Source organism: Lactuca virosa, chromosome 2 (assembly GCF_052849685.1).
Source record: "Lactuca virosa cultivar CGN04683 chromosome 2, Lactuca_virosa_CGN04683_v6, whole genome shotgun sequence".
Lineage (NCBI taxonomy): Eukaryota > Viridiplantae > Streptophyta > Magnoliopsida > Asterales > Asteraceae > Lactuca > Lactuca virosa.
The window spans coordinates 86039896-86111984 of NC_136427.1; positions in this window are offsets into that span (position 1 = coordinate 86039896).

Genomic DNA, 72089 nt, shown 5'->3' on the forward strand with positions numbered 1-72089 from the left:
TGGTTGATATGGTTTATGTGATTATGTGGATTGTGTGGGGTATGCCATGTGGAACTCACTAAGCTTCGTGCTTACAGTTTTGTTTATGGTTTCAGGTATCATCGGTTTAGAAAGGAAAGGCCCGACTTGATCGTAGCGCACACACCCGTGTTTTCCGCAATATGTGATTTTGGGCTGAACTCTGATAAATGTTTTCAGTTAGCAACGTTTTTGGAATGTTTGGATTAAATGATATCTGTGTTTTGACTATATTAAAAATAAAATTTTTACCCATGATTTTTGGGTCGTTACACTTAGAATGATTGATTTAGCCGTATTTCCTATTCCTCTTTTGGTTGTGGGCTTAGGGTAGAATCATTTATTCGACAGTCTATTTGATCCAGTAGTTTGTATAATTTGCATGCATAAGGAAACTAACGGTGTTGGTAGAGGTTCCTGGTAATGCAGAAGCAAGTGAGATGAGGATTCCTAGGAGATCCTAGGGAGTGATGTAGGAAGATATGTATGTTGTTTAGCATAGGTTTCGTGAGAGTCGCCATAGTGAAGTAACTTAGAAGATATGGGATGATTCTTGAGGAAAGTACGGATATGTGTTGACAGTAGTATTGGGACCCATACTACGAGAAGCATAGGATTCATGCTCGAATAAAGGAGATTCACGGAGATTCTAAGGAGCTTGTGGCGTGAGGAATTTTTCGGGTATGTTCTAATCTTTTGAATTGTTTCCTTTCCGTATGGTAGTGATTCATTTCGGTTCAGGTGCTGATGTTGAGTCGATTGATACGAGGATATGATAATTTATTACGTCAAAGATCACTCTCGGTATCTTGGATGTGACTCATACGATTTTTGGTACAATCAAATAGGGGATTATGGAGTTGTTGGATGAGTGCTTAGGGGCCTTTCGTGCAGATATTGTAGTTGTTCAGTTCGGGGCATGAACTATCACCTTTTGGGAGTTCAAGGCTTTTAGAGCCCCAAAGTTCTTCACAAAGAAGGACCTTATTCTAGTATATGGTGGATTACATACATGGAGAACAGTCAACAGATGAGCTTCTGCCCTGAGAGGTCGAGAATGAAATTTGTAGCTTTCTTTTTGAAGGACAGGGGTCACGATTGGTAGGAGGAGGTTAGCCATGCCTTAGGGGTGGAGGCAGTTGAGGCTATGACCTACCCCGATTTTGTTGTATGGTTCAGATCAGAGTTTACACTTGCTATTGAGGTGCGGCAGTTGACGAGGAAGTTTCTGGACCTTCTCCAAATGATGGAGTCAGTGGTAGAGATCACTGTCATGTTCAGGGAGAGGGCTTTGTTGGTTCCACAATACATTACAGAGAGGATATGGGGAATACGAGATATCACGACATGATGAGAGATGAGATTCGAGAGTTTGTTAACATTTCGAGTTGTAGGACCTTAGAGGATATGATTGATAGATCCCGAGAGTGATAAATTGAGTAGGAGCTTCGGATGAAGCATAAGCCAGTACAGGTTCAGACAGTTGCGAGTCCAACAAAGAGGCCCAATGTCATACCCCGTTCGACGGTGGAAACACCGGACTGTTCAACGTTTTAGGACTTGGTACACAATTATTGATTATATTGAACAATACACAAAGTTATATCATAAAATATTACGTTTTAATTATTATGTAATTGGGGTTACATAATTATCTTAGATACCAAAACAATACGAATACAAAGTAAATAATCAGAGAACAAATGCTTCCAACTTTACTCTTGATGATTTCCCCAAAACTCTTGCCACATTCTCCTGAGAATACATGTGGTTTTGAAAGGTCAACATAATGTTGGTGAGTTCGCAGGTGTTTATACTTTTTATAATGTTTAGGATAGTTTTTTTACGGTATATTAGTTTATAAATACTATTATTTTCCCTAAATCGCTTCCTTGAGTTTGTGTATAATGTCACTACTTCTTAGGCTTTCCCTTTTAAGTAGTTATGCTGGTTAAGGCAGAATAATGTTACAGTGAATTACTATAATCGAGCTTATGACTGTTGAACTCCTCGAGACGACACTTCATCAGACGTCGTGAAAGTTTAAAAAATTATGCTTGCTGTGACTCGACCATCAAGGTTGTAGCTAGGAACGTACGTGGGTGTTTCAGCCCCGTATAGATCTATACATACCTCTCTCGCTCACTTATAATATAATGATTTAAAGGTTATTTAGCTAAATGATGAATAACGTCTCATTTAGAAGCAATTTTTCTGTAGTCGTATCATGTACTTTGCTTTCTCTTGTTGCGTTAGTTATACTTATTGTGTATATTCATATATATAATTATGATAGTGTTTTTTTATTCCAGTAGGATATTCAGGCATTGTAACTTCTAAGTCCAATGCTATCCCAAAAGTTGGCCATGGTAAGGACTAGGTACGTTGTTTTATCAAAAGTTGGTCAAGGTAACGACTAGGTACGATGTTTTATCAAAAGTTGGTCAGGGTAACGACTAGGTACAAGGTTATCTTTAAAAGTTGGCCAATATAAGCATTAGGCATAATATTATCTTTAAAAGTTTGGTAGGGTATCTACCAGGCATAACATCATCATAACATTTCTAGGTATAATTTAATCATTAAAACCATATCTAGTTAGTGGTACAATTATAACATGTATTTGTAACACCGCGTCTCCTAGGTATAAATTTAATTTTTTTTATTCATTTTAGCAGGGCAACTCGACGAGTTGGAGGCCCCAACTCGTCGAGTAGAGGCTGAGATGGCAGGGTGAGTTTTAGGACCAACTCGACGAGTTGGAGAGACCAACTCGACGAGTTGGAGCTGTTTGAGGAAACCGTAATTATTCGGGTTTTGCACCCTATTTAAAGGACTCTAAGCTTCTACCTCGCCTCACTCACCACTTCCCACGTCCAGAGAATAAACCCTAGTGAGCTAAACCCTATCTTGAGTGTGTGAGGCTTCTGATGCTTATTGGTGCAATTCTTGAAGATGATTGAGGATTCAGGAGCTTGGATCTAGGAGAAGGCAGAGGATCTGTTATCTACTTCATTTTGGCGTCCTATATCAGGTAACAAGTCGTTACCTTGATCATTCTAGTATTACATCCCATTGTATATGAATTTATAGCACTTTCTAGCTTCTCCTTGAGTCATTTATGATTGTGAGCATGATATAGAGATGAGACTTCGGATCTGGACATCATTAGGCCCTTAAGGCCTAAAGACTCAAGCTTTATCAAGCTTAGGACAACCAACATGGCCTAAAGTCCTTGTTGAGCCTTGTTTTGACAAGATTAGCCCTTTAAGGCCATGCATGGACGTAAAGCTTGCAGCATTACGTGGTATCTCAGCCCTAGGAGGCTAGATCTAGAGTTTGGGGCCTTAGTCTTGCTTAAAGACGTCTGAATGAGTGTTATGGCTGAAAGAACTCGATGAGTTGGTGAGCCAACTCGTCGAGTTGGTTAGGGTTTTCCCCGATAGTCTGGACACGTGACCAACTCGGCGAGTTGAGTTGAATTTTCTCGATTCTTCCTGTGAGAACAGAAGGAACTCGACGAGTTGCATAGATGCACTCGACGAGTTGAGACAACATGGACTGTTGACTTGAGTGTTGACTTCCATTGACTTTTAAGGTTTGGTCAAGTGGTGAACTTTGGGGACCATGGAGGGGTAAAATGGTCTTTTACCCTTTCTGAGATATAGTAAAGGAGTTAGCTTAGTAGCCTTGGAGTTCTTAATATAAATTGTTAATTAAAGGCGATTGTGATATATGTAGGCGGAGTCTAGACCTACAGTTTGAGTGCGGGACATATCTGCTTTACTCCCGAGGCGAGTCTTCTCACTATACTTACCTGAGTGGTATTTACTATGTGACCGAAGGATCTTAACTGTGTTGCTGTGTAACGCCCGCGAATTCGGGTGAAACGTTTAAGAGATTTTAGTTATTATTTGTAACATCCGGATTTCCAGGTATCATAATTTAAATATTTATTTTGAGTTGAGAAGAGGGACTCGACGATTTGACGCCTAGACTCGTTGAGTAGGATCGCGATTAATGACTCGGATTAATGAATGGACTCGACGAGTCGGTGAGGCGACTCGACGAGTCCGCGCTGTTGGCAGAAACCCTAAATCTTTGGGCCTGAGCCCTATTTAAAGGCATTTATAGCCTTCAGTTGCGGCTACCTTCCCAGAAGAAAGAACCCTAACATATTTAAGCGTGTGTAGTAAGAGAGAGAGCCATATTCATCCATTTGTTGTGATTTTGCTAAGGATGAGAAGTGATCCAGCAAGAAGGACCAAAGGAGGTTGTTGTTCTGAGACTTTCAAGTAAGGAGGCTTCACCGGAGGGTCCAAAGAGCTAGACCGGACTGGAGGGTCCAACGAGCTACCGGACTGGAGGGTCCCGCTGACACACATTGACCGGAGGGTCATACCGAGTTATAGCCTCGAGTGGCTTATGTGTTGTATGTGGTATTTTGGGGAACTCACTAAGGATTTATGCTTACTGTGTTATGTGATATGTGTTTCAGGTACCAGCGAGGATCGCGAGAAGGCGCCGGCATGATTTGATACATGAGATTTTGAGAATATTATATGAGTTTTTGTTATGTGGAAAAATGAAAAATTGTTTTAAAATTTACGTCGTTACAAGTTGGTATCAGAGCCTTGGTTTGAGGGATTCGGATGCACCTTCGGGCATATCTGAACTCAAACTGAGAATTTGAGAAATTTTGCATAAAAGAAACAATTTTTCTAAAAAGAGAAAAAGATTCTTGAGAAACGCAGAACGGAGCAGTGTGTACAATCAGCCAGCGCCCGAACGGTGATTTCCCAAAATACCCCTACATTATGTGTTATGAGATATTATGTGATATGCTATGCATGCTAGAGTAGGCTAGGTATTCATGGTTAGGACTAGAGTGGGCCTTATTTGTGATGCCTTAGCCTAGGAGTTACTACTACTATGAGATACTTCGAGAGTGAGTAGGTAGCAGCGAGGAGCTTATGAGTGGTCTACTGGAGGGTAGCCTGAATTTAGTGAGATATAGAGTACTTGTGATTTGGGATCCTAGGAGGAGGACTTGGGGTGAATACCGATACGTTGTGGAAGGTAGTATAGGGCCCGTACTACTGGAAACACCGGATCGGTGAGCAGTCCAAGTAAGAATCCTTAGGGTACTAAAGAACAAGTAGGGTTGAGTATCGAGTGCGAGTATACTCGAGAGAGTCTCTGACTTCTGTTGTGTTGTATTTCAGAGACATCATGGTTGGGACGCGCCACCACCCAGGAGGCAGTGGTACCAGTGATGAGGAGATCCGTAGGTTGATTCACGAGGAGGTGGCCACAGCCACTCGAGCTGAGATTCCTGAGATGTTTGGGTCTATCAAGACCACTTTGGTTGAGACGTTTGACGAGCGATATGCTTCTCTTACCGAGGCTGCTGTTGCTGCAGCCACCGCAGCTGTCGCCGCTGCCAGGCCACAAGGGGGTGACTCGTTGCTGTATAGAGAGTTCAGCAACACGAAGCCACCAGAGTTTGATGGGACTCAGGATATGATTGTCGCGATGAGGTAGATCTCTGACATTGAGGGATGCTTCTACGCCTATTCTTGTCCGGAGCATCTGAGAGTACGGTTCGCGCTGAACCAGCTTCGCTTGGGAGTGAAAGGACTGGTGGAATTTTGTTACGGCAGACTTCACTCCTGCAGAGATTACAGCGGTGACCTGGGAGAGGTTCACCACCATGTTCCGAGATGAGTATGTTCCCCCGGTGGAGAGGGAACGATTGGCGCATGAGTTCTTGTCCCTCAAGCAGGGGATGGAGTCCGTGACTGTGATTACAGGGATGTTTCATGAGAGGGCATTGTTTTGCCCTGAGCACGTGTCTACCGAGCAGGCACGTATGAGCCGATATCTGAGCATACTGAGGAAGGACATTCGTGGGTTTGTGGCGAACTCGACATACCAGATATTTGCCGAGCTCCAGGCGAATGCCCGGAAGAGGGAGATTGAGCTAGAGACTCAGGCCAAGGAGGAGGCCGAGTCTCAGAGGAGGGATAGGCGGCCGGTACAGTCTCAGCCGGCAGCCAAGCGGGCAAAGCCTGCTGATTCGAGAGCTGGAGGTCCGAAGGGCCGCACTTGCGGGAAGTGCGACAAGAGCCATGATGGGGTGTGCAGAGTGGGTTTGTGCTACAAGTGTGGGAAGGAGGGGCATATTGCGAGGGATTGCCCCTAGGGATTTTCGGTTTGCTTTCATCACAACCAGACAGACCATCGGAAGGCCGAATGCCCATAGCTACTTCACGGATCAGCACAGGGATCAGCACATGATGCTAGAGCTACCGAGGTCCGTCCAGCGAAGGCCGAGGCACCGAAGGTTCGCGGGAGAGCCTTTCAGTTGACTACGGAGGAGGTCCGTGCAGCGCCCGATGTCGTGGCTGGTATGTATTCTTTTATTTACTTATTCTGAGTTTGAGACATTATGCTTATTCTGTGGTATGCTTAGGTACTTTTCTTGTGAGTTCTGTACCTGCTTTGGTGTTATTTGACTCGGGTGCGAGTCGATCTTTCGTGTCATTAGCGTTTAGCCAGCACATCAGTACCCGACGAGAGGCGTTGATTCGACCTCTAAGAGTTTCCATAGCTGACGAGCGAGCGGTTTATGCTACTGATGTGATTCGAGGATGTGTGCTCGAGATTTTCGGTGTTGAGCTCTCGATAGATCTGATACCGATTGCGATGGGTGATGTCTGTATCATCGTGGGCATGGACTGGTTGAGCTGATTTGGAGCTGTTATAGACTGCGAGCGGCAGTTGGTGACCATACGAGACCCTAGTGGGGGAGTACTTACGGTGTATGGCGAAGGTAGCCGGTCTGGGTCATCATTTTGTTCGGCTGCCAGAGCGAGACAGAGTCTACAACATGGCTGTAGAGGGTTTGTAGCCTATATGATGTATACACGAGTTGCCGTAGAGAGGCCGAGTTCTGTCGGTGAGGTACCGATAGTGCGAGAGTTTCCGGATGTTTTCCCCGAGGAGTTGCCGGGTGTGCCTCCCGAGAGGCAAGTGGAGTTCCGCATCGATTTGGTTCCTGGGGCAGCACCTATTGCCAAGGCACCCTATCGCCTTGCGCCAACGGAGATGCAGGAGTGATCCTCACAGCTTCAGGAGCTGTTGGGGAAGGGATTCATCCGACCGAGTAGCTCGCCGTGGGAAGCGCCGATCCTTTTTGTCAAGAAAAAGGATGGTTCACACCGGATGTGCATTGATTACCGGGAGTTGAACAAATTAACGGTCAAGAACCGTTATCCATTACCGAGGATCGACGATCTATTCGATCAGTTGCAGGGTGCCTCTTGGTTTTCCAAGATAGACTTGAGGTTTGAATATTACTAGATGAGGGTGCGTGATGAGGATATCCAGAAGACAGCATTTAGGACTCATTATGGGCATTACGAGTTCGTGGTGATGCCTTTTGGGCTCACCAATGCACCAGCGGCGTTCATGGACCTGATGAACCGAGTATGCAGGCCGATGTTGGATCGATCGGTGATTGTGTTCATCGACGACATTCTAGTGTATTCAAGGACCACAGAGCAGCATGAGGAGCACCTGAGGGAGATCCTTGGAGTATTGAGATCGGAGAGGCTTTATGCCAAATTCTCTAAGTGTGATTTTTGGTTGCGAGAGGTCCAGTTCCTGGGATATCTCGTTAATCAGAATGGGATATTGGTCGATCCGGCCAAGATTGAGGCTGTCATGAGTTGGGAGGTGCCGAGATTCCCCACCGAGATCAGGAGTTTTCTGGGGTTGGCCGGCTACTATCAGAGATTTATCCGAGATTTATCCAAGATTGTCGTTCCCCTCACCAGATTGACCCGGAAGGGCGTTGCTTTTTCTTGGGGTCCAGAGCAGCAGAGCTTGTCTGAGACCCTTCGCCAGAGACTATGCGAAGCCCCAGTGTTAGCCCTTCCGGAGGGAATGGAGGATTTTGTGGTTTACTATGATGCGTCTATATCAGGGTTGGGTGCGGTGCTTATGCAGAGAGGGAATGTGATAACATACGCATCGAGGCAGCTGGAGCCTCATGAGACGAGGTATCCCACCCACGATTTGGAATTGGGGGCAGTGGTGTTCGCCCTCAAGATATGGCGCCATTATTTGTATGAGGTTCGGTGTACTGTATACACGGACCACAAGAGTTTGAAGTATCTGATGGATCAGCCCAACCTGAACATGCGTCAGAGGAGATGGTTGGATGTGGTAAAGGATTATGACTGTGAGATCCTGTACCACCCGGGCAAGGCTAACGTGGTAGCCGATGCCCTGAGCCGCAGGGCGGAGAGTGCCCCGATTCGAGACATATGTATGAGGATGACGGTGATGACTCCGGTGTTGGACACTATACGAGAGGCCCAAGCAGAGGTTGTGAGACCGAAGAACCGTAAAAGGGAGCGGGTGATTGGACAGGTGTCCGAATTTGTGACAGATAGTCGAGGGCTCATGACCTTTCGTGGTCGGATTTGGGTGCCGTATACGGGCGGGGCACGTAGCACTCTGTTGGAGGAGGCGCACAGATCGAGATTTTCGATCCATCCTGGGGCCACTAAGATGTATTTGGACCTGAAGAGAGACTACTGGTGGCCCTGTATGAAGAGGGATGTTGCATGGGTCGTAGAGAGGTGCTTGACCTGTCGCCGGGTTAAGGCCGAGCACCAGCGTCCGCATGGCAAGTTGCAGCCATTAGAGGTTCCCCAGTGGAAGTGGGAACAGATTTCTATGGATTTTATCACCAAAGGTGTTGATGCAATTTAGGTGATTGTGGATCGGCTAACGAAGAGCGCTCACTTCCTTGCTATCAGTGAGAGCTCTTCTGCAGAGAGGCTGGCAGAGATATATGTGAGGGAGGTGGTGTCGCGGTATGGAGTGCTGATCTCGATTGTGTCAGATCGATACGTACGTTACACTTCCAGGTTCTCGAAGAAGTTCCATGAGGAGTTGGGTACGAGATTGCACTTCAGCACTGCTTACCACCTCCAGACGGATGGACAGAGTGAGCGGACGATTCAGAAACTTGAGGATATGCTTCATGCATGTGTTATGGACTTCGGTGGAAGTTGGGATACATAACTACCTTTGGCTGAGTTTTCCTACAACAACAGCCACCATTCGAGTATTGGTATGCCTCCCTTAGAGCTTTTGTATGGGAGGAGGTGTCGGACTCCCATATGTTGGGGAGAGGTAGGGCAGCGAGTGATGGGTAGCACTGAGATAGTGCTTAAGACGACTGAACATATACAGCAGGTCAGACAGAGGTTGCTAACAGCCTAGAGCCGTCACAAGAGCTATGTAGATAGACGGCGATCCGAGCTCGAGTTCCAGGTTGGAGATTTCGTACTCCTGAAGGTGTCTCCTTGGAAAGGAGTGATCCGATTCAGGAAGAGGGACAAGCTGGGGCCCTTTACATTGGTCCGTTCAGGGTGACCGCGAGAGTGGGTAAGGTAGCATACCGTTTAGAGCTGCCTGCGGAGTTGAGCCAGATTCATGATACCTTCCACGTATCCCAGTTGAGGAAGTGTATAGCCGATAAGACGGCAGTAGTGCCGCTAGAGGATATTCAGGTGGATGCGAGCCTGAATTACATTAAGAGGCCGATCGCGATCTTAGATCGGAAGATCAAGGTTCTGAGGAACAAGGAGGTGCCTCTGGTTCAGGTCCAGTGGCAACATCGGAGAGGGTCCGAGCTGACTTGGGAGCCGGAGACAGAGATGAGGGAGCAGCACCCAGAGTTGTTTGCAGAGTAAGACTTCGAGGACGAAGTCTGATTCTAGTGGGGGAGAATTGTAACATCCGGATTTCCAGGTATCATAATTTAAATATTTATTTTGAGTTGAGAAGAGGGACTCGACGAATTGACGCCTAGACTCGTCGAGTAGGATCGCGATTGATGACTCGGATTAATGAGTGGACTCGACGAGTCGGTGAGGCGACTCGACGAGTCTGCGCTGTTGGCAGAAACCCTAAATCTTTGGGCCTGAACCCTAAATCTTTGGACTCGACGAGTCGGTGAGGCGACTCGACGACTCGACGACTCGACGAATTGACGCCTAGCCTTCAGTTGATCCATTTGTTGTGATTTTGCTAAGGAGGAGAAGTGATCCAGCAAGAAGGACCAAAGGAGGTTGTTGTTCTGAGACTTTCAAGCAAGGAGGCTTCACTTTGAGGTAGCAATTCGACCCTTTCTTCTTTATTGTGTAGACTTCTTGAATGAAGGGTTTCTTTGCCCTTTCTTGAGTTGGAATAAGAGCATGAGAGGTCCCAATGTGAAATAGACCTTAGATCTGGACCTTGAGAGGTCCAGAGAGCCCCAAACATCCAGCTTTATCCAATCCCTTTTTGGGTTTTGGAACATGGTTGTCATATTAGGGCTAAATCATCATATAGAGCCATATGAGTGTTGCATGAGCATAAAGTTTGGACCTTTACGTAACTTTTGAGTGTTAGAAGGCCAGATCTATAGGTTAGAGAAACAGATCTGACCTTAGAAGGTCGTTTGAGCATTCTCATGGAAGAAACTCGCCGAGTCCATGAGCGGACTCGACGAGTCGGATCGTGTTGAACCACGATTCGTGATCAGTGGTAACCGTCGAGAGAAAGGTTAACTCGACGATTCGAGTGAGGCCTTAGGAGGATTCAGAGGACACGTATGGACTCACCGAGTCACCCGAGTGCACTCGACGAGTCTGGTCAAATTGGACCGTGGACTGGGGTTGACTTTTAGGGTTTGGTCAACATTTGGACATTGGACCATTGGAGGGGTAAAATGGTTTTTTCCCCTTCTGAGAGAATATAGGGAGGGATTAGTCTAGCCTTTGAGATCCGTATTAATTAGAGATAATTACGTTATGTGATTAGGCGGAGTCTAGATCAGATATTCGAGTTCGAGACTTTCCGAGATTACCCGAGGTGAGTCTTCTCACTATACATTACCTAGAGTGGTAACTATGTGCAGACCGGAGGGTCTTATATGTTATGTGTATGTTGAGTTTATGTGCTTGTGATATATGTATGCTATGTGTTATATAGACCGGACCGGAGGGTCCTACGATTTAGACCGGACCGGAGGGTCCAACGATTAAGACCAGACCGGAGGGTCCAACGAGCTAGACCGGACTGGAGGGTCCAACGAGCTACGGGACTGGAGGGTCCCGCTGAGACACATTGACCGGAGGGTCATACCGAGTTATAGGCTCGAGTGGCTTATGTGTTGTATGTGGTATTTTGGGGAACTCACTAAGCATTTATGCTTACCATGTTATGTGATATGTGTTTCAGGTACCAGCGAGGATCGCGGGAAGGCACAGTATGATTTGTACACACTGGCAGAGGATTATGTTTTGAGATTTTGGGATATGTTTTATTATGATGACATTTGATACTTGAGATTTTGAGAATATTATATGAGTTTTTGTTATGTGGAAAAATGAAAAATTGTTCTAAAATTTACGTCGTTACATTATTATTCATTTTATTAAATAATTAAAATCCTCAAATAGGATAATTATTTGTTATATGTGTTACCGGCTATATGAATATCTATTTAATGTATGCACGTTATGTAAACAAATAATGAGTATATGATAATTGTAGAAAAATCTTATTATAAATTTATCTTTGAAACGATAAAATAATATTTTTTTTAATAGAAGATTATTTAGGATAAATAATCTTAATGAAAGATGTAACAAACCTAAAATCTCAAATTATATGTTATAATATATATTTGGTCTAAATACATCAAATGGTGAACCCAAATAGTAAAACCGTAATGTTTTTATGTTACACCTGTTTTTCGACGATAGTTACCAATTATATTTTACAACGTTACTTATCGATTGCTAAATTTTGATAATCATAAAAAAAGTAATAATAAAATAATCATTATATATTAATAAAATTAGTCAAATATTTTGAAATTTATTTGATATTGTTTTCTTTTGAGAAAAGAAAAAGATACATTAAAATATATGGGTTTTATAATCCTTACGTATGCATGGATACGAATTAAGGATTTAGTCAAAAGAAGAAACTACAAATAGATATCTATATGTTTTTAAAGGGCTATATATGTAAATTATTTGGATAAGAATACAATTTGGAGACGTGTTGATCATACAAGAGAAGCTCCATACAATTTAAATTGATATCAAAACTTGGAGTTTACGTGTTAGGTTGTAAGCAATCTCCAAGTGATATAATTAAATTTTCTTGTACATAAAATTTTATTGAAACCTTTAGTTCAAGTATAAATAGACGATGTATGCAGAAAAAAGTTTAGTATCTAACATCAATTAGATAAAAAGATTCAGATTATAGTAGTTTTTAATATCAAAGACTTGTATTCGTCGGCACGTATCACAGTTAAAAAGAGATAAGTTTTCGGCAAGATAATTAGTTGGCAAGCAGTGCTAAGCTTAAGGCCACAACGATAGTTAGTTTCCACTAACCAGCTAGGTGACTGCATAGTTACTTTCATGAACATGATTTTAATACAAGTATTAATTAAAATATTAAATATTTGTTGAAAGTTTATATGTCAATTATATGCTTATTGCCGGAAATACATGTTAAATATATATTTGATGATATACGATGTGCGAACCAGTTATGGTTCTATATGTGTTAAGACGTATGTGTGTGTGTATATATATATATATATATATATATATATATATATATATATATATATATTATTACGTGATAATAATAATAAGAATAGAAGTATTATTTCTAAAAAAAGTAAATTAAGTTAATGATATATATCTGTGTTAATGATAATAGTGGTTTTGCAGGTTTGAGATATACATTATTATCACATTGTGGGATTGAAAACCCTATGTATCTCACCAGTTTTCCCAACCTGACCCACTCAATTTATATTCATCACAGGTAGCAGTGTAAGACTACTGAAGACTCAAGTATGATGCTGAGAAAAGACATGCAATAGAGTTGAGGACCGCTAGGTCTTTACGTTGTGTATCAGTTATGACATCCCTGGAGTTGTATTATTTTAAGACAATATTTTGTACTCAAGTTGTTTTAATATACTGGGAATTTCCGCAATAAAAGATATTATGATTTTTAAAGCTTAAAGAATTTTTTTTTCGGTTCTGAAAATTGGGGATGTCACAGTTGGTATCTGAACATTAGTTTAAACGAATTAGGAATTGTGACGATTTCTAGACTTAAACTGAGATTGCTAAGTGATGATGGTGAGGTGTGTGTCTAGTATACTTTAGGTTGAATACGTAAATTAATATTAAATAGACACAAGCACTAAAATATTTGAGGGTATATGCCTTAATTAGTATTATGTGCTAATATAATCGTTTTATAGCGTGCTTTAGGTTGAATACCTTACTTGCTATAGTCTGCACTAGCATACTTTAGGAGAGATGCCTTATATGCTAATATGTGCTAAGTGATAAAAAATATAGCATGGTCTAGCTTGCTTACCTATATTGCTATTACTTGAGGAAGTTTAAGGTCTGTTTCCGACCTTGGTTTGGAAGAGGAAATTTTATGTGTTCAGGATTCTAAACATTTAATTACTGTATTAGAACTGACAATGAAACTTTTCGAGGTGATAAGGAGATTTACGATTGTCACAACTAGAAATTCTAGTGCTTTTGTAAACATTAACAATGATAACATTCGAAACTAAAGTTTGGAAAGTATGCATGATGATCATTCAATGACACCAAGATCTCATCAAACACTCTATACAAACACTTCAAATGGTCAACAAAAGATTGGAAACCCTAAAAATCCCAGTTTAAGTCCATTATGGACTAGGATTTCCTTATTGGGCCTAATGGAGCAATAAGGTTCCAATTTGATTATTTTGGGCTTAGGACCCTTAAATGGGCCCTAATTGGACCCACTTCCATGAAACTTAACATTTTGGGCCATAATGGATCCAAAATGAATTGGTTTACCTTAATGGGCCTTATTGGGCCATAATTAATTCAATTAGCTTTCATGGACCTTAAATCCATTCTTTTATACAAAATTGGGCCGTGAACACCCCTAGAAGCCCAATGGGCTGAAAAATAGTTCTTTAACCTCATAATTTAGAGCAAGACTTAGAATGGACCCAAGATGATTCCTTTCCTCTTCCTTAGCCCATTTCAGCCCAACAACAACAACAACAACAACAACAACAAATGAAAAATGAATTGGATAGAAGAGAGTTTGACTAGGAGATGCCACCTCAATAAAATCCATCATGTATCCATGCAATAGTTCCCATACATCCATGCAAGTCATTTCACATCTCTCTTTCCCTCTCTCTTTTTCTTCCTCTCGGCCGAGAACCACCCAAACACACACACATCTTCAAACTTTCATCTCAAACACTCTCAAACACATCCTCTTCTCCATCCAAATTTTCGATATTTTGGAACATTTCAAGGAGGTTCTTCCATAAGAATCATCATCTTTGGTAATTTGTTGTTTAGATCCATAACCTAGTTTCTTTATTTCATCAAAACCTCTTCCTAACTCATATAATTTTCGTGATCTACTCCTTAGAAGCTTCTTAAATTCGAAATTAACTCTAGGAGGCTTGCTAGGACCAAAAATCTTCTTCACATCTTCTTCAAAACCAAAGCAACTAAGCAAGGTGAGTTCATACCCCTTGTTTTTGGTTTTTACATGATTTATGGGGGAGAATACAAGTAAAATGTGTAGATCCTTGTGTTTTTGGTATGATATGTGTGATTTCTTGAATTTATTTGATGATTATGTGTTAGAAACTTGATCTATTCGAGATTCTTAACCTTGTTAAGGAAATATTTTACCTAAGATATCTTATACATATTATTAAGAAGGCAAAAGTATTATACAAGTTCAAACTAAGTAAAACAAAACAAATTCTATTTATGAACCATTTTTGACAAATAAGCAAAAGATGGAGGAAATGATGTCATTACGGTTTTTATAAGGATCAAAAGGGTCAAATCTCTTAAAATATGAGTTATTATGAAGATCACGGTTTTTAAAGGACTAAAAGTGTAAATTTTAGCCTAATGGGCTAAAGTTTGGGCTTTTCGGCTTTTAGGCCCAATTTGCGAAAAATGGGAAACTTAAGGGACTGAAATTGTAAGTTTATCAAAATATGAGTTAAAAAATGGGTAAACAAATTTCAGGGGCTGAAAATGTCTTTCTTATCAAATAGGACTAAAAATGCAATGTTTTTTGATTTTTGGGCAAAAATTGTAAGAATTGCGAAAATTGGGATTTCAAGTGTAAATCTTTTTAATTAAAGGACTGAAACTGTCCAAAACCTTATTTTGGGCTGAAATCATGATTTAAATAACTGTTGGGCCGAAAATGTCAAGAAACATAATCGAAGGACCAAAAATGTCATTTTTCATAAAAAGGGTAAAATTTTGTCATTTTTACTAGAAAAGGGGCTGAATTGGTCAAACAATTATTTCTGGGTCAATTATTTTAATATTAAGATTATTGGGTCAAAAATACATAATTTTTAATAACTTATGGATTTAAATAGAAAGAATATAAATACATTTTATATATAAATCTAAATATCATTATAAGACAAGTTGGCGAATATGGTGACTTTTCGATTAAACAATTCGTGTGAAACAATCCTTGCGGCATTAATACTATACAAAACAAGTAAACATTATATCGGTTGGGCTCTAATACTCCTAATCATGCTTATTGGACCTTCGTGACCCATTAACATGACTATTGGGCCCAACATAAATAAGACATGTTTATTGGGCCTCAGGTGACCCAATTACATGCCTAATGGACCCTCAATCGCTTTTACATGCTATTGGGCCGTAGTGGCCCATTTACATTGCTAGTAAGGTCCAAATCAATCATATGTGTGATGGGCTAACGTGTCCGTCGCACACTCGACAACCTTTAATAACAAGCGTGATTAGTGGGCCCCCGTAGTCCTCTTCTCTTCGTCTGTTAGGCTTACCTCTTATTCAAGTAAACATAATTCAGGTCGTTAAACAAGGTTATTCAATTTCATTTGGATTTAGTGAGTAATAACGGGTGACACCAAAAAGTGTCGGTTGTAGTGTGTAGTTATAATTAAAGTCTCCTGGAGGGAGAGCGAGAGTTTGTGTATAGATCTATACGGGGGTGACTCCCCCACACCTAAGCTGTTCGCTACAGTTAGACTCGGCCAGTCTCGGGTGACAAAATCTCAAATTCAATACCGGCTTTCACTAGAATGCCAAGACAGACGAAATAGTCATTATTATGCATGGTTATAACGACTTACATAGAGATCCAAATACCATCTAAGTAATCATGGGAAATCATATTTATTCATTGTGTCGATACAATAATACAAAACAATCATACTATTTATATCGGAAAACATCGGGTTTTCCGGGGGAACAACATTATTCGTTTTCACTTTCGATAACTACAATGCAAGAATTCATACTACTTTTACATGTTTGAAATCATTCACGTATATACTTATGGATCATCACACTTATTTCGTAAACAATTGTCTTTTCAGAAAATATCGGATTTTCTGGGTTTTACATACTACACAAAACATTTTCATATCAAACCTGCTTATGAACTCACCAACATTATATATGTTGACCGTTTTCAAAATAACTTGTATTCTCAGGTAACAGATAAGCTGAAGAAAATTGCCAAGTGTGTTAGGATGTTATGTTTTGTGACTCTCAAACAATTTATGCTAGGGATTATGTAATGTAAACAATGTACTGGATATGAACAATGACGGTTGAAATGTATTAATGCATGGGGATGTTTATGTTATGTTTCATGTATATTCATTGTGATGATATTTCAATTTAAGTCACACGAGCCCTCGGACATTTATGCCGTCTGGTTCGGGGTGTGACAACGATAGTTGACATCGATAACTTCATAAATAAACGATCGAGGGATATCGTAAAATAATACCTATTAATTGATACTATAAATAGTGTATTAATACCTATAGGGTGGTGTTGTACATTCAAAGTATGCTTGATGAAATAATAACACCTTTGGAGGAATGTTGTGCGTTTGAAGTACATTTGGACGAGATGAATGGTTTGGCGTAATCCATGAAGTTGTTCCACCGCTGACCAGATTGAAGCAGTGATTGCTTACGGAGTTAGAAGAGCTAAAAATGGTGATAAATACTTCAATGATATCGAAATTGATGTTAAGCAAGATTAAGAAGAATTCAATGAAGATTAAAGGAATGGCTAACAGAGTTTTCTGACTCAATAGGCCAATACCTTGTCTAACTATGTGATGTAGTATACAGTTTGAGTGGTGTGTTAAGAGTTGATCTGTACACTATACAGGATGCTTGGACTTAGTATTTAATAATACTGATGACAATTGACTTCTATCACATCCTTATGAAATTTCTATAGTGTATTAACCCGACTTTAACATACTAGATTAGCATGGTAAAATTAGTCATTGGGTGGTGAAAGGCTGAGTGACTTACTTGTCGAAGTAAGTTAGAATGCTTAGTTGAAGAAGCAATTCACCCATAGTATTGCACCATAAGAGATGTTGTTCTCATGAACGACAGAGTACGGAGTTGAAGCTAGCAGAACATGTTGAGATACAGCTAAAATGCAGACTTCCTAGGATTGACTCTTATGAAGTAGTCATGAAAGATATACAAATGAGAAGCAGACCTTCTAATATTAATGAAGACGTCATGGAAGGATGATATGCATGCACAATTGCATGAGTTAGAAGATGATGTAGGTAGTTGGAGACCGTTTGTTTCCAAACTGCTAGAGTAAATTCTGGTATAGTGTGCCTTGTAGAGTGGACACTACCCGAGAAAGAAATAATATGAAGAATTTGGAAGTGAATTTCCTATCGACCTAGGAAAAGTATGAGAATATGCTAAATTAAGAATATGCATGAGAAATCCCTAGTTGAGACTAGGAGAAATTATTGTATGTGCTTGTTTGAACACACTCATGTGTGATAAGTTGCTTTGTGATTTTTTTGTATGGTGACTTGGGGGCTGCGAGACAATTCTTGGGACGAGTATGAGTAGGTGTGAAATATGTGTTAAATATATATTTGATGATATACGATGTGCGAACCAGTTATGGTTCTATATGTGTTAAGATGTATATATATGATATTATTACGTGATAATAATAATAATAATAATAGAAGTATTATTTCTAAAAACGTAAATTGATATCTAAAACTCTGTGTTAAGTATACACTAGTTAGCGTTGCCTAAACGGAGTTGGTATTGAAAATTGATTATAAGCATTGTATTTTTGTCTAGTGATAGGATAAGACTTAAAAGGGGATGTTTAGTTCAATTATGTTTGGACATTGAGTAGCCTCTTATTAAGAGTACATGTGTGCTGAGATTGATGATTGGTGGAGTACATTCTACGTACAGAAGTACATCTTATGTACAAAGTCTTTTTCAAAGCTCTAGGTCTCAGGTGCTACTTGTGTTGGGGTATTATTATGTTCTGGGGTACGAGTCTTACTCATACCAGGGTACAATAATGTTCCAGAAGTACTATCATGTACAAAGTCCTTTTTGATACTATTATGTGTTGGAGTACGAGAGCGTACGGGAGTACTCTATTAGTATTTCCCAATACTTTTATTTTGAAGAGCTTTGGAGTCATCGTTTCTTTTATGAAGTGATCGGACGAGCTTCATGTGTCAGTGTTTCCTTTCACGAAGTAATTGAGGGAACTTCGTAGACATCCTAATAAAGTGTGTCGGTAATAGACCACTAATAGGTATGTTTGGTGTTATATTGTCGGATAGGGTGAGTTTGGGGGTAAAATACCCCATGGTGCTAGACCACAACTAGGCACAATTATCTAGATAACTACGCCTGACTTAACTGTCAGGTGGTTTTTACGAACAGAGGTTTGTGGTGAAACTTATTCCATTACCCTCATTTGATGTCTTTATTGATCCTCGTTTGCTATTAGGGAATTTCCGAAGCATCGTCGTCTGTTTCTTGTTCATATTGATCCTTTAGGCTATATCTCGTAAGATCATTGTATAGAGTTCTGGACCGGTAGGTCTTTACGTTGTAACATATGTTGTGTATCAGTTATGACATCCTTAGAGTTATATTATTTTGTGACAATATTTTGTACTCAAGTTGTTTTAATATACTAGGAATTTCCGCAATAAAAGATATTATGATTTTTGAAGCGTAAAGAAATTTTATTTATTTATTTATTTTTCGGTTATGAAAATTGGGGATGTCGCATGCTGACCAAAGGGTCTTATGCGCTTATACTGAGTTATGTGATATCACACATTTTGTCTTTGTGATTTATGTTGTATATTATTTTTGTGCCTTATTGAATTAGGACCGGAGGGTCCAAACCGAGTTGTGAGACTGGAGGGTCTTCACTGAGATACCAGACTGGAGGGTCCGCCCAGAGCTGCGAGACCGGCGGGTCCTCACTGAGCCACATGACCGGAGGGTCCTTATCGAGATATAGCCATGAGAGGTATGTATTTATGTATGGTATTTTTTGGAACTCACTAAGCTTCGTGCTTACAATGTTGTGTGAAATATGTTTCGGGTACCTCTCAGGATCGCGGGAAGTTGCCGACATGATTGTACACACCAGCTAAAACATCCCAAAAATCATAACCAAAAATTTCATTTTAATTCTTTAAGTAAAACCTTAATTATCAAATCATTCATTCCAAATCATAAGTCATCGTATCAAATCATATATCATATCAGAGTAAAACATCCCAGGCTAAAACAATGGTGTGTGTGATGCAGTCATCCCGAACTCTTTCCTCCGCTATCGGAAGTACCTGAAACCAAAACTGAAACTCGTAAGCATTAGTGAGTTCCCCAACCTACCACATCCTATACACATAACTGCACATACTGGGCCCCCGCCCCTTACATCGGGTCTTTCCGGGCAACGGACTCGCTACGGCATCGGACCCCGCCCGACATCAGGCCCCACCTGGCATCGAGCCCCGCTCGGTATACAAATATGTTTCTCTTAGGCCCTGCCTGTCTCCGGGCCTTGCCCGCTATATACTCATACAATCATATAAACATACTAGTTCATAAAGAAAACACACTCTAACTGCATTCCTGTTCTAAGTCATTGCCTAACTTGGGCCTCGCCCCTGTCCTACTACTGATGAGTCATGGAACCCCGTCCACGCTCATGCTGATAGTGAGATACGGGCCCCCGCCCACACTCACTTCTCTCCTATTACGGACCTCGCCCTTACTCTGCTAATGATGAGATATGGAACCCCGTCCATACTCAGCAGGTGATGAGATACGGGACCTTGCCCACACTCACCTCCCTACCAGGCACATACATGTATCACACAGACAACAAGTATAACCTATCATGCGAACATTCCTCGGGTACCACCCGACATTGGACCTTAATCTGGAATCACATACTAACATACTCACATTGCACTGCTAAAGTCCTTTTGATACTCCTTTAGCTGCTAACCAGCGATTCCACGAACTGCTACTCCTTCGGCTCCCCGAGCTATCAGTACCAAAATAACACTTAGTCCCAAAAATTCCGTCAAAAGTCAAACTAGGTCAACCTTGGTCAAAGTCAAGTCAACCCTGTCTACTCATCGTTGCGATTTAGCGAATCAACTCATCGGGTCGTCTTCAGACTCGTCGAGTTCTACCGTGATGAGAATCGGGATAACTCACTTCGACTCGTCGAGTCCCTCCCTGGACTCGCTGAGTCCCTCAGTCTGTTTAGGCCATCTTAACAGATTAAGCCCTTCCACTTCAGATCTAAGCCCCAACTTCGTATACACTCTGGAAATGCTATTAGAGGGGTAAAGTTTCCAACTTTACCCATTATTACCTTTCCTTAAAGGATTAAGGTCAAACCCTAACTCCTTAAGACATAGATTCTTTTCCAAAGGCCATAGTTTTTCAAACTAAAGCATACCAACATAGATCCAGGCCTTAGACACCAGAAAAACACGTAAAGTCTCTGCCTTTTCTTCCATGCATGGCCTTTTGAGGCTTAAAAGGCCATAACAACTCCTTAAAGCTTGCATGGGGGTTCCAATGGCATAAAGTTTGCACCTTTACGCCTTAACCACCCTTAGTGTTTCCAGATATGAAAGCATTGTAGAGTTGAAAAACTCTTAGATCGATTAGATCTTCAACATATTAAACAATAAAACAAATGAACACAGAGAACACAACATAGAATCAAATATTGCTGAATGATTCAAACGTAGTCACGCCTCAGCAGAGCTCGACAAAGAACTTCCACTGTAGAGGGGAGCTAGGGTTTCGTAGTACAAATCAAAACAATAATTATCTCAGCGTTAATGACAAAGGTTGCATGCATGCACCTTATATACTAAACCCTAAATAAAATAATCACAGTTGGACCGGCCCAAACTGGATAGCAAAACTGGGCTAAGGACCGAGCCCATGACGCAACACTATATAACCCAACAATCTCCCCCTTTGCGTCGAATGAGGCGAGATATTATTTCTGTTGAGTAGCTTTCCCAGTCTTCACAACTTTGAACAGCCTAGGAATTATCGCAAGAAGTGTCAGCCGAAACTGAATGTACCATCGTAGCATGTCAGTAAACAACTTCTTGTCAGCTGCAGAATTCTGATTGCACTTGTGGATAATCTCCAAAATATGCTCCAAGCAAGCAGTTGAGAATAGGTGCTTATCACAAAGAGCGAAGATACATTTTTGCTTTTCACCCCTGAAGAACATCACAGTGTGAAATTACGGATCAATTTTACCCTTGACCATGACATTCACATTGCCAATCCTGCCAGAAGGTTTGATCGTTGGACGCTTTTGAATGGCAGAGGCGATTTCTTGGTCCATCTTCGCTACTTCATGAATGTAGCAAACAAGCATTCGCTTGATATGGTCTATTATCGGCTGATACTCTTGAGGATTGGACATCAGAATGTTGTTAAGGAGTATCCAGTCGTGAGGGTTAAGGTTTGGTAGATCAGCCAGGGAAAAGTTATGAATCGAGCCTTTAGAGCCTCGAGTCACTTTGAATTTGACGTTGACAAATTTCCCAGCTGAATAAGGCTTCAGCACCTTGACATTAGTGATTTTCTTTGAGCTCCATGTCAGGTACAGTGGCTGAGCGAATTCCAGATAAAACTCCAACAGATCCCAATCTACCTTCGGGTCGGGAGAAGGAATGGCAACAGTGGAGTTGAAGCAATGAAAGATAAATGCCTTTCGAGTGATTGGCATATCAAATTGATCGTCCTTCGAGTTTTCAAGGCCGAATGACATTACAGGTTCAAGCCAATGAGTACTCGGTTCATCTATAGCTTCTCTCTGGAGCGAAGTAATGGTCCATTCAGGAAAGAGCGACTTCTTTTTCTCCAAGAGCTCCTTTTCTTTCTGCTTCTTTTCAAGCTCTACCGATTCCCTCATAAGCTTTTCTTCAAGCTCCTTATCTGTCGGTTTTGTTTTCTGAAAGGGGTTAGTGGGATCTGCTCTGAAAATATCTTCAATATCATCATCATCATTTTCATCATCTTCTCCAATTTTCTTCTTCTTTTTATCCCTTTTGCTGACCGAAGCTACATTAACCTTAAGTGCAGCTGTTGATTTGGGTTCGGGAGGAGGTTGAGTATTGACCTTTTCCTTTTCCTTTTCCTTTTCTCCCCCTTGTTTCGGTTGGACAGAAGTCACCGAAACACCCTCTATCCGACTTAGGATATCCAACGCAGGTCTGAGTTTTTCAGCCAAATGGCGTCTAATGGATATGGTCAGAATTGAGTCGTGAGCATCAAGAAGATGTAAGAGGATGGAATGAACGTCTCCCACAGAGCTTCGAATTATTTCCCTCTCAGACTTCAAATCATTAAGCTCAGTTGTGGCAGTACGAAGCTTAAGATTTTGAATTTTGAGCTGAGATGTGTGTTTGTCAAGCTCATCCATAATTCGATTTTCAACAGCCAGTTCGGCTTCCAACTGAGTCAAACGCTCCTTCACATTAACATGAAGATTCTCATTGGCAGCTTCAATGGCCTGTCGAGCGACCTCAAGATTAGCCCTTTCGGTTTGAAGAGACCGCTGGAGATTCTCAACCGAAGTATTCACTGTCTGAGCGTTCTTTTGAGCGGCAGCCTGTAATGAATCCAGGAATAAGTGAGCCTCAGAAATTAGTTTTTCAACTTTTGCGGTCGCCTCTTTGCATTCTTTAGATGAGGCCTCAACAGTAAGCGAGGCCTTCTGACATTGGGAAGTAGAGGCATCAATGGCCTTTGCTGCAGCAGAGAGAGATGCATCATGCTCTTTGACAATAGAAGAAAATAATGCCTTGAAAGAAGCTTCGGAGTAAGCCCCAGCTGAAGAAGAGGAAAGAAGCTGATCAAGTTTGTCAGTAACAGCCTTTAAATGGCGCTTGGTAACAGGTGCGTCGTCATCGTCATCACTTTGAACATGGTAGGGACTGAAGTAAGTAGAATCAAACTCCAAGTCCTCACCGCCAAGAACAGTGCTGGTTTCGGTAGATGGGGTTGGTGATTGTGGTTCGGTTGTTATTGGAGGTTCGGTAGTGACAGGGGGTTCGGTTGTGATTGGAGGTTCGGGTGCTGAAGAACGAGCCCCCGTATCAGATATGTTGGTTCGAACTCTAGTAGTGGTGGTAGTAGTGGACTCAGTGAAGATGGGTGTAGGAATGAGAATAGTAGAGGATGGTTGAGAAGTAATGATAGGAAAAATTGGAGGGATGGAGACAGGAATAGAAACCAGTGGAGGAGAAGGAGCATGGGACCGAATGGGTACCTCTGGTGTAGGCGAACGTGGTGGTGTATTACCACGAACCGAACCTTCATCCTCTGAGCTTTCGTCGTCAGATTCACTTGGTGGAATTGGGGGTTGATTAGAAGGTACATACTCTGAATCAGAATCACTTGAGGATTGGAGAATTAGCCGGCGAGCAGGTTTCGTGGTTTGAACTTTGGAGACTTGGCCCCCATTATCACCCTTTTTCACTTCTGGGTTTTTGCCTCTTTTCGCAGGTATGTCTGCGTCTTCGATTGATTTTACCATATCAGCAGTAAGTTCCCTTAGACCAGAGGAGGGAAGCTTCTTGTATTCCTGAATAATTTTGCTTGAAGGAGGCACAGACGCATACATCGACTCAGGAATGGAGCCAGTGAAAACGAATTTTGAGGCATGAGTAATGATGATGATGGTAGTGTGAAATGTAGCGATGGAAGAGAGCATGGAGTCTGCCATGATTGGAACATGAAACCGATCAATTATCCATTGAGTAACAAAAGTCTAGAATCGAGCACAGGAAATTTCGATGTGGCGAGATGAAGATGATAAACTCTGAATCAGTTGATGCCATAGAACCGTTCCAAAATCTAGATTAAGACCGTGGCACACACCATAAAGAAGGGACATGAAGTACTTACTCGCACCGTCAGAACCGACACTTCTTTCAGAAAGTCCCTTGAAGAGGAGTGTGAAAAGGCCATTCCATTGAGGAGGAAGGCAGGAATTTTTGAATCTAGTCACAGTCGTTAGGGTTTCAGTATAACCCATGTTGTAGAACATTGAGAAGAGTTGGCATGTGGCAATGGAATCATGATTAACCATGGAGTCTTCGATTGCAATCCCTAGAAGAGTACATAAACGATTCTTTGAGATTGAAGCTTTTTGATTGAGAATATCGAAGAAAATTTTGTCAGTTCCTTTGTCATATGTTGCAGACGAGTAGATTTGAGAGAGACAAGACATCGGAACAACTTCAACTGTGGTTAGGGCTTTGACGAGTGGGGAATACTTCAGACATTCCACCACTTGATACATGTACGTATCATAAAGAAAAGGAGAGAGATCGATCAGCAGGTTCTGATTAGGCTTGATCGCAAGAAGAGTGGAGCGTGCAGTAGTCTCTTGAACTAATGATGATTCTGCCATTGATGAAGCTTGTTGAGGAAGAATATGAAAAGTGAGAAATTGATCGCCTGCGTTTGCTCTAGTGAATAGAAGTATGGTAAGGAACAGTCGCAGTGAAAATAATCCTTATATACGATCTTGGAGAGAGAAAAATCGTACGTGATGATTGCTGAAATCTTGGAAACGGCTGCTGAAAAGGCGTGATTTTGACGTTTGCATCCCCGATAAAGTAGAGATGAGTGCTGACCAAATCAAATTTTAGCGCCTTTTAATCTTATCCTTAATTCAAATCGTTAGCCGTTTAAACTTCCTGCTGAGTCATCGAATCAATCTTCAATAAAAAGCGATTACCATAAGATTCAAAAGCGTTACACCAAATCGTCGCTTTTAATTTCGAAACCATCTGCATTAACTTGTTAAGAACTGAACAAGACCTCTTTGAGAATATAGAATGTGTGTGCATAAGAGTGTAAATGAGAAAGAAATAAAGCAAAGTGTTTGTGGGAAGGGTGTGATGTCTATTAAGACATAAAGCTATTAATCCCGGGCATGAATCTCTTCCTTCAAAGTCAAGTGAGACTTCAAAGTGCTTGTGTGGCTTCCCGTTGAATAACGATCAAGTACTTGTTAAGAAGCATTGAAAGGCATCTTTTTAATTAGGGCTATAACGGGTGGCTTTCGCTTCAATTCATGATTTCGATACTTGATAAAAGACCGAAATAGAACGAAGTACTTGTGAGGCCAATGTAGCATGTTGAATAAGTAGGTATGAGTCATATTCAGTGACTTGTTGGAATTATGATAACAGGAAATCTCAAAAATTAAAAACTGGATCCTTTTGGAAGAAAAAGTTTTGGTGAAAAACAATTTCATAAGGATCGCTCAAAAAGAAAATGGAGATTTCACAAGGTGACAAAAAAAAATTAGATCATTGAAGTGTTCACCGTCAATTCATTATGGGAGTTGGATTTTGGGTTTCACTTAATTTGTGGTGAATGAAACTAAGATCATCAACACAGAAAGAGGGTAACCATAAACCTCAGTGGTTATTGCTGAGAGTCTCAAGGGTTACATAATGTGAAGCGAACAGTGATGGAGAAGAATAAGGTGGGTAAGAGAACCGAATGTGCCTATGTTATAAAAGATTGACAAAACAGAAAACTCTTAACTCAGTTTGAGAAGAGTAAGGCAGCTCATGATTAGAGTAAATGTGACAGCCTGATTGGTAAGACAAGATTTGTGTGTATCAAGTCATTAAGGCTTTACTCAAAATCGTTCGAGGCTTTGGTCAACATACAGCAACATGCTTCTAGGGACACTTAGCTAGTACATAGTTTGAGATTGATACCTGCCCCATCTGCACTAGTGAAAGATATTCTTGTACACAGATAAACGAAAGAGAATATTTTTGGATTTTATAAAATATACTGAAAAAGAATTAAAAACAGAAAGAAAATATTTTCGGATTTTATAAAATAAAGAAGAAATGCATAAAGGAAGTTGCTGGAAAAGAGTATACATACTAGACAACCGAAACCATAAGATAGAAATCAGAGGCGAAACGAGCCCGGTGAGACCGAACCCGAAATGGACCGAGCGTTCGGGGTATTTCGGTTCCTAGAAATGGACCGAAACCAAAATGGACCGAACCCAAAATGGACCGAACCCAAAATGAACCGAACCCGAAATGGACCGAACGTTCGCTCTATTTCGCTTCTAACTTTTATTGAAACGTTGGAGATTTTGGTACGGATTCAGCTTCCATCATTCCTAAGCCTTGTAGTATTTTATTAAAACTTGTTTCAGGCAAAGCCTTAGTGAAGATATCAGCCAACTGATCAGTGGTTCTTACAAAATGAATTTCAACGTTACCATCTTCCACATGATCTTTGATAAAATGATACCTCAGTTCTATGTGTTTCGTCTTTGAGTGTTGCACTGGGTTGTGACAAATCCTAATTGCGCTTTCAGAATCACAATATAGTGGGATTTTCTTCATATTCAGGCCGAAGTCACGAAGTTGACTTTGTATCTAGATGACCTGAGATGTGCATGATGATGCGGCAATGTATTCTACTTCGGCAGTGGAGAGAGATATACATGTTTGTTTCTTCGATTGCCAGCTCACGAGTTTGCCATCCAGAAATTGACATCCTCCATTGGTACTCTTCCGGTCGAGTTCACATCCCCCAAGATCAGCATCTGAAAATGCTTGAACAAAGAACCCTGATTTGGCTGGGTACCACAACCCTAGACGCGTAGTTCGTTTTAGATACCAAAAGATATTATTTACTGCCAATAGATGAGGTTCGCGTGGATTTGCTTAAAACCTGGCACAATAACAAACAGAGAACATTATATCTGGCCGACTAGCAGTTAGATACACTAGAGAACCAATCATCTGACGATAAAGAGTCATGTCAGCGGCCGGTTTGTCCACGGAAGGTGTTAGCTTTGTGCCGAATGCCATAGGAACCTTCACTTTTGAATCTCCTATCATACCAAACTTGGCAAGCAATGTCTTCGTGTAGGCCTCTTGATTAATGAAAATGCCTTCTGGTCCCTGTCTTATATTCAGACCAAGGAAAAAGTTAATAGGACCCATTGAACTCATTTCAAATTTAGTTTCCATCAGCTTCCTGAACTCAGCAGTTAAGCTTGGATTTGTGGAGCGAAGACGATGTCATCAACGTAAATTTGAACGATCATAAGGTGGTTACCCTCTTTCTTACGAAAGAAGGTTGGGTCAACCGAACCTTGTTTAAATTTGGACATTTTCAAAAATCTAGTTAGAGTTTCATACCAGGCCCGTGGAGCTTGTTTGAGACCATATACCGCCTTGTCCAGGATGTAGCAGTGATCTGGATATTTTTCGTTTACAAAGCCCGGAGGTTGCTCTACATACACGGTTTCTTCCAGTTCTCCGTTCAAGAAGGCACACTTTACATCCATTTGAAAGACTTCAAAGTTTTTGTGTGCAACATAGGCGAGAAATATACGAAATGATTCTAGCCTTGCTACTGGAGCGAAGGTCTCTTCATAATCTATTCCCTCCTCTTGACAATAACCTTTCACGACTAGCCTCGCCTTGTTGCGTATCACGTTCCCTTCTTTATCCATCTTATTTCTGAACACCCATTTTAATCCGACCACAGAAGCATCTTTTGGTGTTGGAATCAGTCTCCACACTCTATTTCGTTCGAATTCATGTAATTCATCCTGCATTGCTTGCACCCAATCAGAATGATCAAGCGCTGTCTTGACTGTCTTTGGTTCGACTTTAGAGACGAATGAATTGAACATGAAAAATTCTACTTTAGAGAAAAGTGTTGTTCGTTTCTCTTTTAGTTGAGAACGTGTGAGAACTTTTTCTGAGGACTCACCAATAACTTGTGATTGGGGATGATCTTTGGTCAATTTGATGAGTGGAGGATAATTAGGATCGTATGAGGGATCCAGTTCAACATCCACTTCTACTTCAAACTCCGACTGAGTGTCATCATCCTTTATGTTCGTCTTCTCCCCCTCGAATGATGATACCTCCTCGGTTGCAGGATTAGAAGTTTTTACTTCAAAAGATGAGACTTCCTCAGTTTCAGGATCAGAATTTTCCCTTTGGTCTAGGCTTTCGGTTGCAGAGTTCTCCCCCTGGAATGTTGGATCTTGATTGGGAAGATCAGACGAACCCTCACCCTGAGCGTGAGAGAATTCCTTTTGAGGTTCTCGCATGTCTGGCCTGTTGGATTCCACAGGTTGTTCTTCTTCCATATTCACTGCAGCGTCATCGATTATCTTCTTCAAGTTGTCGACTTTGTTGTCTGCTGCTTTGGATTCAGAGAGAATAGCTTTTTCGGGCTCATCAAACAACAGCATGTATTGTTCAAATAGGTTCGAAATGGGTATTGTAACTTGACCAGAAGTTGGAAATATATCCGCCACAGAACCTTCGGTGGTTTTGAGCCTCTTGACGTAGTTATCATCGAATGTAACATAATAGGTCTCCTCGATTTTCTTTGATCGTTTGTTGAGAACCCTATATGCTTTGGAGGTTAAGGAATAACCTAGAAAGATTCCCTCATCTGCTTTCACATCAAACTTATTTCGGTGCTCCTTTGAATTAAAGATGAAGCACCTTGAACCGAATACATGAAAGAACTTGACATTTGGCTTTCGGTTGTTTAAGATCTCATAAGGAGTGATCGAAAAACATTTGTTGAGATAAGATCTATTCTGTGTAAAGCAAGCAACAACAATGGCATCAGCCCAGAAATACAGAGGCAGTGAAGCGAAGCTTAGCACTGTTCGGGCTGCTTCACTCAGAGAGCGGTTTTGCCTTTCGACAATGTCGTTCTGTTGTGGAGTGTATGGGGCCGAGAAGTTGTGAGTTGTCCCTTTCTATGCAAGAAACTCTTCGAATTTTTTGTTCTTAAACTCCACCCCATTGTCACTTCTTATGTTACGAACAACCTTTCTCAGTTGGACTTCGACCTGCTTGATGAAGAGCTTTAGTTTAGGAGTGGCCTCTGATTTCTGTTTTAAGAAGAATACCCATGTAAATCGAGAGAAGTCATCTACTATGACAAGAATATACTTGTTGCCACCAAAACTTTCGATTGAAGAAGGACCACATAAATCAATATGAAGCAATTCAAGTGGTTCAATTATTTTTGTGTTGACGCGAGAAGGATGACTCTGTCGAATTTGCTTCCCCATTTCACATGCAGCGCACAGGTGTTCTTTGCCGAATTTCAGAACAGGAAGACCCCAAACATGATCCCCAAGCACTAATTTGTTGATGTCTTTAAAATTCAGATGGGAGAGTCTTCGGTGCCAAAGCCAACTTTCGTTTGAATGAGCCTTTGATAACAAGCAGATTGCTGGTTTTCCCCGTATGGGATTGAGATTCAAAGGGTGCATTTCTCCTTTTCGCTTTGATTGCAGCAGAACATTGTTTGACTTCTTTTCAGAAATCTCTGAACCCTCGTCATTGAAAGACACTTTTAGACCAGTTCCAACCACCAGTTGAGAAACACTGATAAGGTTGTGTTGCAAACCCTCAACATATGCCACTTTTCTTATTGAGAATTCGCCATTGGTAATCATACCATAACCTTTGATCGTGCCATAGGAGTTCTTACCATATTTGACAGTTCCACCATTTGCAAGAGATCGAAACTCCCTCATTTCTTCCCTTCTACCTGTCATGTGACGCGAGCAGCCACTGTCTATGTACCATTCATCATCAAACTGCTCGTCACGTATAACCTGCAAAAATTAAGCAGATTTAGGAACCCAAAGTGTCTTGGGTCCTCGTGAGCTTTTTACAGAACAGGGATTTGTAAGTGAAATAGAACCTAAAAAGGTTCTTTTTATTAGCTTTGTTTCATCTTTTCTCTATAGGGTGAAAACTCTGATTTTATTTTTAGGTGGAGTTGTCGAATATGTGTAATTTACGTTAGCATATTTTCGATCAACATTAGGCTTAGTTGACGAATCCTTGGAATTTGCTGGACAAAGCTTTTCTTTTCCTTTTTGATTATTCTGTGAGAGGAGGTTAGAGCTAGGAAAATGAGATTTAGAAACTGAGTTAGCTTTTTCGATATGGCTCGTTTGTGATTGAGAATGAAGATTGCTTTCCTTTCGTTTCTGCTCACTGCTTAGACTGGAACCGAAACCACCCTTTCGGTTTTTCTCATTTCGAGAACCGAAGCCTTGTGTTTGGTTGACATCCTTTGGCAGACCAAATCTCTGTTTTCGGTTTGTCTGATGTTGAGGACCGAAACTCTGCTTTTGGTTGGTTTGATTTTGAGGACCGAAACTCTGCTTTCGGTTGGTTTGATTTTGAGGACCGAAACTCTGCTTTCGGTTGGTTTGATGTTGAGGACCGAAACTCTTCTTTCGGTTGGTTTGATTTTGAGGACCGAAACTCTGCTTTCGGTTGGTTTGATGTTGAGGACCGAAAATCTGCTTTCGGTTGTTTTCGCCATGAGTGTGAGTGCTGGATTTTTCTTTACCTACCTCCTTTTGCTTAGAAGATTTTTCATAGCGAACATTGTTGGGATTTTGAGAACGCCAGAACTGCTTCCTTTCAGTAAGGTTTTTCTTGTACCTCACATTCCTTTGATGCTTTCGATCTTTCACCTGTTTTGGATTTCTATTAATGTTAGCCTTTTTCTCAGATTTTTTAGCACAAGCTTCACTTTTAAGTGAAGAGGTTTCGCTTGAGACTGCGACTTGTTCGACTGAAGGCTTTTTGGTACCACTTGTACTAGGCTCATCAAAACGAGTAGGATCATTAAGAGGTTCGGCTACATATCTTCCTTTCACTCTCCATGAAGTTTTCTGATACAAACCTACAGTTTCATCTGCATTGTCAATGGGTGCTGACCAGAAATGTTCATCACAGCCCTCAGCATTATCTTCTGCAACAATTGCTGTCAGTTCGGCTGTTTGTTGCAAAGAAACTCCATTGACTTTGTATACCTGATTTGGAGTGGTTTGGACCTTTTGATACACAATGGCGTTTTCTTTAAGGACTTTGGTCTTGTCTTTGGATAAACGAGCAAACTCAACCGAATTTTCAGAAATAAGATTTTGGTTAGTTTCGGGTTCGCTCTTGACAAATTCTGAACAATCAACCACATCATCTACAAAAATGTCACTCATATCATCATCCTCATCGAATTCAGAAGTATTTTCAACAACAATTTTATTTTCTGAACTCAACTTAGCATTCAACAAGTCAAATTTCTGTACAGTTTCAGTTTGGATTTTCAATTTGTCATTTTCACCCAACAAATTTTTGAGCATGTCCTTATGGTCTTTGGACTTTATAAAGGACTCTATTTTGTCAAGACCGATTCTGTAGGCAGGAGAAATATCCTCAGAAGAAACAACGTTTTCACAGTCGTATGCGTCGACATCGATTTCATCCTCCTTTAACTCAAGGAAGGGTAAAATCATACGATGTATCTTCTTCCCTATCTCACAATCAAGATGCAATTGAGTAATATTGGTGTATAAACGCTTAGCAATTAAACAAAACACATTTCGTTGGTTTAAAAGCTTCAAATTATCTCTTTGCAAATAAATTGTTTCATCCCTAGACCTAATCAACTCCTTCTCCTTCTGCTCAATCCACATTCGCCTCTCCTCACTCTTCGATGACACCCTGCTGATTTGATCAGTTAGGTTAGAGTTTGTGACGCGAGTTTGAGTTAAACTTCCACTTAAACTAGAAAATTTAGATTTTAAACTATTGAGTTCATTTTCGTAGTCAGTTATTGGAATTTTCAGAGAGATAAGAATAGATTGTACCTTCTGGATCAACTCGTCACAATCGTTGATCTGTTGACTGACAGGCTTTGTAGCGAAACAACGGTCTTCTCTTTCCTTCTCTCCATCATTTCCTCCATCAGTGGTATAGCCTCGCATGTGTGACACTCCAGACGTCACCATCAAACATCTTCCTGTATTATCCTCTTCCTTCACCAACAGAGCCTTGCCATGAGTTGGCTTCCTCACTTCTTCGTCCTCTGAATCAGTCGACCAAATTTCAACGCCTCCAAGTTCATCATCGACCGTATTTCCCTGCACAATAAGAGCATTCATGGTGTTGTTAGATCCTGCTTTCTTCTTCCTGATTTCCTCCAAACGTCTTGTGAGGTTCGCTTCCTCGTCCTCATCTTCGTTCTTCTCAGACATCTTTCTGAGCATGCAGTCTTTTGCGAAATGATTTTTACCTCCACAGTAGTGACAGGTAAAGCCCGAGTCACCTCCAAGTTTCGGTTCCTTCTTTTGTTCTTCCGTCTGAGAAACACCTTTTGGTTCCTCCTTTGCTTTCTCGGCGCTGTAACTGCCATGCCAGTTTCGGTTCTTGTTTGTTGGGAACCTCCTCTTGATGAACTTCTTTGGATTTGACACCATCAGAGCATAATCTTCGCTTGTTAGATCATATTCAGAGAGATCTAAATCTTCTTCCTCCTCAGCTGCATTCTTACCTTTGGAGATCAGAGCTAAGGATCCCATGCTAGAAACTACATTTGTTTCTTTGGTCAGGGCACTCTCATGCGACTTTAGAATTCCCACCAGTTTTGCAAGAGAATAACTCTTGAACTGTTCATGTGCCTTCACTGTTGACACCACAGCCATCCATTCCGATCTAAGGCCATTCATGAATGTTACCTTCTGTTCAATAACCTTCCTTTCGATCCCATGCTTATTCATCTTGCTTAAGAGATGATTGAAGCGATCGAAGGATTGAACGAGCTTCTCTTCAGGCTTCTGCTTAAAATCACCAAATTCTGAGAGCAACAGTGTTTGGATTGAGTGCTCAAGATCTTCATCTGTAGAGTACAATTCCTTCAATCTGACCCATATTTCCTTTGTTGTTGTGCATGAGCTTACCAGCCGAAACGTATCTGACTGTAGTGCAAACCTTATCATCCTTAAGGCTTTGATATTGCACTGAAACTTTTCCTTCTCATCCTGAGGGATATCTTTCACGTCACCGATGAGTTGATTATATTCCTTTTGAGTTTTAACAACTCTTGAAGTACTTGCATGAACGAATGGACCAACAGTGATCGCCTCCCAGATTAAGTATCCATTATCTTCTGAGCCAATCACGTAGTCTTCAAAGTGATTCGCCCAGACCTCATAATCTTGAGTGTATAAAATAGGAATCCTTGTTGTCGATCCTATGCTGTTTGAGATGTTGATTGGGTTTGACTGAGAATCGTCCATGGATGTGTTGATGCTTGTTTAAACCTGCTTAAGATCAGACTTGTAAATAACGTTAGGGTAAGATCAAATATTTGAAGAACCACGTCAATAGCAGATGACGGCTCTATTAATATCAATCTAAGCGGAAAACCCTAAGATCTTCTTCAATAGAAGAGATGTGTATGGATTACACAGTCTCCTGCTCTGATACCAATTGTAGAGTTGAAAAACTCTTGGATCGATTAGATCTTCAACAGATTAAACAATAAAACAAATGAACACAGAGAACACAATATAGAATCAAATATTGCTGAATGACTCAAACGAAGTCACGCCTCAGCAGAGCTCGACAAAGAACTTCCACTGTAGAGACGAGCTAGGGTTTCGTAGTACAAATCAAAACAATAATTATCTCAGCGTTAATGACAAAGGCTGCATGCATGCACCTTATATACTAAACCCTAAACAAAATAATCACAATTGGACAGGCCCAAACTGGATAGCAAAACTGGGCTAAGGACCGAGCCCATGACGCAACACTATATAACCCAACAAGCATCTTTGCTTGGAATGTCCAAATCCCTAAATCTATCATTCTTAGACCAAAAACCTTCAAAAAGAGGAAATGAAGAGATCTAATGAACTAATGATCAAGTTAGAGACTTGATTACCAGAAGATGATGGAAATGAGATGGTGTTGCTGGATCTACTAGCCTCTTCGTGTTTTCCCAAGCTCTTCATTCTTCCATAAGCTTCAAAGCACTCAAGAACACTCAATAATGGCTCTCTATAGCATTAGGGTTCGAGATCTAGGGTTTGGACAAAGATGGCTGGAAATGAGGCCCGGGGGTGTGGGTTAATGATTCTTAAATAGGGTATAGAACCCGAAGTTAGGGTTTCTCAAACCCTGACCAACTCGTCGAGTAGGTCCCCCATGACTCGTCGAGTGGGTCCGTCCACCCGCATGCTATCCTTGCTTTCTCTCATCGAGTCATCCCCAATGGACTCGGCGAGTAGACCTTCTTTACTTGGTGTTTTTCTTCCTTTAATTAGCCCTTTGGATTCCGGGTGTTACAACTCTCCCCCACTTAAACTAGACTTCGTCCTCAAAGTCTTCTATGGTTACCTATCTCAGATACTTCTCACGCGTCACGCCTTCGGCTTCCGCTATCTATCCTGGACTAACTAATGCTTCTCATGGGACACCGTAGTCACTCTGAACTAGCCTGAATGCTCACAATAATTCTTATACAACGCATAACCTGGTCTGGTCGGTCTGATCCCCGAAAGGACCGCTACACTTGGCATCCTAAGGCTCCAACCATTACCCTACACAGCCGATGGCCTTCCCAAGGCAACTCTACATAAGCAACAAAAACCTCTTCTATCTCTATGAAGGACAAATCCTCTGCCGCAACTGAATCCCAACCACTCCCTGTGCCGGTCATTTTGTCATTACTCACTGGTTTCTCCCACTTGCTATGTCCAGATGCTAAACGCTCAACTCAGCGTATAGATCAGATAATCCTTCGAGTACAATATTCGTCCCTGTAACGGTTAGACTCAAACGAGAGTTGCGCAAAAGAGTCAAACCCCTTAATCTGAGATTATTTAATCCTGCTGTGAGTAACTTAGCATCTCTCGGTTAACTAGCTACTCCACACAAGAATTCCCCTCTCACTACCTGTCCAAAGATCCTGTTATCTCATATCCGTTTTTCGGATGAACCGAGACCACCCTGGTCCCAACTAATCTGCCATTATCTGAAATACCGGACTCCCACCGGTTACAGAACCCAAGCACAATCTCTCAGTCACTCCCAGAGACTTTCGAAGAAAAACTTCGGCTATCTATAACTGCTCTATCTACCTTGCCACTTGGCTACCTGATCTTGGGATCCCCGATCCCCTACTTTGACCCTATGGTCTCTGCTAGGTCTCACCTGCATTGCTACAATCATACGGGTGTCGCCGACGGGTCTCACCCAACTATGCTATGGAGCGGCCTTTCCCACATGTCTCACCTATCTAGGGCTATGCAGGTCCAACTCCACCTCTAATCTGAGCGAACTATTCTTTCCTGATTCCAATCATGCTGACTAGGAGATACGGGCCTCGCCTACACTCTGATAACTTGGAGATACGGGCCCTCGCCCACACTCCGCTAACTAGGAGATACAGGCCCTCACCTATACTCCACTAACTAGGCTGCTGATGAATGTTACGGCTATCCCGCAGTCTTACAACACTTGTCCACACCGTCTAACTACTAGCGAATGCTACGGCTATCCCGCAGTCTTACAACACTTCCCCACACCGTCTAACTACTGGTGAATGCTACGGCTATCCCGCAGTCTTACAATACTTCTCCACACTGTCTCAACCGCTGACTACCAACCCGAAAAACCAAATGTCGAGTGCTCATGCAGCCTCACATCCTAACTAACTCGCGTCCTGTTGGGAATTCTCCAACCTGGTTTCCCAACACCAGCTATCAACTACCGTGATTGCATGAACCCAACGTTGGGAAGTCTCTCAAACTCCCAACTCACGAACTCCCTATCCATACAGCCACTTGGGCTTTTTTCCTTCTCGAGAGGGAGAACTCCTCCTAGTTTCGGACTTACTTTTGCTCATGGTTACTTGGATGGTTCTCCCCCACTTCATTTCGACTATCTCCTTACAGCTCGCAGCTTGGAAAGGATTCCCAATCCCTCTTACTATCATGTGATCAATCTTCTAACAAACCACGTTTACCACCGCTAGTGACCTACACTGACCAATACTAAAACATTATCCCTCTTGAAGAATAGTGGAACACTTCCCGAGTCCCCACCACGCTTGCTACAGTTACTGCATCCTGAGAACCTGCTCTAAAAGGGAACATCTTCGAACTACTATTCTGATACCCATGGTATGCAGATGGCATATAACTCTATCATAAGCAGGAACATAATTATGAAATACATTTACTGATATCAATGCAGTACCATAACAATAAAATCATCAACAAAAGCTGATACGAAAAAAAAGACACGCACCTGCAACATCGGAAGCTGCTTGTGTCTCCTCTGTGATCAACTGGAAAGCCCTGCTCCTCGTCGTAGGCGCCTCTGCCCGGCCCTGACGGCCATCGGTGATCCTCAACGTCGTAGGGGAAGGTACCATCACATGTCCTGCTGTAACCAAACTCAGACATTGGGCCTTCTTGTGGCCCCACTGACTTCAATGGAAGCAGATCAGGTCTAACCCCTGGGTGGTGGTAGCAGTACAATCTCTGCTAAAGTGACCAATCCGTCCGCATTTGAAACAAACAGAATCACCACCACTACTACTCCTACACGCACCCTCGTGCGTCCTGCCGCACTTGCCACATCGGCTTCGGCACTGATAATCTCTCGACCTCGAATCTGACCTCTTGGGCCTCTTGCCCAAACACTCTAATGTATATGCCTCATCCGAATTCCTCTTCCTCTCTAACTCCAAATCAATCTCCCTCTCTCTGGCTCGAGCGATTATATCTTCCAGCGTCTTGCAGTTGGACCGGCTAACAAACTGTCAGATATCGCTCCTCCGCATCTCGTGATATCAGGCCTTCTTCATCTCCTCGTCCGCTACATACTACGGAACAAGAAGGGTCCTCTCCCTGAACTTGGCGGTGATCTCCGCCACCGTCTCTGTAGTCTGTTGGAGGTCCTGGAACTCCCGCCCTAACTGCTGCACCTCATTCACAAGTGCAAAATCGGCCCTAAATCTGGCCGAGATGTCACTCCATGTCATCGCGTCCAACGCGACATCATCCACAATAACATGTGCAACTTCCTCCCACCAATCCCGTGCTTTGTACTTCAGATGATAGGAGACGAGTCGGACCTTGTCCCCTCGGGACACCGGCTAGAGCGAAAAGCGTTGGCATCATCAGCCAACCATCTGCTACTAGCAATGGGGTCCTTAGCCCCATGGTAATTTGTAGCTCCAAAAGCTCTTAACTCTTATAATGTCAGTGTACGCGCCCCCGTCATGGCCACCATCTTAGTACAGAAGGCTCCCATCCTCTCATCCAAAATCTCCAATATTCCCTCCTTCACGGTACCAATGATCAAAGGAGTCTGGTCCAGAATACTGGGCATAATCTCGGCTGATATGAACTCTCTCATCTGCTTCTCGAGCTACCCGGCTCCTGAGCCCGAGCCTGATCCCTCACCTGTACCAGAGCTGCCTACTGGTCTAGTACGTAATGTCACCATTCTGCAACATATCATAATAACCATCAGAATACTCATCACTACTGGGGGATCACACCCTCGCTATAAGTTTCCTGGTTTTATCTCAGCCCTCCTTGACTCGAGTACGGATCCTCTGCTTTCAGTAGTACGGGCCCATACTACCTTCCACATCAATCTGTACTTTCCTCAAGAAATGCTTCGACTCCACCAAGTCCCTTTCACTGCTACTATTGCTCCCAACACTACTCTTATCCTAGGCTTGCCCTAGGGTAATCACCATCCCACTCTCCGCCGTCAGATGCATAAGAATTCCTTGTTGTCTCCCCCTAAATAGCTCGCGAATACCATTACATATCACTAAGACTAGATAATTCTTCGAATGAGAGATCCTACCCTACAACAGTTGGACTCAAATAAGAGCTGCGAAATAGGGTTAGACCTAACCTTCTGAAATTATTTAGTCCTTGCAATATGTAACTTAACATATTCATTTACTAGTTAGTAAAATACAACTAGCACTCCTAAAAGCACAAAGCAAGCAACATTCGAGCATTGAGTAAACATAATCAAGCATATACTAATCAGGCCATCATAATGACTAATCTGTACTAGCATGCAATTCATAAAGCTGATACACATATAACAGGCACATAAGGCGCCCTTCCTAGACCCTTATTCCTAATCTAGCATGCAGTTCTCATAACATATCCTAACATAAACTTGTATGGGTAATTTGGGAGAAGTTACTTGAGCTCGGTGGATTGCATGCACCACAACCTTTTCTCTTTTCAAGGTTCTTTTCTCTTTTCAAAATTCTTTTTCTTTTTCTCAAAGTTCTTTTTATAAAATGATTTCCTTTTAAAAATTTTCATACCAAGTCCTCAGTTTGAGTTCAGACACACCCGAGAGTGTGCCCGAATCCCTCAAACCAAGGCTCTGATATCAACTTAAAAGATCCCAAAAATAATGACCAAAAAATTCATTTTAATTCATTAAGTAAAACCATAATTATCAAATGATTCATTCCAAATCATAAGTCATCGTATCAAATCACATATCATATCAGAGTAAAACATCCCAGGCTAAAACAATGACGTGTGCGATGCAGTCATCACGAGCTCTTTCCTCCGCTACCGGAAGTACTTGAAACCAAAAGTGAAAACCGTAAGCACAAAGCATAGTGAGTTCCCCAACCTACCACATACCATACACATAACTGCACATACTGGGCCCCCGCCCGCTACATCGGGTCTTGCCCGGCATCGGACTCGCTCCGGCATCGGGCCCCGCCCGGCATCAGCCCCCACCTGGCATCGAACCCCGCTCGGTATACATATATGTTTCTTTTAGGCCCCGCCTGTCTCCGGACCTCGCCCGCTATAAAGAAAACATACTCTAACTGCATTCCTATTCTAAGGGATCACCTAACTTGGGCCTCGCCCATGTAGTACTACTGATGAGTCATGGAACCCCATCTACGCTCCTGCTGATAGTGAGATACGGGCCCCCACCCACACTCACTTCTCTCCTATTACGGGCCTCGCCCCTACTCTGCTAATGTTGAGATATGGAACCCCATCCATACTCAGCAGGTGATGAGATACGGGACCTATCCCACACTCACCTCCCTACCAGGCACATACATGTATCACACAGACACCAAGTATAATCTAACATATGAACATTCCTCGGGTAGCATACACAACTAAATGGGTCGGCATCGGACCTTGATCCGGAATCGCATACTAACATTCAATGCCTAGGGCTAACCCGCGGGTCTTCCTACCATACATAACTAAATGGGTCGGCATTGTGGCCGTAGACCCATGCACACAGTGAGGAGACTCACCTTGCACTGCTGAAGCCCTGCTGATGCTCCTATAGTTGTTAACTAGCTATTCCCCGAACTGCTAGTCCTTCGGCTCCCCAAGCTATCAGTACCAAAATATCACTTAGTCCCAAAAATTCCCTCAAAAGTCAAACTAGGTCAACCTTGGTCAAAGTCAAAGTTAATGGTCAAAGTTAACGCTCCGAGTAGACTCAACCCGCCGAGTTGCTCCATCCACTCCCCGAGTTCTATAAATCAGAATCCTGAAATTGTGATCCAAGTCGTCGAGTCACCTCCTGACTCGCCAAGTTCCCTGGCTACTCATGGTCGCGATTTAGCGAATCAACTCGTCGAGTTCTACCATGATCAGAATCAGGACAACTCACTTCAACTCGTCGAGTCCCTCCCTGGACTCGTCGAGTCCCTCCCTGGACTCGTCGAGTCCCTCAATCTGTTTGGGCCATCTTAACAGATTAATCCCTTCAACTTCATATCTAAGCCCCAACTTCGTATACACTCTGTAAATGCTAGTAGAGGGGTAAAGTTTCCAACTTTACCCATTATTACCTTTCCTAAATGGATTTAGCTCAAACCCTAACTCCTTAAGACATAGATTCTTATGCAAAGGCCATAGTTCTCCAAACTAAAGCATACCAACATAGATCCAGGCCTTAGACACCAGAAGAACACATAAAGTCTCTGTCGTTTCTTCCATGCTTGGCCTTTTAGGCTTAAAAGGCCATAACAACTCCTTAAAGCTTGCACGGGGATTCCAATGGAATAAAGTTTGCACCTTTACGCCTTAACCATCCTTAGTGCTTCCAGATCTGAAAGGATATTTGCTTGCAACGTCCAAATCCCGAAAGCTATCATTCTTAGACCAAAAACCTTCATAAAGGGGAAAGGAAGAGATCTAACGAACTAATGATCAAGTGAGAGACTTGATTACCAGAAGATGATGGAAATGAGATGGTGTTGTTGGATATACTAGCCTCTTCTTGTTTTCCCCAAGCTCTTCCTACTTCCACAAGCTTCAAAGCACTCAAGAACACTCAATAATGGCTCACTATAGCATTAGGGTTCTAGATCTAGGGTTTGGACAAAGGTGGCTGGAAATGATGCCAGGGGTGTGGGTTAATGATGCTTAAATAGGGTACAAAACCCGGATTTAGGGTTTCTCAAACCCTGACCAACTCGTCGAGTAGGTCCTTCCACCCGTGTTCTATCCTTGCTTCTACCCGTCGAGTCATCCCCTATGGACTCGGCGAGTAGACCTTCTTTGCTTGGGGTTTTTCTTCCTTTAATTAGCCCTTTGGATTCCAGGTGTTACACCAGCTAGAGATTATGTTTTGAGGATTCTAGGATATTGTCAAACATTTTATTATTTTGTGTTTTGAACAACTTATAATTTGGGTTTGAGAAATCTGAAACTGTGTTTTGTGTGGTTTGGAAAATGAAAATTTTATTTGAAGATTTAGAGTATAACAAGTTGGTATCAGAGCCTTGGTTTGAGGGATTCATATGTACCCTCGGGTATGTCTGGACTCAAACTGAGGATTTGAGGAAATTTCTAAAAAGAAAATGATCTTCTAAACAAGTAAAATATTTTAAGAGAAAATGAGATGAGCAGTGTGTACAACCAGCCATAGCCCGAATGGTGATTTCCCAAAATACCCTTACTTGTTTATATTATTAGATGAGATACTTATGAGCTATTAGAGCTGCATGCTAGATGATAGGCTAGGTATTTCAGGAATTTAGAGCTAGAGTTGCTAGATTCATGATGCCTTAGCGTAGGAAAATGCTATTATATGACATTGTCTGCTATTTTCTCTGTGTGTGTGCTGAGTAAGGGTATATAGCAGGTAGTTACGAGTCTGAGAGTAATCTGGGAGAGATACCTAGATGCTTAATTGAAGAGTCTACTGAGAGAGTAGTTTAATATCCGTGAGGGATAGGGTGCTTGTGAGTTAGAATTCCGAGAGGAGGGCTTGGGACAACTACGGGTTAGTGTGGAAGGTAGTAATGCGCCCGTATTACTAAAAGCACCAGATCTGTACGCGACCCAAGTAAGAATTTCGGGGTACTAACAAATATGTATAGATGCATGATGAGTATGAGCTTTAGCTTGTTCCTGATGATTTCTATGTTTATAATTCAGAGAGAGACTATGGTGGCTACCAGAGGTTCAGGATCTGGCAACCCCGAGAGGGGGAATACCAACGATGAGGAGATCCGTAGGATCATTGCGAGTGAGGTGGCCACAGCTATCAGAGAGGCCATTTCGGAGATGTTTGGGTCTATTATGAACACTACGATTGAGACCATTGATTAGCGATATGTTGCTGTCACTGAGGATGCCGCTGCTGCAGCTACTGCAGCTCTAGCAGCCGCGAAGCCACATGGGGTGACGCGTTGTTGTTTTGAGAGTTCAATAACACGAAGCCACCAGAGTTCGGCGGGACCCAGGACCCAATTTCGGCCTTGAGATGGATCTCCTACATTGAGGGGTGTTTCTATGCGTATTCATGCTCGGAGCACTTCAGAGTTCGGTTTTCACTGAACCAGCTTCGCTTGGGAGCAAAGGACTGGTGGAAGTTCATGACGACTTATTTCACTCCTGCAGATCATGCTGCAGTGACTTGGGAGAGGTTTACCCAGCTGTTCATAGATAAGTATGTTCCCTAGGTGGAGAGGGAATGGTTGGCCCAGGAGTTTCTGTCTCTCAAGCAGAAGACAAAAACATTGACAAAGATTACCAGGATGTTTCATGAGAGGGCATTGTTCTGCCCTGAGCATGTGTCTACTGAGCAGGCACGTGTGAATCGATACTTGAGTATTTTGAGGAGGGATATTCGGGAGTTGTGGCGAACTTATCATATCGGAGATTGGCTGAACTACAGACCAAGTCCAGGAGGAGGGAGATTGAGCTGGAGATTCAGACCAGAGAGGAGAGAGAGTCTCAGGGGAGAGACAGGAGACCAGTACTGTTGTAGCCAACGGCTAAGCGAGCTAAGCCCACTGATTCGAGAGCAGGAGGCCAGAAGGGCCACACTTGTGGCAATTTGTAACTGTTGAATTAGGTGTCTAAGCCCATAACTATAATTGGTATGTACTTGACCCGATAGTAGCATGGTCCATTTCGGTTTGCTTTCACCCGAACAATTTGATAGATGGATATTTGAGAAAGAGGTGATTTATAATTTATAAATATATTATAAGAATAATATATTAATTGAGAAATCATATTATTCAATTAGTATTGATGAAGAATTAATTTGGAATTAATTTAGTGATCAAAAGAGACTAATTAAATTAATAGGGATTGATTATGTAAATCAGTCATACATATGGATTGAGCTAATGATCTGTGATTGATTTGTGATGGGCTAAGCTTATGGGTTAGTCCATGAAGTGTTAGTCCAAATCAATTGTTGGATCATAAGCTTAAGTGGAAGAATTAGGGTTACACATGACTCTTGTAATTCTTCAGTATATAAATGTAACCCTAAGCAATAAATCGGCTATGACTTGCATTCCAAGAAGAAGAAACCGATTTTGAGTCTCCTAAACCTCTCTCATATTCATCTAGTTGTTTATTGGTGTTTGTGACTTGTTTGAGGCACAACACTTGGGGTGCTAAGATCTCTTAAAGCCAAAGTTCTACTAGCTACATCAAAAGGTAATCTTCTAACTAGTTTTATGATTCATATATCAAATTTTGTATGCTAGTTTAGGCTTCATGCTTTGGAAACCAATATTGCATGTATAATTAGAGAAAACTTAGATCCCAATGATTAGGGTTGTATGTTCACCATAGGAATGTTAGAGTACATAAAACCCAATAGTGGTACCACCGCCAATGGTGTTTTCTATTATATTGATGCAATTGTTTGATTTTCAAAGCTGAAAAATTGACATTTTTGGCCACTGCCTGATGAACTCAACGAGTCCTAAGAGGGAATCGACGAGTTGGATGAATTTTCCCATGAACTCGACGAACCCATTGCCTGGCTCGACGAGTTGGGTCATCTGTTGGCAGAATTTTTGAGTTTTTGGCCTGTTTTGGATTAGGATCATTACCACAAATTGTTTTGGTTCACAAAATTTGATTTTAATAATATCTTAATGTTTATCCCTATCCAATAACATCATGTTTGTCAAATGTTAAGATAATTATTTGATTTTGTGAAAAATAATTATTTGTAAAATTTGGAACTATTTTGCTATATGACTAGTATTATGTCAAATATGGTAAATGATATATTATATGATAATTGTATTAGATAAAATTTGATCTAAATGTTTCTTGAAGATTTTCATAACTTGTCCTCAAGTTATGAAATATGAAAAGTCTCATTCCTAAAACATTAAATCTTTAAGTTATAGAATTCTAAAGGTCTTGAAGAGGTTCATAACTTGTCCTCAAATTATTGAACTTGGAAAGTCTCATTTATGTAACATGAATTCTAAAACTCAAGAGGTTTTGAAGAGTTTCAAAAACTTGCCCTCAAGTTTTGGAATTTGAAAAATCTCATTTATTAAACTTTAATTCCAAACCCTAGAATTTTAAAAGTTTAAAATCCAACCCTATACTATTATAATATTAAAGTTTAATACTTATATATACATATATATATATATATATATATATATATATATATATATATATATATATAAGACAAGTCAGTCTTACCGTTAGTAGGCCTCATTCACGAAGTCGATCCATAAGGGGGGTATAAGGTTACTGCTTATAAAATGGTGGTTTAATGGGTGTCCACTCTCACCCATCGCTTCCTTGATTGGTGGAGGGTCGTTAGCCGAACGGGTAGGATAGGACATTAATCCTCATTAATAATTATAATGATATTATAAACTAACTTTCCCAATCTTAGTTACTTTAGGAAAATGTGAAAATGGTGCTATCCCATGGAAATTGGACTTTGCACCTTGCTAAGTCGTTAGTGGAGCGTGTGTGGTTAACCGGTACACTACTATGGTATTAGCAAGGATGGCAAAGGGTAGCTTGATGTTAATCATGGATCAATGGAGCGTGTGTGGTTAACCGGCACATTGATCAAGTGATATGTAACATCAAGAGTACCAAGCACATTTGCATGGTTATTCACACCTTGTTTGTGATCCTCGGTATCCCAGTCACAAACATGAAGGGCATAATCGAGATTTAAACATGCCATTGGAAAGATTCAATGAATCTCAAAGAATCTAGGAATTTCAATTCACTTAAAACTTAATCTTGTTCTTCGTTTTTCGTGGTGGAAATTGGTAAATCGTCATTTACGTACCTTCAAATATTTTACAATTGGATTATGGCATCCCTCTTCCGAATTGTTGAATATTGTGTTGGGTGCTAGCCTTAATATTTCATTTGGGTGTTATATTAAGGATCCTTATATAATCTAAATTGTATCTTTCTTTTTCAGATGTCTACTCCAAAGACTGCTTCGAACTCTTCCAACTCTTTCTCCCTCATGAACTTATGTGGGAGGGTCATCTTTGATGGATCAAACTTCAATGATTGGATTCGAAACATCTGAATGGCGATGCGCTACGAGGACAAAGAATATGTCCTTGATAAAGGCTAAAGGAGATTGATGAAAACACTGCTACTCCTGAAAAGATTGTTGAATATAAGGCCCATGAGAGGGACATGACAAAGGTGTTATGTATTATGATTGCTACCATGACTGCTGAGCTTCAAAAGTCTTATGAGGACTTTTGGCCTTATGAAATGCACCAAGATTTGATGGAAATGTACCATCAAAGTGCTAGGCAGGAAAGGTATGAAACCATTGCCTCCATGATCACAACCAAAATGAAGGATGGAGAATCTAACACGACCCACTTATGAAAGATGCAAAGGTTTGTGGACTGCTTGCTGAAGCTGAATGTCAACTTCGATGAAGAGTTGGCCACTCACATTATCCTACACTCTTTTCCTTCTTTTTATGATCAGTTTCGTATGACTTATCATATGAACAAGGAGGAGGCCACTCTGAGCAAGCTTCGAGGCCTTCTGAGAACTACTGAAAGTAGTTTGAAAGGCAAGTCTGTTGTACCTACTCCTACTATTACTGCCCCTGTCTTGGGAATTGGACATGGGAAGGGAAAGAAGAGGAAGGTTGCTTCTAAGAGCCACAAGGGAAAATCCCATGATGGATCCTCTTCTAGTGGGACCAAAGTTGGTTCTGCTACACCCTCTTCAAATCCAAAGGAAGCAGAGTGCTTCCATTGTCATGAAAAAGGGCACTGGAAACGAAGCTGCCCCAAATACTTGCAGGACATAAAGGATGGGAAGATCAAACCCTTCTTCGCAGGTATTTACACTATTCAGTCTAATAACTGATCACATGCTTATTATTGGGTCCTTGATACAGGATGTGGTTTTCACATTTGTTCTGATTTGTAGGGTCTAAAAAGAAGTAGGGATGTGGAGCACGGGAAGATGAACTTTATTATGGGGAATAGGAAAAATTCACCTGTCACCAAGATTGGAGTTCATTCTTTATTTCTTAGTAGTGGGTTGAATTTAGAATTGAATAATTGATGCTACTCGTCTGATATGGCGAGAAATATTATTTCTTTTCTTTGTTTGTATAAACAAGGTTTTACCTTTTCGTTTAATAATAAAATTGGTTCAATAAATGCTTATTATAATGGAATTTTTTATTTTGAAGCATTGCCTTGTAATGGTATATATGAAACTGTGATGGTTGTAGATAACTTAGGAAATAATGTGTTGCATATTGATTCGTCCAATGGTTTGGATAAAGCATGCTTATGACATTGTCGTCTTGGACATGTCAAAAAGAAGCGCATAACCCAACTCCAAAAGGATGGAGTATTGGAGTCATTTAACTTAAAGTCGGATGACACATGTGAATCTTGTTTACTTGGAAAGATGACCAAGTCACCCTTCACTAGTTCTTGTGCAAGGGGTGAGGGTTTGTTGGATCTCATACACACATACGTGTGTGGGCCCTTCAGATCCGCCACAAGGGATGCTAACAGCTTCTATATGACTTTTACTGATGATTATAGTAGATATGGGTATATTTACCTAATCAAGCATAAGTCAGAAACCTTTGAAAAGGTTAAAGAGCATAAACAAGAAGTGGAGAATCAATTGTGCAGGAAGATAAAGATGCTCTGATCCGATCGAGGTGGTGAGTATCTTAGTATCGAGTTCCATGACTATCTTAAGGAGTGTTGAATTGTTTGACAATTGACGCCACCCCGGACACCACAACTTAATGGTGTGGCTGAGAGGCGCAATCAAACCTTGTTGGACATGGTTCATTCCATGATGAGCCGAACTTCGTTACCTATCTCATTCTTGGGTATGCCTTACAGACTGTCGCCCATATCCTTAATTTAGTCCCAACTAAAAAGATTACCAAAACACCTCATGAGATGTGGACTGGAAAGGTTCCCTCGTTAGCACATATTAATGTTTGGGATTGCGAGGCTTTTGTAATCCGAAAGACTAACGACAAGCTCGAACCTCGTAGTGAGCGATGTATTCTCATCGACTACCTACAAAAATCCTTTGGATATCTCTTCTATAGACCAAGTGACAATGTTGTCTTCATTGCGAGGAGAGGGATTTTCCGCGAGAGAGAACTCATATGCCAAGAGAACAGTGGGAGGCAAATTGACCTTGAAGAGCTTCAAGAGTTAAGTGATGAAGGAACGTCAAACACTAGCGCTCAACCCGAGGAGGAAACTCCTGTTGAACCAATTGACGAGTCCTTACCTCTGAGACGTTCTAGTACAGTTAGAATGGCACCTGAGTTTTATGGTTTCCATACTACTACTGAAGGTGATACATTTATCAGTGATAGTACACTGGTAAATTTGGATGAACCTAACAACTACAAGGAAGCCATAGCAGGCCCCGAGTATGCGAAATGGAAGGAGGTTATGGACAGCGAGATACAATCCATGTATGACAATCAAGTTTGGAACTTGGTTGACAATGTACTGGTTCATAAGACAGTCGAGTGCAAATGGATTTTCAAGAAGAAGACCGACAAGGATGGGAAAGTACACACTTATAAGGAGCGATTGGTTGCGAAGGGCTTTACTCAAATTCCTGGAGTTGACAAAGATGAGACCTTCTCACCAGTAGAGAAGATTAAATCTATAAGGGTTATGCTAACCATAGCTGCATTTCATGATTATGAAATATGGCAAATGGATGTTAAAACCGCTTTCCTTAATGGGAAGTTGGCTGAAGATGTTTACCTGAATCAGCCAAAGGCTTTTGTAGATGCAAAATACCCTAATAGAGTGTGTAAGCTTGAGAAATCCATTTATGGATTAAAGCAAGCATCTCGCAGATGGAATCTTTGTTTCGATGAGAAAGTCAAAGAGTTTGGATTTTCGAGAAGTGAGGATGAGTCTTGTGTATATTGCAAAGCTAGTGGGAGTATAGTTAGCTTAGTGGTATTGTATGTAGATGACATTACGCTCATAAGAAACGACATCCCAACCTTGCAGGAGGTTAAGTCCTGGCTTAGGAAGTGTTTTCCTATAAAGGACCTTCGGGAAGTTGCTTACATTCTAGGGATAAGAATATTGAGAAATAGGAGTAAAAGACTAGTAGGACTTAGTCAAAGTACCTACTTGGACAAGGTGTTGAAACATTTCAGCATGGAGGAATCCAAGAAAGGAGAAATACCTATCCAAAGTAATACCAAACTAAGTAACACACAGAGTCTGAGTATAGATGTTGAGATAGTGGAAATGAGTTGAATACCATATGCTTCTGCAGTTGGCTCGATCATGTATGCTATGACTTGTACTCGCCCCGATGTAGCCTTTGCTTTAAGCAGGGTTAGTAGATATCAAGGGAATCCTGGTAAAGCTCACTGGACTGTGGTAAAGAACATTCTTAAGTACCTGCAGAGGACTAAGGACTAGGTCCTTACCCTCGTTGGGAGTGATGACTTGAGAGTGACAAGGTATAGTGATGCCAACTTTCAGACTAACAGAGATAATTTTCACTCTCAGTTGGGCTGGATATTTACCTTAAATGGAGGAGCAAGAACTTGGAAAAGTTCCAAACAGGAGACTGTAGCTGATTCAACGTGCGATTCAGAGTATATAGCAGCAAGTGAAGCGTCGAAGGAGGCGATATGGCTAAAGAACTTCATCGGAGACCTTGGAGTTGTACCGGCTGTAAAGGTACCTATGGAGATTTTCTGTCACAGCAAGAGTGCGGTCGACTTAGCTAAGGAACCAGAGGATCATGGCAGATCCAGGTACATCGACAGAAAATATCACTTCATAAGACATCGAGTAGAAGAAGGAATCCTCGTAATGAAGGGGGTATCGTCAGAGGAGAACCCAGCAGATCCCCTTACGATGGGACTGAGTAGGTTTAAGCACTTGTAGCACGCTCGAAGTATCGGGATGAAGGACAATATTAGTTTTAATGATTAGATATAAATTTAGAAACTTGTAATAGCTAAAATGTAATTGACATTTGATGATTAAATAAAAGGATTTTTATTTATAAGTAAAGTTACTATCTTGTGTCAATTATTTACTATTGTTTCATTTTGCATGTTTTAACTTCCAGAATAATAATATTATTCAAACTATCCATAGTCGATCATACTTTGGAAGTAGGTTATGAAAGTAGAATGTCATGAATGGGTTTTTGTAAGATTTGAGTCTTGGACATAACAAAGTTTGCTACAAACATTCATGAGTGCTCTTGAAATAAGATTTGAGTATTGGACTAAACCCACACTCACATGAATCACTTTATGGAATTTATCACAAGTGATTGTGAGATGATAATAACATATAATCTTTAAACAAAGATATATAAGTTGTTGATTAATAGTTGGTTGTACATTGATAGTGCGAAAACGCATCAGTAACTTGCTGTTATAAAACGTGCTATTGTGTATGATTTAACGAGTACTTAGTACAAGAATATAAGTCGAAGTTTATATGTTCGTTTTATCCTAAGAGGATTAAAAGTGATATCTTGGGCCCCTCAATGATTTTGTTTTGACTTATGTGTCGGGCCCGGTCAAGACTCAATTGATGTGTTCAATTAAGTTCTATGTCAAACAAATCGGAAATCGGGAAACAAACTGCAGGACAAAAAGTATGACTATGTTCCATGTATTTTTCTGCATAATATCTTGAACAACAGAGGATTATATGATACCTTCTCTAATGGACGCGTCAGAGTTCGGCGGCGGCTTTTTGCGAGCTACGATTGCTAATCGGATTTTAAGTTACAATGGCAGATATAGTTATTAGACTTATCCAAGTAAGAGACTGTTGGATTAGGTGTTTAAGCCCATAACTATAACTGGTATGTACTTGACCCGATAGTAGCATGGTCCATTTCGGGTTGCCTTCACCAGAACAATTTGATAGATGGATATTTGAGAAAGAGGTTATTTATGATTTATATATATATATATATATATATATATATATATATATATATATATATATATATTATAAGAATAATATATTAATTGAGAAATCATATTATTTAATTAGTATTGATCAAGAATTAATTTGGAATTAATTTAGTGATCAAAAGAGACTAATTATATTAATAGGGACTAATTATGTAAATCAGTGATACATATGGATTGGGCTAATGATCCATCATTGATTTGTGATGAGCTAAGCTTATGGGTTAGTCTATGAAGTGTTAGTCCAAATTAATTGTTGGATCATAAGCTTAAGTGTAAGAATTAGGGTTCCACATGACTATGGGAATTATTCACTATATAAATGTAACCCTCAGCACTAAAATCAGCTATGACTTGCATTCCAAGATGAAGACACCGATTTTGAGACTCCTAAGCCTCTCTTATATTTATATAGTTGTTTATTGGTATTTGTGACTTGTTTGAGGCACAACACTAGGGGTGCTAAGATCTCTTAAGGCCAAATTTCTACTAGCTACATCAAAAGGTAATCTTCTAACTATTTTATGATTCATATATCAAATTTTGTATGCTAGTTTAGGCTTCATGCTTTGGAAACCAATATTGCATTTATATTTAGAGAAAACTTAGATCCAAATCATTAGGGTTGTATGTGCACCATAGGAATGTTAGAGTAGATAAAACCCAACAGTAACACCCATAAAAAATCAAGCCAATTTAAAACCTTTTTCAACCAATTAAAACGATTAATTATTACAAAGTGTTTTCCATATAATTTCATGTCAGAGTATCCCAGAAATCAAAATCATAAAATGTAAGGAGTTGTACGATCACACCTTCACCTTCCCGCGATCATCCGAAGTACCTAAAACCAAAACTGAAACAGTAAGCCCGAAGCTTAGTGAGTTCTCCCAAAATACCCATACACACAGCAATATACACATAATCACAAACAACATACTATGGGTCCAGTCAACCATCGGGTTGGCATACCCTAGGCCCTCAACCATCAGGTTGGAGTGCCAACGTACTATGGGTCCAGTCATCCTCAGGATGGAATACCCCAGGCCTACAACCATCGGGTTGAAATGCCTACATACTACGAGTCTAATCATCCTCGGGATGGAATACTTACAGCCCACAACCATCACGTTGGAATGCCCAGGTCTGTTGGCTCTCGCACAAAGCAGATACGCCTCAACCACCAATCAAACATGTGCACATATATCAGATAATCACATAACAGTCTATAGACAAACAAACCGATCTAACGGATCATAACATCATCATAACATCCTATCTACCAGGATACTGATGTAACAGATCATAACAACATAATGACATCCTGTCTACCAGGATACTGATCTAACAGATCATACTAGCATAACATATGATGATAACAATCTAAAACAGTCGGACTTGGTGCCTTAGACCCTTGAGTATAGTGTGGAAAACTCACCTCACAGTTGTCGAACTGTAGTGATAAGGTCAAACTCTCGATTCGCAGCCACAAACTCCACCAACTATATCCACCATAAAACCACTTCCATAAATTCCCAATTTACTAAAATACCTCCAGAAGTCAACCTGGTCAACCCTTGGTCAAAGTCAAAGTCAATGGTCAAGGTCAACAGTCCATGTTGACCCAACTCGTCGAGTGCAGCTTACTCGCTAGTCTAGTCCTTCCCGAACTTAAGAAATCGCGAAAATACTAGTTGACTCGCCGAGTTTCCAGACAACTCGTTGAGTCCATGCATGTCCAAAAGTCGGGAAAACCCTAACTGACTCGTCGAGTCCTCTTACTGACTCGCCGAGTTCATGCAGAATCAAATACAGACAGTTCTTCATCCGAATCGCTGAGTCGGCTATGCGAATCGTCGAGTTCATGCAGTCCATTTCTTATTTAGACGTTTTTAAGCCACCCCAAAGCTCCATATTGTAGATCTAACCTCCTAGAGCATGGTTTCCATGTAAAGTTGCAAACTTTACATACATGCATGATCCTAAATGCTAAAACCAAGCTAAGGGAAAGGTTTAACTCAAGGGGAAAGGCCCAAGCTTGCTAAATCAAATAACTTTATGGCTATAGGGACCAAGAAGAGTCCAGATCTGAAGTTACAACTTCAGATCACCCTAATACACGAAATGACTCCCAAAAATGCTAAATATGGCCCTAAACCTAAACATCAAAAGATCTAGCTAAAGATAAGCCAAGGTAACAACTTGTTACCTTCAAAATGATGCCAAGATGAAGTAGAGTCAGATCCACAAGCTCCTCTTTTCTCCAACCTTCTTATACTTCACACATTCTTCACAAAATGCACCAAAATCACTCTTTAAGCCTCACAAACACTCAAGAACAAGGTTAATAACGAGTAAGGTTTCTTATGGCCGTCAAGAGGTGATAAGGGACTGGAGGTAAGGACTTAAGGTCCTTTAAATAGGGTGCAAACCCTAAAATTTAGGGTTTCATCTCCCAGCTCCTACTCGTCGAGTCCGGGTCCTCCAACTCATCGAGTAGATCTAATAATCCATGTGGGCTAACCTACCTCTACACGACGACTTGGGGGGAAACCAACTCGTCAAATAAGTCCATAAACATGTATCTTATGCTTTAAAACTTATATATGAGAGTCGGTGTGTTACACAAGTGCGGAAAGAGTCATGAGGGATCTTGCCTAGAAGGGATTTGCTACAAATGTGGCAAGGAGGGGCATATGGCGAAGGATTGCCCCAAGGGATTTTCAGTTTGCTTTAATTTCAACCAGACTGGCCACCGGAAGGCCGAGTTTCCTCAGCTCACATAGGAACCAGCCCAGGCTTCTGCTCCAACTGCGTTGCGCATTACTGATGGCCTGTCGGGGAAGGCCAAGGCTTCGAGAGCTCATGGGAGAGCATTCCAGCTGACTGCAGAGGAGGTCCGCGCAGCGCCTGATGTTGTTGCTGGTACGTATCTCTTTATTCATGTTATTTTGAGATTTGTTAATTCTTATACTGTGATTGCATATAGGTACTTTTTTTGTGATTATTGTGCCTGCCGTGGTGTTATTTGACTCGGGTGCGAGTCGATCCTTCATGTCCTTATCTTTTAGTCGTCACATTACTGCTAGACACGCGGCGTTGAGTGGACCGCTGAGGGTTTCTATAGCCGATGAGCATGCGGTTTTTTCCACTGATGTATTCCAGGGATGTGTATTAGAGATTTTCGGTGTTGAGTTTCCGATAGATCTGGTGCTGATAGCAATGGGTGATGTCTGTGTTATAGTAGGCATGGATTGGTTGAGTAGGTTTGGAGCCGTGATTGACCGTGAGCGTCATATGGTGACCATATGATATCCTAGTGGGGGAGTACTTACTTTTTATGGTGAGGGAACTAGACCGGGATCAGATTTCTCCTCTGCCGCCAGGGCGGGACAGAGTCTACAGCAAGGGTGCATGGGCTTTTTAGTGCACGTGATGGATATGCGAGTTGCCACTGAGGGGCTGAATTCTATTTCCGATGTTCCAGTACTATGTGAGTTCCGGAATGTTTTCCCCGAGGAATTTCCTAGTGTGCCTCCTGAGAAACAGGTGGAGTTCTGGATCGATCTGGTTCTGGGTGCGATGCCTATTGCCAAGGCACTTTATCGCCTTGTGTCGCCCGAGATGCAGGATTTATCGTCGCAGCTCCAGGAGCTATTGGGGAAGGGTTTCATCAGACCGAGTAGCTCGCCGTGGGTAGCGCCGATCCTTTTTGTCAAGAAAAAGGATGGTTTACAGCGGATGTGAATCGATTACCGGGAGTTGAACAAGTTGACGGTCAAGAACCGTTATCCATTACCGAGGATCGACGATTTGTTTGATTAGTTGTAGGGAGCATCTTGGTTTTCAAAGATTGATTTGAGATCTGGGTATCATCAGATGAGGGTCTGCGAGGGCGATATCCAGAAGACGGCCTTTCGGACTCGTTGTGGGCATTACGAGTTCATGGTGATGCCTTTCGGGCTCACCAATGCACCAGCAACGTTCATGGATCTCATGAACCGGGTGTGTAGGCCTATGTTGGATCAGTCGGTGACCGTGTTCATCGATGATATACTGGTGTACTCGAGGTCTAGGAAACAGCACGAGGAGCATCTTCGAGAGATTCTTGGGGTATTGAGGATAGAGAGGCTTTATGCCAAATTCTCCAAGTGTGATTTTTGGTTACGAGAGGTTCAGTTCTTGGGAAACCTCGTTAACCAGAATGGGATTTTGGTCGATCCGGCCAAGATTGCGGCAGTTATGCAGTGGGAAGTGCCAAGATCCCCATCTGAGATCAGGAGTTTTTTTGTGTCTGGCAGGCTATTATAGGAGATTCATCAGAGATTTCTCTAAGATTGATGTTCTACTTACCAGATTGACCAAGAAGGGAGTTACTTTCGCTTAGGGGCCTGAGCAGCAGGCATCATTCGAGACTCTTCCCCAGAGATTGTGCGAAGCTCCAGTGTTAGCTCTTCCGGAGGGAGTAGAGGACTTTATAGTCTACTGTGATGCGTCCATATCATGATTGAGTGTCGTGTTAATGTAAAGGGGGCACGTGATAGCATATGCATCAAGGCAGTTGAAGCCTCATGAGACCAGATATCCTACTCATGATTTGGAGTTAGGGCGGTGGTATTCGCCCTCAAGATTTGGCGCCACTACCTCTATGGTGTTCGATGTACCATATACACGAACCATAAGAGTCTGAGATACCTTATGGATCAGCCCAACCTGAATATATGAGACAAAGGAGGTGGTTGGATGTAGTGAATGACTATGACTATTAGATTTTATATCACCCTTGCAAGGCTAATGTGGTGGCTGATGTCCTTAGTCGTAGAGCAGCGAGCGCTCCGATCTGAGACGTGTGTTTGAGGATGACGGTGATGACCCCATTCTTAGATACCATCCGAGAGGCCCAAGCGGTGGACATTAGACTAGAGAACCGTAAGAGAGAGCGGGTGATTCAGAAGATTTCTAAGTTTGAGATCGATATTCGGGGACTTATGATTTTTCACGGGCAAGTATGGGTGCCACACACGAGTGGAGCTCGACAGATTTTGATGGCGGAGGCTCATAAATAAGTTTTCCATCCACCCTGGGGCCACCAAGATATACTTGGATTTGAAACGCGATTATTGGTGGCCCTGTATGAAGAGAGATGTGGCATAGGTAGTTGGGAGATATTTGACCTGCCTTAAGGTCAAAGCAGAGCACCAGTGCCCTCATGGAAAGTTGCAGCCACTAGAGGTTCCTCTATGGAAGTGGGAACAAATCTCCATGGATTTCATTACCAAGCTACCGAGGACTGCGAGGGGTGTCGACGCGATCTGGGTGATTGTGGATCGGTTGACGAAGAGTGCTCACTTCCTGGCTATTAGTGAGAGCTCTTCTGCGGAGAAATTAGGTGAGATTTATGTTCGAGAGGTGGTGGCACCACATGGGGTGCCAACATCGATAGTGTTAGATCATGATGTGCGTTTTACTTCCAGGTTCTGGAAGAATTTTCATGCGGAGTTGGGTACCCGGTTACATTTTAGCAATGTTGGATTAATGTCTAAGTCCATAACTATAATTGGTAAGACTTGACCCGACCCGGCATGGTCCATTTGGGTTGCATGGCATCATGCATTTAGATAGACTAAAATGAGAGAAATAACACTTAAGGTATATTAATATATTATAAGTTCTAATATATTAATAAGGTTATTTAATTAGTATTGATCAAGAATTAATTTGGAATTAATTAAGTGATCAAAAGGAGACTAATTAAATATATGGGTTGATTGTGTAAATCATTCATTCTTATATATGTGGGCTTGTGATCCAAGATTCCTTATGTTGGACAAAGTCCATGGGGTGACCCATGGATACTCCATGGAGGTTAAAATCCATGGAGCATAAGGAATGGGTAAAGTTATGAGTTACATGGTGTAACCCTAATAGCCACCATATAAAAGAATCCCATGGCTCAAGAAATCGTGCACTAATGTGTGAATATGAGGGCTAGACTATTTCAAGGAGTGTTCCATTTCTCTCAAGTCATTCCATGTGCATTTGGTGTTGTGTGAACCATTTGAGGTGTCACACTTGGGGCACTAGGCACTCAAGCTTCATGAAGACAATCTACATCAAAGAGGTATGTAATTCTAACTTGATATGTTTATATGAATCAATGTTATTATGCTAGTTAGGATGAATACCTTGGAAAGTTCATCTTTGCATGTATAATAGAGAAAACATAGATCCAAGGTATTTAGGGTTGCATGTACACTTAGGAGTGTTAGAATGCTCAAAACCCAACAGTGGTATCAGAGCCTAGGCTTGTTTTCAATTATACTTGATGCAAATTGCTGAAAAATGCTGAAAAAGTCGAATTCCGGGCATTCTGGGCACTAGACTCACCGAGTCCACTGATGAACTCGCCGAGTCCATGAAGAAAATCATCCTACTCGTCGAGTAGGTTCATACACTCGACGAGTAGGAGCCCCTGTCAGCATATCTTCGAGTTTTTTGGCTAGAAATGGACTAGGAACATTACCATAAGCTGTTTTTCAACCTATAAACTTGTTTTGATGTGGTAATGTTCATTCTAATCCAATTTCAAAGATAATTGTCAATAGATTCATGTTTTGTATTAGTTTAATGGTTAGTCTAATTACATGAAAAAGTTTGATTAAATTATCTTGTTCTTATGAGTTGCTTAGATTAATAGAAAAATTATTAGAAATTGTTGTTTTCAATCCATTTTAATATAAGAGATGATTCTAAAATGTGTTTGTGTAACTTGTCCTCTAGTTACATGAAAAGTCACATTAAAGTTTCTTAAAACTCATAAAAGCTGGCAAAGGTTACAAAATGAAGAGTCTTGTCTTCATTGAATGGTTTTATGACTCCATAACTTGTCCTCAAGTTATGGAGGTTCAAGAGTCACTTCATTAAGTAATAAAATGTGTAACCTTAATTAGTTCCATAAGTTACAAAAATAAAGAAAAGTTACATTCTTTCATTAGTTTAAAGTCTTCCATAACTTGTCCTCAAGTTATGGAACTTGAAGAGTTTTTTAATTAAAACTACTTTAAACACATAAGTTATGGAATTAATTAGTTTTGAATAGTTTCAAAACTTGCCCTCAAGTTTTGGAATTTGAAAAGTTTTCTCTTATGAATACTTTAATTCCAAGTTAAGCCCTTAGAATTTTAAAAGTTAAAATTCAACCCTTATACTTTATAGTATTATAAGTTAATAATATATATATGTATAAGAGCAAGTCAGTCTTACCGTTAGTAGGCCTCATTCATGAAGCCGGTCTATAAGGGGGTATAAGGTTACTGCCTATAAAATGGCAGTTTAATGGGTGTCCACTCTCACCCACCGCTTCCTTGACTGGTGGAGGGTCGTTAGCCGAACGGGTAGGACAAGGACTATAATTCTCCCTTCATTAAAAGTATTAATGATAAATACTAAGTAACTAAACATTTATAAATTCCCAATCTTAGTTACTTAGGAAAATGTGAATTTGGTGCTAACCCATGAAATTACACTTTGCACTTTGTTTAAGTCGGTTAGTGGAGCGTGTGTGGTTAACCGGTACACTAACTCGTATTTAACAAGGTAGGCAAAGGGTAAATTAATGTTTATCATAGTATCGATGGAGCGTGTGTGGTTAACCGGCACATCGATTGAGGGGTAAACACTTAAGGGTACCAAGTATATTTGCATGGTTATTCACACCTTGTTTTGTGATCCTCGGCATCCCAGTCACAAAACTTGAAGGGCACACTCGAGATTGAAACATGTCATTGAACAGTTCAATGAATCTCAAAAGAATCTAGGAGTTTCAAAACCAATTAAAACCTAATAATACATTTCGTTTATCTTGGTGGAAATTGGAGAATCGTCATTCACCTACCTTCAAATATTTTATAGCTTGGATTACGGCATCCCTCTTCCAAGTTATAAAAGTATTGTGTTGGGTCCTAGCCTTAATATTTCATATTGGGTGTTATATTAAGGACTTTAAATCAACTATCTTGAATATCTCCCAAAAGATGATCTTCCCAACTCTCTTGAAACAAGTTTTCCTAAAATGAAGATGATGTCCCATGGAAATCATACTTCTTTCACCTCCTCCAATTATTCTCCCTAACCCACAAGTTCAAGGTCACTCAAGCCCTATTGGCAAGCAAAGGTCTATGTGTGATCACATCTTGGAGATGTAGTCACATATTGACAAGCCGGGAGAGTTGGGTGTCAAAGTCTAGAGGAAGCTGATGATCAATCACTTTCTAAGTCACATAGTGAGTTCCTTTGGGACTCCTATGAAACAGACTATGACAAGACCTTAATGATCTTATCTATTTGCTAAGATCAACTCCTTAAAACTTTATGGACATTGACAATGATGACATTGGATATCCAGTAAAGCTCTCTCTTCCCAATGGAAAGGGATCGGCCATAGTCAACTCGGTTGACCAAATGGTAAAGAGAAAGGCTAAGTCTGAGATAGTCCCATTATCATGGGTCCATTGCCAAAGAAAGGGGCATTGGTTGCGAAGTTGCCAAATTTACCTAAGGATGTTAAAATTAATAAAGTTTGACTCTACTTCAGGTAAAGTCCACTATCTAACTCTGCTAAGTTTCTATTCTTAGATTCTTGATACATGATGTGACTGGGTCACATGGTGATGTTTTAAGAATCAAAGAAAAAGTGAAGAAACTTAAAGAAAGAATATGCTGAATCTGATCGCGTAGATGGATTTCTATCACATAGTTTGAAGATCGGATTCTTGAGCTAGTTCTTAGGAGTTATGATATTTTGCTTAGGAATAGATAACAACAAGTTTTCATATGGATTGTAAGGATGAGTTTTTCCGCAAAATTTTAAAAATAAAAGGTAAATCTTTTGATTTTATTTATTTTAAAATATCCTTACAATGGCATTTGTGAAAAACTGTGTTGCTTATAAGATTCCATTAAGAGCAAGAGTGGAAATATGAATTTGATTCTTTCATTTGTGGTAGTGTCTAAATTTACCAAATAAGGAAAGATTCTCATCACCCAAGTTTCAATTGGACCGAAACTTGGAATCATGCAATTTGTAGAGCATGATGAATGAGAACCTTCAAGCATTGGAAAAATTAAGACTAACTACTTGTTCACATGGATGTGTGAGTCAAGTAACGGACTAAGGGATCGAGTACACATTCTTGTGCACTGATTAAGTCCACCACAAAAGATCTATAAGACTATTCATCATGATTTACTAAAGTTTAGTAAATATGGTTATACTTACAGGCTTAAGTATAATTCTGAAGCATTGGAAAAAATTTCAGTGTATGGCGGAACGAATGAGAAGAATCAAATTAGGCAGAAGGATAAAAGTTTCTCAAATCTGAAAAGATGGGAGAGTACTTTAGTATCATGTTATATAATCATCTTAATGATTAAGAGACCTTATCACAATTCATCCTCTAATTGCATTCTGGTAGCTAAGAAGAGGAGTTATGAATTGTTGAAGTGGTTAAATCAATAAGATGAGTCATATTTCATTCCAAAACAATTCTTAGAGTCATACTCCAAGATTGTAAATTAAGTGACATCTCTTAAAGAAGGTTTAAAAAAGCCTTGTCAAATGTAAGAGTAAAAGGTTTCTACTCTTGTACATTTGAAATTGGTAAGTTGTGATGTTTTGGATAAAACAAAGACCAACTAAGGCCAATTGTGTGAAGTGTTTGTCTTGATTAGAATCCACACTATCTCTTGAATATTTGACAAGAGAGTCTTATATGTCAAGAGGACAGTGGGAGTCTTAAAAGGTCTTGAAAGTCTCAAGAACTAATCAAGAGTAAAACCTAAAGTTCTTCACTAGCACACGACTTGAGGTTTATAACCTATCGTGTTGACTATTTCTGTGACCATTCCAATTAAAGTTGGCTTTGCATATGAGTTCTTAGAGCTCTCAATTGGTTGCACAGCAACTTGGAAGCAATGGCAGACCCTTGAGCTGCCAGATGGCAAGAAATTAAGATTGAGTTCAGTCCATATGAGTTTGAATTTGTCATTATCCTTGTCTTGTGACTATGGTTTTGACAATTCACATGGATAAGAACACATAAACCATTAAATCTAAGTGTCATAAGGTTTCTCTCCGATTCATGAAAATGATGGTGAGGAAACACTTTCACTAAGTAGATTTTAGCTAGATAGCAATTGTGATATTTGCATTCTCAAAGTCGTTAGTGGAGCATGTGTGGTTAACCCTCACACTAACATGGACTTGTGAGAAGTGGCAAAGGTCTAAAAAATTGAGACTATGATTATGGAATCCCTTTTCATAGTTCTTAAAATTGTTTAGACACATAAGTGTGCTATCTAAGGCAAGGTGTATGATTTTGATAAAGTTTTATCAAAGCAATCTAGTATCAGAAATCTGAAAATTTGTAAGAAAGTCAATAAAGTATTGTTTTTCTAGAAGTTTAGCTGATTTCTGAGTACATGTCAAAGCTAGTGGGAGCATAAGTGTTATGCTAATAATCATCGTGTTAGTGGGAGCATGATAATTATGATAAAGGTTGCAAGTTAGCAATGTTAATTATAGAAAACAAAAGGTTTCAATAGGGAAAAAGTTGTTTCGCTATAATTAAGGGAGAGGAAATTATACTTCATCTCAAATCTAAAAGTTCGGATTGAGGTTTTAAATCGTATTTAGTCAAGGATATATATATATATATATATATATATATATATATATATATATATATATATATATATATATATATATATATATGAATTTCATGTTGGAATGGCTCAACATAAGGAAATTCTATATATGGGTCCATTATTTGCGTTCTAAAATTCGATTATGATTACGGCATCGCTTTTCATAATCTAAATTATGAGAACTTGGCAAATTGAAATGGAAATATTATAGCAAAAGACTGGTTTAGTCTTTATGTGAGACATCATGAATCGTGTCCCATATGCTTCGGATATAGGATCGATTACATGTGCTATATTCATCCTTTCTAAAATTTTCCAAATGTCTGGGGCATTAAGAAGGGAAAAGGTCTAGAACTGGATATGACTAAAAGGATTAAGCAATTGTCGAGGACAATCTAAGTTTTACCAAAGATTGGTTGCTCAAGGACAGTTGGAAGTATAGTGTTAATTCTGGAAGGACCATATTGACATAATCTGTAAGGAGGCAACTCTTGTTCAGAAGTGATAGTCAAAATGGAATATGGAAATGTTTCAAAGTTAGAAATTATTCAATCTATGTAAGATTAGTAAATTTAATGCAAGAAGGATGTTTCCAAGGAGTTGATCTCCTTGGAATGCTCTATAATGTTTGTTGTCAAGTCCTTGTGACTTTGTGCATAATCATTACAAGAGGATCAATGCATATAAGTTTAGAATCTAACATATTTCAGTAAATGGCATGAATTTGGAATTCTTGCATTTGCAGTAAGGATTTGGGATTGTGAAAAGAGAATCATTGAAGTTATGTTCAATTGATCTATTTCACAAAGTAAAGATCATAGACAAACATAGTATGAATACTTGGTGTATGGTATGACTAGTGTTTAGAAAACATAGTGTACATGCTTGGAGCATGGGACAACTATTGTTTTAATTCAAGTATAAAGTTGATAGTTTGAAACAGTATACAATGAATAATGTGTAATCATATGGTGATAAATAAAAGGTGTTTTATTTATATTCATAAGTTCTGAGACCATATTGGATTCGATTATTATTGTGTTTCACTTTGCATGTTTTGACTTCCAGAATAACTAGGTCATTCTTCCTGAATGATTAAGTTATTCAAACCATCTACAGTCGGTCATATGTTGGAAGTAGATATGAATCAAGACTGTCATGGGTTGGGCTTGTAGAGGTCTAAGATGTGGGACAAGGTGGTGCTACAACACTCATGAGTGCTCATAAGTTCTGAGTATTGGATTCAACCTGCGCTCATTGGAATCACTTCATGGATTTTATCACGAGTGATCATGAGACGATAATATCTTATATTCTTCAAACCTAGAGATATGAGTTGTTACTATGAGTTGGTTATACATTGATTGCACGAAAACGCATTGGTAACTCGATGTTATAAAACGTGCCTTTGTGTATGATTCAACAAGTAGTAGAACAAGCCATATGAGTCGAAGTTTATCCATTCCTTTTACCTTCGGGATAAAAGCGATATCTGTGGGCCCCTCGATGATTTGGTGATGACAAATGTAAGTGCTCGGCCGGGCCTGGACTGATTTGATTTGTTCAATTAGTTAGTCGTCATAAATCGGAAATCGGGAAATAACAAATGGACAGAGAGAATGATTATAATCCATGCCTCAGTCCATATGATATCTAGAATGGAGGAATATATTATCCCTTATCTAATGGACAAGTCATTGACAAAGGTCAGAGTTCATCGACAAGGTCAGAGTTCGACAGAAGCTTTTGAGAGCTACGATTGCCAGTCGGTTCTTGAAGTCATACGCAATAATAGTTTTAGACTTATCCAAGTGGGAGACTGTTGGATTAATGTCTAAGTCCATAACTATAATTGGTAAGACTTGACCCGACCCGGCATGGTCCATTTGGGTTGCATGGCATCATGCATTTGGATAGACTAAAATGAGAGAAATAACACTTAAGGTTTATTAATATATTATAACTTCTAATATATTAATAAGGTTATTTAATTAGTATTGATCAAGAATTAATTTGGAATTAATTAAGTGATCAAAAGGAGACTAATTAAATATATGGGTTGATTGTGTAAATCATTCATTCTTATATATGTGGGCTTGTGATCCAAGATTCCTTATGTTGGACTAAGTCCATGGGGTGACCCATGGATACTCCATGGAGGTTAAAATCCATGGAGCATAAGGAATGGAAAAGTTATGAGTTACATGGTGTAACCCTAATAGCCACCATATAAAAGAATCCCATGGCTCAAGAAATCGTGCACTAATGTGTGAATATGAGGGCTAGACGATTTCAAGGAGTGTTCCATTTCTCTCAAGTCATTCCATGTGCATTTGGTGTTGTGTGATCCATTTGAGGTGTCACACTAGGGGCACTAGGCACTCAAGCTTCATGAAGACAATCTACATCAAAGAGGTATGTAATTCTAACTTGATATGTTTATATGAATCAATGTTATTATGCTAGTTAGGATGAATACCTTGGAAAGTTCAAATTTACATGTATAATAGAGAAAACATAGATCCAAGGTATTTAGGGTTGCATGTACACTTAGGAGTGTTAGAATGCTCAAAACCCAACAAGCACCGCATATCACCCCGCAGACAGACGAGCAGAGTAAGCGGGTGATTCAGACGTTTGAGGACATGCAACACACCTGGGCAACACACTTTATGGATTTAGGTGGGAGTTGGGACTCCTACCTGCCCTTGGCTGGGTTTTCATACAACAACAACCATCACTCCTGTATCGGGATGCCTCCCTTTGAGCTTTTGTACGGGAGGAGGTGTCGGACTCCTATCTGTTGGGGAGAGGTCGGACATAGAGTGATGGGGAGCACCGAGATAATGCTCAAGATGACAGAGCAGATCCAACAGATTAGACAGACGTTGCTGACGGCCTAAAGTCGTCAGGAGAGTTATGTGGATCGGAGACGATCTGAGCTAGAGTTCCAGGTCAGCGATTTTTTCCTAATGAAGGTATCTTCATGGAAAGGGGTGATTCGATTCAGGAAGCAGGGAAAGCTGGGCCCTAGGTACATTGGTCCTTTCAGATTGATTGCCCAGGTGGGCAAGGTAGCATACCGACTACAGCTGCCTGAGGAGTTGAGCCAGATTCATAACACCTTCCACATATCTCAGCTGAGGAAGTGTGTAGCCGACGAGACGGCAGTGGTTCCTCTAGAGGACATTCAGGTTGATGATCGTCTGAACTATATCGAGAAGGCAATTGCGATTTTGGACAGAAAACTAAAGACCCTGAGGAACAAGGAAGTGTGCCTGGTTAAGGTCCAGCGGGATCACCGTAGAGGATCGGAGTGGACTTGGGAGCCGAAGTCCGAGATGCGTGAGTAGTACCTAGAGCTGTTTCTGGAGAATGACTTCGAGGACGAAATCTGATCCTAGTGGGGGAGAATTGTAACACCCTATATAGATCTATACATACCTCTCTCGCTCACTTAAAATATAATGATTTAGAGGTTATTTAGCTAAAGTATGAATAACGTCTCATTTAGAAACTGTTTTTTGTGTAGTTGTATCATGTACTTTGCTTTCTCTTTTTGCGTTAGTTATACTTATTGTGTATATTTATATATATAATTATGATATTTTTTTCTATTCCAGTAGGATATTCAGGCATAGTAACTTCTATGTCCAATGTTATCCCAAAAGTTGGCCATGGTAAGGACTAGGTACGAAGTTTTATCAAAAGTTGGTCAAGGTAACGACTAGGTACGATGTTTTACCAAAAGTTGGTCAGGGTAACAACTAGGTACAAGGTTATGTTAAAAAGTTGGATAATAAAACCATTAGGCATAATATTATCTTTAAACATTTTGCAAGGTATCTACCAGGCGTAAAATCATCATAACATTTCTAGGTATAATTTAATCATTAGCACTATATATAGTTAGTGGTACTATTATAACATGTATTTGTAACAGCTCGACTCCGATGTATAAATTTAAATTGTTTTTATTCAATTTTAACAGGGAAACTCGATGAGTTGGTGGCCTAACTCGTCAAGTAGAGGCTGAGATGGCCACGTGAGTTTTAGGACCAACTCGACGAGTTGGAGAGACCAACTCGACGAGTTGGAGCTATTTGAGGAAACCCTAATTATTTGGGTTTTGCTCCCTATTGAAAGGACTCTAAGCCTCTACCCCACCTCCCTCACCACTTCCCACGTCTAGAGAACAAACCCTAGTGAGCTAAACCCTATCTTGAGTGTGTGTGAGGCTTAAGGTGCTTATTTCGTGCAATTCTTGAAGAGGCTTGAGGATTCAAGTGTCACACCCCAAAACCAAGAACGGCGGAAACGTTCGGGGGCAGAGGACGTCATGTAAAGTATCACAACAATGTAAATTAGTAAACAAGCAACAACAGCATCCATTGCATTAATATTAGAATTTTAATACATGTGTGTTCTTTCATAATATACGACATGATAATAAGAAATTGAAATAAGAGACAAGTCTTGACCGCTCCGTCTTCTCAAAACCTGGTCATCGTACCAGTCTACTGGTGACCTGAGAATACAAGTCATTTTGAAATCGAGTATCAGCTTTAAAGCTGGTGAGAGCATAAGTATTTTAGTGTCATTGCTTTGTAAAACTGTAAAGAGAAGATTTGCAATTGTTTAATGAAAACTTGGTATGAGTATGAAAAACCCTAGAAAATCTCATATTTCCTAATAATATAAAAAGCAGTCTTCTACCAAGACCCGACTGTTTTGAAGATTTGCACCTTTGTAAAAATGAAGGTTTTTCCCTTAGTATAACTATTATTATCTAAATATAGCTATACATAAACGTATATATGATAACATCACAAAGTAATTGTAATAGGGAAAATAATATTTTACCTTAGCAGTTACACTGCTGGCTATAAAATGAATAAAACATGGACTCCAGGTGGTATCGAATGAACAATACACCTCGAAAAGTCTAAATGAATGAAAGATGGACTCCAGGTGGTATCAAATGAACGATACGCCTCGAAGAGTCTAAATGAGTGAAATATGGACTCCATGTGGTATTAAATGAACGATACGCCTCGAAAAGTCTAAATGAATGAAATATGGACTCCAGGTGGTATCAAATGAACGATACGCCTCGAAAAGTCTAAAGGAATGAAATGCAGAAATCAAAGGTTTGAATGTGAACTCATATGTAACCATACTGATCGACGCTGAATAATTGATGACCCTCCAGGTCATATATGATGATGTGACATTTTATTTATCGTATTAAAATAATAGTATAGACTCATGAATGAACTGACTCTTGTGTGATTCCTTGTACTAGAATTAGTAAATAGTATCTCCTAACTATACCCATTATAGTTACTAATAATATATGTATATGAATAATGGAAGGATGCCTTTGCTACCCAAAGGTATTGAACTGGTTGATAGAACTTTTATGTCTATATATGTATACATAATATATAACTAATATTTAGACGACCTTCGGACAAATAACTGGATACCTTAAGTCCACAACCAAACAAGGAATAGGAAATAAGGCGGGTTAGCAGTCCTAAGTCCTTTAAACATTACTTATATAACTATACATATAGAGGCATGCAATTGATAATATAAAAGCTTAAAAGAAGTTTTGTAAAACATTTGAAGAGTTTAATAATAAGAATTTATGACTTGATGTCAATTTATAAAACGATTTAAAAGCAGTTTGTTTGATATAACAGTTTAAAGTAGAAGAAATCCCTTATTTGGAACACAGTTTGAAGTACATGAAAACCTTTGTTTGAAACATAGATATAACAGGATTTAAAAGGAAAGGGTGTAGTTTAGAAATCAAGTTTGATAATCAGTTTAACGTGTAAAACATTCGAGAAATCATTTTGAAGTAGTTTGCTTGATGAAACAGCTAAAAGTGTAGTAAATCCAAAGTTTGATAGTTATTAATCACATGTGATTGATATGATAACTATCATGATTCAACTTGTATCCCCCCCCCATAAAAGCATTCAAAAACATTTAAAAGGTTAATTAGGGGTATGAACTCACCTGCAGTGAGTGGTTTGGATGGAAGTGTCGGGTAGGATGCTAGGTGTCAAGTGAGGACTTGAACACACACACGGATCCTATGTAACATGCAGTGATACATAAATGTATCTAATTAGCCATTTAATAACTAATTAATCAATTAAAGACACTCTTATACGTGGAAACACTTTGTTTCAAGTGCTGGGAGTGCTAAAGGGTTGCATCTAAGGAGAGTATGGCCTCACATTGGAGTTTACTCCTCTTATGGTAACACCATATGAGTTTACGGTTCTTGGACCATTTCCCCCATGAGTTTACGGCCATAAACGCATGGTTATTGGTGCATTTGAGTGTTTTAAGGTCGTAAACCCCTCAAGGAAGTGTTCTAGGTTTGCATCAAAGGCTTAGGAAGGGACAAGGGCTCGAAATGGCTCATCTTTGGAGTTTACGGTCCTTGGACCACCCTTGGGAGTTTACGGTCATAAACCCTTGAGTTTACGGCCGTAAACTAATGGTTACTCCAACCATTTCGTGTTTTGGTGTTTCTAGCTTGTGCATGCAAGTTTCCAGTCTCACATCCAAGCCCTAGAAGGTGTTTGTGGCATAAAAACATCACTTGATGGTGTTTACGGTTCAAGGAGATCCGTTGACCGTAAACCCAAGTGTTCTTGGGGTTTTCTTGGTGTTCTTCCATGATTTAACAAGTATACTAAGCAAACAACTATCTAGGAGGAGTATACTTACGTGTAGGAAGCTTGGAAGAGTGTTTAGAGTCCAAGAACACTAGTGTGTGTTCTTGGTGTTCTTGGTGTTTTGAAGGACACTTGAAGATCTATGAAAAAGATAAGATTTCATGGATGAAATCGTGTATAAACACTAGATTAAGTATTATATCAACAAATCTAGTGAAGAAACACTTACATTTTGGAAAATCTTCAAGAAAAGTCAGATGATACTTGAGAGAGAAAAGGGAGTGTTCTTGAGCTTGAAGGTGGAAAAAGTGATAAAAATGACTAAGTGTCATATTTATACTCCTCGGGGTTTACGGCCCTAAACACCATGTTTGGGCCGTAAAATCCAAACTCTTGGAGTTTTGAGACTTTATTGGTGCATAAGAAACCCTAGGGTATCCTCTCTCCGGTTATCTCCTGAAACACTATGTTTTAAAACACTCAAACGGACTCTAAACTGGCTAAAATTTAGCAGAAAAGTATTTGACTCCTATTTGGAGGGCTTGAACGCAGAGTTTATACAAATGGAAATTTCGGGTTGTCACATCATCCCCCCGTTAGAAGGAATTTTGTCCCGAAATTAGAGTTTAAGCAGAATAGTAGTTACAACGTAACTCAGCAAACGATGAGGATATTTCAGTTTCCACTGATCCTCTCGCTCCCAAGTGAACTCAGATCCTCGCTTGGCGTTCCAGCGAACCTTCACTATCGGGATTTGGCTTTGTTTCATTCGTTTGACTTCTCGGTCCATGACCTCTACAGGTTCCTCCACGAAGTTGAGGCTCTTGTTGAACTTTTTCAAGTTCGAGACGTGGAAAGTTGAATGTACGTTACTAAGCTCGCGGGTAAGTTAAATTTGTAAGCCACAGGGCCGATTCTGGTGAGAATCTCGAAAAGCTTTGCGTAACTTTTCTGTCGGTCACTAGAGGTTTTAATCGTCCACTAATCTGAACGATCTTCTCTAATGATGCCCTCTAACTCTAGATCGTGAATTCCACAGTTAGTTTTGAGGGTTTCTAACTGATGGGATGCTTAGGTAATGACCTTACTTCGTTACATTAAAATGGAACTGAGCCCCGGATTTGGAAGTGTCTACTTGAATTCCCTCTTCGCTAACAATGCGACACAGGAATTTGACCCTTCGAATCCAAACTCGCGTTTAAGAGAATTTCGCATAAAGCTCCTCTGATAGAAATGTTTCCATGATCCGTTGACGATGTTGACTATGCTCCTCCTTACTACAGGGGTAGATAAGCATGTCATCGATGGAGACGATGACAAACTGATCCTAGTAAGGACGACACACCTTATCTATTGTATCAATGAATACTGCGGGTGTGTTTGTTAATCCAAACGGCATCACTACTAATTCGTGGTGTCCATAACGAGTTCGGAAGGCTGTCTTCGGAACATCCTTCCCTAGTTATCGTAGTCGGTGATGCCTGGATATTGGATCGACTTTTGAAAAGAAAATTGCCCTTTTTCAGTCGATCAAATAATTCGTCTATGATAGGCAAAAGGGTACCAATTTTTTTTTATGGTTAGCTTGTTGAGCTTCCTGTAATTGATGCATATTAATTGATGCATATCCGAAGTGACCAGTCTTTCTTTTCGACGAACCAGACCGGAGTTCTCCAGGGTGAGAAACTTGGTCATATAAAGCTCTTGCTAAGCAGTTCGTTAAGTTGATCGGACGGTTCTTGCCTCAACGCAGGTGCTAGACGATGGGGTGGTTTGGCTACTAGGGTAGCCCCTGGAATTAAGTTGACCCTAAGTTCGATTTGACGTTGCGAAGGTAAATCCTGGGAGATTTCTATTCTGTCTTAATCGATTGTCTTAATCGGTGAGAAGGCATTTGAATCGGATTCTAAGTTATCCACATGGCAGTACGGTCACTCGTAAATCTTGGGCAGTCTTCGTCCTAAAGTTCATATCAGAAGTCATATTTGGTTCATCAATCACAGCTTCGTGTATACGAGTCGTATATAATTAAGACTGAAAAGGCAGTCGAATAAATGATTCTTCCTTAAGCTCACATCCAAACAACGAAAAGAAGTTAAAGCGGAATCATTAATTCTAAACCTGTAGAACCTTGATTATATACCACCCTTGCGTATACCTTCTCCAGTGATAGATCAACCGTATGAGTTTTCGGGTTGAACTTGACGTACTGTACGAGTGGTACTCCGGGGAGGTTTGCTAAGGTGTCTTCGGGAAGGATACAAAATTTAAGGTACTCTCCGCACGAGTACTTCGGAGTTCGGAAATGACGGCTTCGCTAGAAAGGCGATTTTTTTTTGGGAAAAGAAATTATGGGTGAGACGGGTATTGTAAGGGTCTTATTTGCTCAAGTTACATGAAAAGGTCGGACTACTCGGAATAAGAGGCATTAGACTTAGTTCAAAAAGGTATTACAAACCAAACACAACAGTGCAACATTTAACAGAGTTTCAGTACTTAACTTTACTACATGACTACTGCTGCGAATAGTGTATATTACAAAAGCAAGTATACGCAGCACGAGAGCCCCTTAACTGGCGGGACCTCGCAAAAGACAAGACTCTAGTTGCACTAGTGTTTAACAGTTCATAAGTCTAATATTACGAAAATGCCCTAGAATTTTAACGTGGGTCCGGAGTAGTCTCTCCTGCGGCAGTGATCCTTAGAATCTTCCCGTCTGCGCCAGAGTTCTTCGTTATTAGACAATCCTTCTCGAGGTGTCCTATCTCATCGTATAGGTGACATATCTGGCTAGCACCAGCATCGGTGGTGGAGGTGAAGTGTCGGGTCGGAGTTATGTGAACACAGGTGCTTGCGTTGCTCTTCCCCTTTGGACAATTCCTCTTGTAGTGTCCGGTTTCACCACATCCATAGCAAGCTGGGCTGATTCTGATGTTAGTTGCTTGGGAGGTGGTTCGTGTCGGTGCTCTGCAGGCACTAGTGGTGTGCCCCTTTCGATTGCAATTGAGGCATTGCAATTCATGGAAAACTCCCTGATGGTGAAAGGTACATCTTTCACACTTAGGGAGTGTTCCCCTATAGGGTCTGATCGGTGCTGGGACGGCAGGGGTCGCCACTTGTTGTCGTTGAGTGGCAAATCTTTGGGATCGCTTGCGCTCCTTTTGGGCTTGGCGCTTTCATTTCCTATTCTTGGTTTTACGGCTTTGCAAGTCTGTGACTGTTATCATTTGTCGGCTTCCCGGATCGATACAACGATCGGAATGGTCAACCCCCTTGCCAGCCTTGCTTGTGCTGTTAGCGTTGAGGTTTGCAAGGACAACTACCACTGCAGCTGTTACCGTGGCTTGGAAGGTAGCGGCGTCGATATGAAGGATGGGGGTTTCGTCGCTCGGCTGGTTATCTCTAGGTGACGACATGATTCTGTTATACAAAAGAAAACGAGTTTGTGAGTGATCACGATTGAACCTAGACGTATTTCGACCATTCATGCAAAGAGTAGGAGTAAGTTCTCGAGGTTTTGACCTACATCCCTATGATGCAGTCCAAGCAAAGAGTAGAAGTAAGTTCATAGAATGGTTATAAGACAATTGCTATCCAACCTTCGACAAGAATTGGAAGTAATCTCTGAGCTAAAATACCATATCTCAATAACCTGAATAGAATGCGTATCAGATAGAATTCTAACAATAGTAGGACGAAAGTATTTGAATAAACGTTGATACAGAATTTAGCCAACTGTCCATATCGCTGATATTTATGATGTAATAAGTTTGGGAAAATTGACCTTGTAGTAGGTCTTACATCATATTTGGAGAAGAGAGGTTTTGACGACATACTGGCCTAAATAGAAAGTTCTTACAGTACGGAGTTAGTTACATAGAAAAGTGCTACTTGTAGCATAGGTAGGAAGACTGTTCTTTTAACCAACGAAAGAAAGGTAGACTATTTACTACTGGGGACGGTTATCCCTTGGGTGAACCCTTAGTTCAGCCACCTAACGCTCCATATCTAGCAGGTGTCTTTCGTACACCCCCTGGCGTACTCGGAGCTCTATGACTTCGGCTCGAGTTTCAGCTAATGCCTGCAGTAGGGCCTCATGGTCTCCCCTAGACCTCTCACGAGCATCTTCCAGACGAATGGTGCGGAGGGTATGCATTCTCGCATTGGCGTCAACTTCTGTGATTCGATGGAGAGCTGTCCTACCCTGAATCTCGTTTCGGGCAACCCTGCGGACCAGGATTGGCAGAACCCTGTCCGCTGAGCTTCCCTCGCTCAGATTATAAAAGCTTCGGTCTCCATTGAACGGCATGGGCTGATCCTGCTCTTGGCTCCATGTTTCTAAACATTCCACCCAAGGAGGCGTCGGGCCTTGAAAAGCCGTACGAGGGTTAGGATTTGGATTGGGAGCCACTGGGGGTAGGTTCTCAACTTCAGGCTCGGAGTCAGAACCATCTGCAAAGCCTTCAGCCT